Genomic DNA, 70752 nt, shown 5'->3' with positions numbered 1-70752 from the left:
GGTGGGTGTGCGCGGAGACCCCCGCCCCCGGGCCGCCTCCGTGCCGGGGCTCGGCCCCGGGCGGAGCGGCCAATGAGCGGGGAGGCCGGGGCCGGCCCGGCCGCGCTCTATAAGAGGCCGCCGGGAGGGAGTCGCCTTTCCTGTCAGCGGGAAGGACCGTGCGGTGCCACCATGTGCGGTGAGTGACGGGGCGGCGGCGGTGCCGGGGTGGGGGAGCCCGGGGCCCGCCGCAGCCCTTCGCCCCCCGGGCGGGACGGAGCCCGGGGGCCCCCACCGGAGCGAGGTGCCCGCGGACAAAGCGGGCTGTGCCGCGGGCCTCTTCTGCCGGGGTGCGGGACAAGGGCTGCTTTGTGCCTGAACTGAGGGGTGTCGGGCGGGTCCGTCCGGGACTGGTTCCTCTGCATCCATTTTGGGGGGTGGGAAGGGAGAACGACCGGCTCTTGCGGTGATGGCAGGTACAGGTAAAGCCCCTCCGTCCGCCCGCTTTTCCCAAGGAAAGGAGGTTGCCTTGCTGTCCCCCGCAGCCTCGCCTCCCTGTCCGGCGGTTTGTCCCGAGGATCGAAAAACGTCCCGTTCCCACCGCCCGGCTTTGTTAACCTTTGCTCCTCCTGGTCCAGGTGCCTCAGCACATCACTGCTTTGGCTGATGCACAGGTTTCTCGATGCTCTTGGCTCTGTCTTTCCTAATCCAGGATTTGGGTTTAGTTGTGACTCACTTCCCAACTGCTGTGATAGGAAGAGTTTGTGGTTTTCAAACAAAGGCTGTGAAGGATCTTAATCCTTAGCTGATGTGAGTTTATTCACCTTCCTTTATCTAATAAAGATGAGATAGTGAAGATAATACCTACATTGTGTATACAATTGCTTAGATATGCTTTGGATCAGATTAAAATCAAAGCGTGGGTTCAGAAGCTGCTAATGCAATGTGTTTTAGTTATGGAGCAAACTTTGGTGAAACTTTACCTATCCCTTCATTGAAACCTCTCCGGTCTGGGATGATACTTTTGTTGAAAGTAGAAAAAAATGTGCTTGTACTGCTTTAGCTATCATGAACAAAACCTCTTTTGTGAGAAGCAGACTGAAAGTGAGTTGTGTTACTGCTCCCAAAAATGTGCTTTTTGAGCTAGATATCTTTTCCCTGCCTCCACATCCTTTTTAATTTTGACCTCAGAAAGAGCAAGTCCAGTAAGACACTTTCACTTGAATGGAAGCACGAGGTGATATTGTCTGAGCTCCTATGGGACTCTCGGGTTGCTATCAATGAGACAAACTTGGTGTCTTCTAAACAAAACCCCTTCAGGTGAGAGACTTGGCTCAGTGCCTAAGCAAACCAAAGGTATTGGTGGAAAGCACTAAGCAGTGAGACATATACTGGTAATATGAAAAACTTAGCATATCTGGGCTGTAAATTGGTTGGGAGATGAGGGTATTAGCACTGTTAAATGAGTTTGGTAAAACATCTAGCTTGGGATGGACTACATGACTCATTATGAAATGGCAAAGAGAGCAGCAGTTCATGAAGTGCAGTAAGAGTAGTGTTAGTTTTCTTCCCATCAACATTTGGAAACCGTTTACGTGACATTTGTTATCGTGAAGGATGTCCCATATCTTCCTTGCTAGGCTGATCTGCTGTTGGGAGGTGCAGGAGTTCTTGAGGTTGCAACTGTTTCTAAATTACCTTTTTTTTGTTTGTTTTTATTTTTGCATATCTTTTCAGGTTTAAATGTTGAAAATATGTCCTGTCATGTTTTTTTCTGACTTCAGGTAGCACATGAATTTAAACCTATTGTTTTCTGTTTTGAAAATACATAAGTCATTAAATACTGCCATAAACATGCTCTTTAGGAAACAAGGTGAGATGTTGTCACACTCACATGTAAGAAGACAGTATAGAAAAAGTATGCAGGCTTTAAAAAACAGCTAAAATCCTCTTAAACTGATGACCTACCTATTTTAGATCAAAATTGGTTTAATCAGGTTATGAAGTTGAGACTGGGACTTTCTCAAAGCTAAGTTTCTGGCACCAACAATGTGCTTACCCCAATAGAGGCATCCTTTTATGTAAAAAAAAATTAAAAATGTTCAAATTTCAAGTATAGGCTGCCCCCTTCTTGATTTTGGTGAAGTCTTGCAATTGCAAGAGTTCTGGTGGATTTTTCCTACAAAAAAATACTCGGTGAACTTTTCCCCTTCTTGATGCTCTGCTTGCAATCCTGCTGAAAAGGAAAGGGGAAACTCTAAAGCCTTGATATGCACGTAAAGGGAGAGCCTTGCTTTCAGTGTCTGCACCTGATTAAAGCTGGTTTTAGTTGTGTTTTAACGACCTTCTGATTCTGTTTTGAGTATCTTTCTCTAAAGGTAAGCCATACATGATTGACCTAGTTCATGCTTCTATGCAAACTTTGTAATTATGGAAAGTTATAAACTAGATTCAGCATTCAGATCAAGAGAGCAATGCCATAGTTAAACACTTCTTAAATTCTTTCACTGGATTCTGTTTGTATGAATGACTTGGGGGAAAGTATTTAATTGCTTATGTTGTGCTGACAAATAAACGTTACCTTACTTGATACATATCACTTCAGTACTGCAATAGCTTAGAGAGTACTTGAGCCTTCATTGTGGAGGAGAGATGCAAGCTCTGGAAATGACATCCAATAGCTTGGGGAGGCCATTATAAAGTAACTTGTGAGTATCATAAAACTCTCTTATCATGAGTATGATTCAACTAAGATTCAGTCATACTGGTTTGCTTCCAGAAGGAATTAAGCTACAAGAAGTCTTTATCAAAAGTTGTTTCTACATGAGTTGAGCAATGTGCTTTAAATCTAGCCAAAATGATGACCGAGTAGGGAAGAAAATATGCAAGTGGGTAAATCATGAAACAGAACAGTACTAGAGAAATGGTGCTGAGAGTAAGATTTATTTCTTGTAACTGAAAGAGTTTATAATATATTTCTGGAGAAGGCAGGCTGCAGCTATTGCTTTCATTGTAAATGGCCTCTGGTGACTTCTGCGTCTTATAATTCACGTGTGTTGAAGCACAGCTACAGTTCCCTGGAAACAAGGATCTTTTCAACAATTGCAGCACACTGGTAGCATTGTAAGGACAGTCCCAAAGGAAGGTTCTTCCTGGAGCTCTGTGTAGTCAAAGATGCCACATGGAACATACAAGGCTGATGCATCTTAAATGCATTGTGAAATCTGGCCTAGAAAGTAGAGCTGGATCTGAAATGAGGTGTGTAGCAACGTTTTGGAATGATGTTGAGAAACTTGTATTGAAGAAATTGAAGAATGCTGCTCTTGAGGTTCATGGTTAGTGCCAGAGAACGGTAAATATCTGTCTGGAAAAATGATCAGCAAGCTCTCAGTCTGAAGTGACTGTATATAACTGGAGGCATTATTTTTCAAAGCATCTATGAAGAACAGTATTTAGCTGTTCAAATTCCCAAATACTACTTTAAATGCAACTATTGTCTTAATATCTCCATTAATGTTAGACACTCTAGAAATCATTAGGCTGGCCTCCTCATTAATCTGACTTCTGTAGCAGAAAAGCATTTTCCACCCTTTAATCCTTCCAAGATAAATTCAGAGACCGATGTAATAGTCTGTTAGTCTCACTGTCAAATCAACAGTATTAATAGTTTAAAACCAGTGGAGTAACCAAATTCACAACAATGTTTATAAGGGAGATTTATTGGTGTATCATTATAACAGCTTCTTCACGACAGCCATTTACAGTTCAAAAGCTTTAATTGAAGGGGAAGAGGGTGTTAAATTTCAAACAAAGGCTTTCTCTATTTAAAACACTTGCTTGTCTGAACTGCTTATCTGTTGAGCTCTTAAAGTCTGTTTTTTGCTAACTGTAGTCTCCAGTCCTGACTTGTTGCTTGAAGAAACTGTTGAAACTGTGAAATTAGATGTTTCTGTTTTATTGAGGTACACATTTGCAAGAGTTAATAAAAGGGCCTCATATAGCCTTATAAATGCAGAAGTCCCAGGAAGAGCAGCAGGCAGAGAAAATGAATGTTTGTGTTTTCCTTTGCAGATGACCTTTTTATTACACCTTTTCTAAAGATAAAACAACATTCCCCAAACTCCTTCTAATGAAAAAATGCTTGTGAACTTTTGCTTTCCCCCCCCCCCCCCCCCCAAAAAAAAAGTTGTGCAGGGGTGGGGTGAGGAGGAAACCAACTTCAAAACTAAAAAAGCCACTTCTTGTTTGAGGACTGGCCTATTCCAGAGAAGAGGGATCAGACTTGCAGACTCTTTCAGGCTCTGTTTGCCGAGTAGGCGAGGAGTGAGTTCATGTCTTTCCTTGTGATGCCTCTGTAAGACTTGACCTGAGTAACACGGGGCAAGCAAACGGATCTCATGTCTCTATTGAGTTGAGTTTGGCAGGCACCATTGTGTCGAGGCAGTGCAAAGGGTGAATGCTTGTTTTTTGGGTGACCTTGTTTTTGTATCTTCTGTTTCTTCCCTTTCTTGTCCTATCCTTTTGACTTCTGACCTTTCTTTATGTTTTCTTCTCTATTCTCTTCTTTCTGAAGTGACTGTTGTATACAGGATTAAGCTGGAGATTTCATAAATAGATGTTGTGCCTAGTACCTACCCGTGGGTATTTAAGGCCATGACTTCGATTACAAAAGTCTCCTTATGTTAGTACTGGTGAATATATTCCTTCTTTGAATGTCTGGATATGAAGTAGATCACAATGTTCCCATTTTCAGCTGTGGTTTTCATGAAAAGTAGAAGTTATTTAAGCGCTCTCAACTGTTTAACTCTTGGTGGGTAACATGAGGAGAGCAAAACTGGCCAGGGAAATGTATGTGTTGCATGGTAAAAATGAGAGTCCTGAGTCCTTTGTTGTATTAGGAACTCTTTCCATTTAAAAACCTGGTAGGAAGAATTGTACTAAATGGGAGGTTGAGTCCCCTTAGGACCTCTCTGTGATACTAGTTTTAAAGGGTTTTAAATTGAGGCTGAAGGGATGCAAACTCTAAAAAAATCTTTGCTTCTTTTTTCCCGCCTTCCCCTTTTCTCTTTAAACAGGAATTTTTGCTTATCTAAACTACAGAGTGCCTCGGACTCGGAAGGAAATATTTGAAACCCTGATAAAAGGATTACAGAGACTGGAATACAGAGGATATGACTCTGCAGGTATCTAAACTAACTGAAGAAATTAGCAACCAATAGCTACTTATGTGACTTTTGGGGTATTTTCAACTTCTGTATGTTGGATTTTTCTTTTTTTATCCTGAAGATTAAAAGATCAGAAGTAATTACCTTGATTCTTTGAGTTTCTTCTTTACCTTTCCTGAGGACATTAAATTGGGTGTTTAGCTCCCTAATCAGGTGGTGGTTGAGGTTTAGTACACGTAAACAATGCAAACAGTGTGTGAGAAAGATGATCTCCATACAGGGACATGTAGTTTGTGCCTCAGCCTTTTTTGTGCGTGTGAGTCCCAGTGAAAGGATGAGGAAGATTGAATTTGCCTTTAAATTTAAGTTGGCTAATACCATCAGGCAGATTAGATCAGTCTGTCCTCAAGAAAAATTTGAGCTGGTTTACGTATCTTTTCATCTATGCAGTAGATATAGACTTCATCTAGTTTGATTTGAACGTATGCAGGTCTAGTGATAGACTTCAAGTATATCCCTTTGAAGGATAATTTAAAAATAATTGTTTCACTGGTGTGTGCTTGTCTGTATTTTCTAAGCCTTTTTTTCATCCACTGTATTTCATGCTCTAAATAACACTTGTGACTGTTCCCTATACTGTAGGAGTGGCAATTGATGGAAACAATAATGAAGATAAAGAAAGGTTCATCAAACTAGTGAAGAAAAGAGGAAAAGTAAAGGCCCTGGAAGAAGAGTTGTACAGTAAGTGCCTTAAAAATTACCCCCTTACTGTGGTCTCCCAGTCAGATATCATCTACATCTCAGTGGAAAGTCAGACCATGAAACTACAGTTATGATTTTGTACCAGAAATAACTGCATTGTGTAATCCATAAGCAGTTAAATTGTTTGTGGCCCCCAAATCTGCACTTGGAAAGCAAGCTAATCTTTAGGTATAGTGCTGTAAAATTATCAGTCTACTCTCCCCTCTTCTGGTTGCTTCTTTGTTCAAGACCTGGGCTTCCTGGGTGCTTTACTTAGATGATTTCTCTGCTTGGTAGCTGAAATGTTGAAACATGGACTCTGACAGAATTTACGACCATTTAAGCAGCTGGCTGTCATCACAATCTGCTTTATGCAGTGCTTCCATCTGTGAAGAACTGAAGTTGTGTTTTAATACGTTTACATTATAATTTGTAGTAATGTGGTCTGTTAGCCTAGCTGTTAGTATTGGCTCAAAATGCTCAAGTCTTGGCAAACAGTTTTAATCACAGTAGCTTGAACTATCTGAAGTGTAATGTCAAGAAAGCAAATGGTTTTAAAGAAAGACAGAAGATAACTTTCAGATTTTTGCCTGTAGGAATTCTCTTAGTATTTTACTAGTTGTGTGTGTGTGTCTGTGTGAGAGAGACTCAACTTTAAATATTCATTAAATTGAATTTCTTGTGTATAGAGCAAGATGACCTGGATTCAAAAGCAGATTTTGAAACACATTTTGGAATTGCTCATACTCGCTGGGCAACCCATGGAGTACCAAGTGCAATAAACAGTCACCCTCAGAGATCAGATAAAAGGAATGGTATGTAATCTCTGCAGCACTCAGGAACTGTATGAATTTGAAATGGTTCAATCCACGTAGTACATGTGTGTTCTGTTCTTAGTAGTGTTATGGTATCTATTTTGTATACTAGGGCTAAGCTGTTGCCATTCTAATTTAGACACTTTCGCAATAAAATAGCCTCTTCTGAGGTTAAAGTAACACTGTAAAAGATTAATGAGCTCTGTTCTCTGAAAACTGATGCAGGTTAGTCAAAGTACAACATTCTTGTTTTAGAAGGTAAGACTGAAAATGTAAATGCATCAACATTGTCTGGGCTGGAAAAGGAAGATTTCTTACTGTTTTTCACTTGAGATGGCTTGGTAGTATTCTACTGGGTGTAGTTTAAAACTGTCTTTATGATTTGTAACTACCTTTGTATGCCTTCAGAATTCATAAGCTTCTGCTTTTTGTTATCCATGTTGTGATAAACTGTAGGTCTGAAAGCTATAGCAGGGAGTTTCTAGTGTAATTCTAAGCTTTTTTCCCTCATTTTATGTTCTGAGTTAAATATCTTAATTTTTCATTACTGATTAATATTTTTTTTTTCTTTTTAGAATTTGTTGTTATCCATAATGGAATCATCACAAATTATAAGGACCTGAGAAAATTTCTGGTGAGTCTGTGGCAACTTGATTCTAAAACTAGAAAGTAAATGCTCCACCAACTACCATCAGATCTTTCATGACTTTGTTGGAATCTGAATTCAAGTTTCTTGATATCCTCTATAAAATAGTAGTGTGAAGGAGTCTGCTTAATAAAGATACTTGGGAGCTGGTGAAGTGCAATATATTCTTGTAATCCTAAATGCAAAGTACCTATGAGTAGAGTAGAAATTTGCACTTAAATTCTTTGAGAGGGTGTGTGGAGTGGGCTCCCTCCTGTTTCTTGTTGCTTGACAGATGTTAAGCAAGTCTTATTATATGTTTTACTGCAGTATTTCCAAAAGAGTAGCTATGACAGAATAAGTTTAATATTTTGTTTATAGTGTTATATATCCACTAGTCCAGTGTAGTGCTCCAAGCAGTCTGTCATGCCGTGCAGTTTCTGGCGACAGGCAGCTGAGAGGCCCTTCAGTGCTTTTTGCCTGCTGATGAAAACACTTTTTACTCTTCTTTATGATATTTCAGGAGAGCAAAGGCTATGAATTCGAATCTGAAACGGATACAGAAACCATCCCCAAATTGATCAAATACATGTATGACAACAGAGAGAGTGAGGACACCAGTTTTTCAGCCTTGGTAGAAAGAGTTATTCAACAGTTGGTAAGTGGGAAGTTCATGTTTTCCTATACTGCAGTATAAGCTATTTGTGGGATTCCTTAGCATTCTGCATTTATGCATTTAAATCCTCTGCAGGAGTCCTTATAAGGTGCTGCAAGTAATGCTTTTTAGCCTTTAAACAATACTTAGTAGACCAAGAAATTAGATTAAGATTTTGGAAACTTCAAAGGCTTTTAAATGGTAAATCTTTAAATTGCATTAACAGTGGGTTTTGTTTATTTTTTTTGTTTGTTTGTTTTGTTTAAGCAAGAGATTATCACAAGTTTTTAAATGAAGAAGCTTAATTGAAAAAATTAATAGGAGCCTCTGGGGGTTGAAATCTCTTATAAAGGGAAGTGTGTTCGTAAAGGCTATTCTGATCATGTTAAAACACTGCTGTGATTCAAGTTTGTCTAATAATATGCCTTGGCTCCCATATTTGGAAATAGATCTAACAAGCTGTACTGACTGATGGCGTAGCTGGTTTCCAAACTGAAATGGGAATCTACTGTTACTTTGTATGTGAATGCTTAAAAACGCTGATAGATGCATTGCAAACTTGAAGAAAGCTTGCTCTGTTTCCTTCCCCAGTCATCCAACAGATGTTTTCCCTCCCCTCCCTGCCGTTTCTTACACTCTTTTCACCTCCCCTTTCTCCTCTCTAAAGCAGCTCTGTAGGATTCCCCTAGAGCAGGGCTGGAATACACACAAAGTAAAGACCTGTATGGGTCAAGAGGGAATAGTGGTGTAGCCACCTAGTTGAGGGGAAGGGTGGCTTCACCTCACCACAGAACAAGAGCAGAGTAGTCTGACCGGAGTCCCCACGGGAGGAGTGAATGTTACCGTCTCTCTTCTGTTTGCAAGGTGGAGGGGCTTTTACTCCTGCTGTTGGAATACTCCTCGAATTTGCAAGCTGTGTTAATACTATAGAGTGGTTGGCTGTGTGTTCCCGGTTTTGTTCTTGCATTGTGGATTTGGGGAGTTTTTTGGTGGAGGTCTTTTTTTTTTTTTTTTTTTTTTTCTTTTTTTTTCTTTTTTGAAATACATTGGTAAGAATTTACTGCTTAAACTAGAAGTAACTCCCAAATTTTAGCTGAAAATGCATGATAAAACACAGCTACATGCACATTCTTACTAAAAGTCTTGCTAAAAGTAAATGTCTAACAGTTTTCATGTTGATTACAAGTAACATCTGGGAGAGTTTCTTAACCCTTGCGTTAGAAGCTATTAGTTTTATTTATAAAGAGAGGCTAAGTACTCACTTCCTGATCCTTCAGCTGTTGCACTGTTATGTGCCTGTTAGCTTGTTCTGCTCCCTGACCAACTCCTTTAAAGGTGCAGTCTGCCTTCCAGGAAGAGATTCCTGATAGTAGTAGAGAGCTTTCCTTCACAATCTCCTCAGAAAGAGGGGCCCCAGTTTAACAAGGTGCAACTAATTGAGATGAATTGTTTAGGATTGTTTTTTTTCCTCTTCTGTTTGCATGGTTTCCAGGAAGGTGCTTTCGCATTGGTTTTTAAGAGCATCCATTATCCAGGTGAAGCTGTTGCTACCAGGTTAGTAAAATTTTATACTTAATTCATGTTTTTTTTATGTTAAAAAAAATGCTAACATCTCTTAAAAAAAAATACGAAACCAAAACAACCCACAACAAAACAACACCCCAAACCCCCTAGAATATTGATGATTAAAGTGCTTAATTAACCAAAACTCAGAAGGTAGATAGCTGCACTAGTGGAATCCTTGTGAAGTGCAGCAAAGTTCTGCTGAGCATCTTTTCAACTGACTATTAAATATAACTTAATTTGTGCTGTACTGACTGCAGGTCATAGAATTTCCAGAGGTTTGTGTTGATTTTCTATAGTCTTTAACTTGACTTTGTTTAATAAATTAGCTGTGACCACTCACTTTTTGAGGATGCAAAGTCAGTAGTGAAAAGTAATTAGATAATGTTCTCTTGCTTCATACAAGTACACTTTCTGTTGGAGATTGTCCAAATGACACACTCAGAAGAACGTAACACTGACAAACTCATCCCATAGTCTGTCCTTTTATCTGTTACAGTGTGTCAGAAGAATCTCAGTGTATCTTATTTTTCGAAAGTTGTACTAAGAGTGTGCTAACATTTCTCCTGGATGAGTAAGGGGAGAGAAAAGTTACAGTTCAATTTTACCTTACATTGAATAAAAACTGAGATAAATATGTTCAGGTTGGCTAAAATGCTATCATACTAATAGCTGTACAAATAATGTTCTATAACTGTCATAGCATTTATGAGTTTTTTTCTGTGTAAGTTTCGCATTTATTTATGACTTGGAAAACAACTTTCAGGAAATGTAAGGATACTAAAGTAGCAAGTGAAGCAGCAGTGGGAATAAAGACTGTTTTATACTACAACCAAAAAGCCCCTTGCTTCTGTGTTCTAAAATGGGACTATATTAAAATTGTGAAAAAGCCAGCTGTTCCATCATTCTAACTGGAGAATGTCTTCTGAAATGAACTATTCTATATGTGGTTCAGGTTTGGGTTTTTAGTAGTGAGGGGATTAAGAGAAGCTAAACTTGTAATCTGAGGTGTTGGGGGTGGTATGAATTACTCTTTTATTCCTGTGAGATTTTTTTTTTTTAATAAGTTCTTTAGTATGGCACATGACCCATATAATTAAAAATGATCTTAATATTCTGCAGTTTCAGGGGTGCAGTAGTGATGGTTGACATTTCTGAATTTAAAAAGCTAGAAGGGTGGAACAGTATTTCAGTAGTAAAAAGCAAGGGAGCTTATTGGTGTCTCACTTTAGATGTAGAGTAAGCTTTGTTTAAAAACGGTATTCAAACTGGTGCCTGTGCTAAGCTGGTTTGTGATTACTGGAAGGAAAACTAGTTCATCTCTGTCCTCCTCTACCTGGGTATAGTTCATAGGAAAAGAATCACCAAGGCATTTGGTGATTCATACCTATTCATATAATAATATTTGGCAAATCTTACAGAAACGAGCCAAGTTTATGTAACTCCTGCCATGTAATGACTTTAGGATCAGGGTTGAGGATGATCTTCCTGTGTAGGAAGCTAGATGGGATATTGTCTTTCAACTTCCCAGATGTCCTTTAACTTCTTTGTATGCACCTTTCTCTTTATGAACTTGTGTGTTTTCTCTCTGTAGGAGAGGGAGTCCTTTGCTTATTGGGGTTAGGAGCAAGTACAAGCTCTCCACTGAACAGATTCCTGTTTTATATAGAACATGTAAGTTGATAAATCCAATTACATTATTTTAAAGAATTAAAATTATTGTTACTTTATGATTAGAAATTAGGTTAATTGGTCTTTGTACTATAAAACTACCAGCTGATGCCCCAAGTATCTTCTTAGCTGAGGATGTTATATTTTTATATTGCTGAATGTGTAGTTCATGTAAAAGTCCCACCCTCCCAAAATACTTGTGTAACTTGAACCTGTGTGGTCTGTAATCTCTAATTTGAACAGACCTGGGTTTGCATTAAAGTGTCTCATTTCTTTAATAGGCAACATTGAGAATGTGAAGAATATATGCAATTCACGAATGAAAAGACTGGACAGCTCTACCTGCCTTCATGCTGTTGGGGATAAGGCAGTAGAATTCTTCTTTGCTTCAGATGCAAGGTAATAAAAGTACTTAAATGTTTCTCAAAATACTTTTTTTGTTCAGAAGTGAGATAGTTCTGGAAACCTTACGCTGTCTTGCTGCTGTACAATTATTTTCGGATAGAATAGCTTCTAATCCAGGCAACTTCATACAGCCCAGGCTAAAGTACTTGGAAAAATGTGAAGGCTTGACATCAGCATTTGAATTGCAAATGAGTGCAACATCTGCCAGTTGCTAACCTCTATGTAAAATACAACCAGTGTAGGAAGTTAAGTTTGGGTACAAATAGACACTATAAACTCAGTATTTGGGCAGACTATCAGTTAGTTTGGGTTTTGGCATTTTAATCCAGCTATCGCAGGAGGAAATAGTGGTGCGGTTCCAAAGTTAGCAGGAACCTGGATATCAGGTTTGCATTTATCTCAGAAACAGGATTGTGACCTTAGGGGTCCATCAGGGACACTGGCAGGCAAGGTCAGATCAGCAGGAACTCGCTGATGCTAGATGCTGTGGTTCCCCAGCCTACTGCTCCAGGTTCCTGTGAGAGTGCAGGAGGAGCAGCAGATGGAGCCATTTCCTTTAAGATGGCTCTATCTGGTGTTCCATCCAAAAGGAAGATATAAGGGGGGCTGGAAGTGCTGTGTGGCATATTCAATTGCTTTGAGGAGTGCTGCTACTAACTCCTACTGAGACATCAGGTTTGTTTTGCTTCTATTTCTTCTGTAGTGCTATCATTGAGCACACCAACAGAGTCATTTTCTTAGAAGACGATGACATTGCAGCAGTAACTGATGGGAAGCTTTCAATTCACCGTCTTGAGCGTTCAGCTAGTGATGATCCTTCCCGGGCCATCCAAACCTTGCAGATGGAGTTGCAGCAAATCATGAAGGGTAGGTTGAAACATCTGTAAATGAGTATCATCAAAGATGGATAGTTACTGACTGTGTAGTAGATAAGGTAGAAGACTGCTAATTTGTTGTGAAAATTACTTGATATTTAGGCATTTTTTACTGGGAGCTGATAATTCCAAGACCTAGGGAAGATGGGTGGAATGGGACCCTATCCATTTTTAGCTTTGGAAAAGTCCTGGATACTTCTCTTCATCTCAGTATTTAGTGAAAATATAACTAATGTTAGCATGTTGTTGCAGTTGTTGGCAAACTTTGACTGTAAACTAAGAACTGAAGTAGAATACGGAAGTTTCCTTAAAGAGGAATTCAGTTACCTTGTTATTCCTAAGGTTTTAAGTTACCACAGTCAAATTAGCTTGCTACCACAGGTTGTCTTAAAAGATGTCTCTGTGTAATTGTAATAGACTTCAAATAACAAACCTAAGCATTACCATGCAATATTTTTCTAAACAGGTAACTTCAGTGCATTCATGCAAAAGGAAATTTTTGAACAACCAGAATCAGTTGTCAATACGATGAGAGGCAGGGTGAATTTTGAGAGCAGCACAGGTAACTCAGAACAAGTGTTCAAGCTGTACTAAGCCTGCAAATTTCAAACATATTAACTAGAGGATAAAATACACCATTGATGTATGCTTTTTTGTTTGTTTACAGTTCTGCTGGGGGGGCTGAAGGATCATTTGAAAGAAATCAGAAGATGCCGAAGACTGATCATTATTGGCTGTGGGACCAGTTACCATGCTGCAGTAGCTGTATGTTCAGCCTTAGATAAAATGCATATACAACTCCTTGGTTGCTGGGTTTTTAGACAACATCTCTTCATCTGCTTTTTCTTCCATATCTCAAACTTTGCCTATCATTGAGAGGGTCTCTTTTTATTTAGTTTTCCTTTGTGCCACATTCTTTATTAATGCTCCAATGCTGTTTCCTACTATGTTAGAAATTAAATTTTTTCACCTTCTTTTTTAAAGCTTTGGTGAGCTGTAATTATCAGTTTTTGTAATAAGAATCCATTTAGATTATCTCTGACTCATCTTAAGATGTCAAGACTTTTATAGGTGGCAATATTAACAAATGTTGTGTGCTGTTTTAATATAGACTCGACAAGTACTGGAAGAATTAACTGAATTACCAGTGATGGTGGAACTTGCTAGTGACTTCCTGGATAGAAACACACCTGTATTCAGAGATGATGTATGCTTTTTTATAAGTCAGTCAGGTGAGTTGCATTTACTATTTGTCTTCAGTTGAGTGAAAACTGTAGAAAAATTTTAAAAAGCTAATGATTTATTACTTTCTGTATGTTGCAAAGGAGGATGATGGCGAATGGGCCAGATTTGTCTTGAATTTAAGTTTCTTTCAGTCTCAATTAAAATATATAGACAATGAGTGTGTGCTGAAATATTGTTTTCAGTTGCATTTTGCATTGTGTGTGGATTGAGTTATTTAGAACACACTTATGTAGAATTTTATGCTTTTCAGGAACCATTACTATTCTCTGTCAACTTGAAGTCAAAATGTAAATGTTTTCCAGGTGAAACTGCAGATACACTTATGGCCTTGAGGTATTGCAAAGAACGTCGTGCTCTAACAGTTGGCATCACAAACACCGTTGGAAGCTCAATATCCAGGGAGACTGACTGTGGTGTGCATATCAATGCAGGACCTGAGATAGGTGTGGCAAGCACAAAGGTAATTGTTGTTCAGTGTTTGACTTTCATACTTCAGCCCTGTGGAATCCACTTAAAATTTTAATTGTAGCACTTCAAACAGAGATCTTACTAACTCTCTGAAGACTTAGCTGCTGTTTTTGTTTGTTTGCAGGCTTACACCAGCCAATTCGTGTCTCTTGTAATGTTTGGCCTAATGATGTCTGAAGACAGAATTTCCTTGCAGAAAAGGAGACAGGAAATCATTAGTGGACTAAAATCATTGCCAGGTATATTGATATTTTGGGTTTGAGAAGGGATAGGGGATGTTGTTTAATGGGCAGTATAAAATACTACTTGGGGATATTTCTTTCTCATTTAAGTTTCACTCTCCTCCCCCTGAAAGATAGACAAAATAAAAAAAATGGACTCTTGCTTTTTGCATTAATTGCTAATTTTACAAGTGCCCTTCCAAGAAACTTGGCAGGAAGATCGTCATTTTCCTGGGTTGGGTTTTCTCATTACAGTAAGGTAGTTTTATATGAAAAATATTACTTGATCTCCTAAATTGATGATTTGAAATTTTTAAAGCCTTTCACTTTAAATCAGGATAGATAAACCAGTTCAAGGTGACTTTAAAAATGGATGTTCACAACTTCCTTTAGAAATACAATTGGGATGTATGAGCACTGCTTAAAGCAATGGTTGCTTTAAATTTGATACTGTAAATAAGGCTGGAGAAAATACGCTTAAACTGCAGTCAAAGATACAAAGTTAGTGGTTGAATTATATTAAGCGTATTTGTTCTAATAGATCATTAGAACATCCTACTACAAGCAAACTATTTTTTCCAATTAAAAAAGTTTTTAATATGTGCTTTTTGTGTGCCCCAATAGAGATGATTAAAGAAGTCTTGTCCTTGGATGAGAAGATACATGATTTGGCTCTTGAACTGTACAAACAAAGATCACTGCTGGTTATGGGTCGTGGGTATAATTATGCCACTTGTCTGGAAGGAGCTCTGGTAGGAACCCCTCAGTATGGTTGGATGTTATTTAAAATGAGCTTTTGTGGCTTCTGCAACATAGTTTATTTCTCATATTTGATTACAACTTAATTCTGCTTCAGCAAAACTGCTATCTATAACTAAAAGCATTTAATCCTGTTGGATTGAACACATGTAAGGTGAACCTGGATACAATATCAGTTTCTTTTTTCTTTCATGTAATAAATGCAGTGTTTAATGAGTCTATTTTTTTAAAAAAAGAAACAATTTAAAATGCTGAACCATTTGAAAATAACATCAGAAACACACAATGTGCTGATGTTCCGATGAGATGCTTATGCAGGAAAGTCATGAATTCTGTTATGAACATTCTGGTGGAATGGATGCGTATCTCACATAAGTTTGAAATGTTAAAGGTAGATTGCATTAGCCAAGGTTGTGCTGGATGTTCAGTTCTTAAAGTTGCGGTTGATTACTCTGTTTCTTTTATCTGCAAATGCATGTGCATGGGCAAGCTCTGCTTCTACCAGCAGCCTGTTAGAAATCCCAGCAGACAAGCCTGCCTGTTTTCTCTATTAACTGGTATTTGAAAATGCCAACTTGATACCCTATATCTGTATTTAAGTGGCAGATGTACAGCCTTGGTGTTGTGCTTCTTGTGACTTTTATTTCTCATCTGATCTACTAGTAACTTGATGGCATTTGTTTTGTTTTTGTTTTTTTTTTTTTTTTTTTTTGTTTGTTTGTTTTTTGTTTTTGTTTTTTTTTTTTTTCCAGAAAATTAAAGAAATCACATATATGCACTCTGAAGGTATCCTGGCTGGTGAGCTAAAACACGGGCCATTAGCCCTCATAGATAAACAAATGCCTGTTATCATGGTGATAATGAAGGATCCTTGTTTCACCAAGTGCCAGAATGCTCTGCAACAGGTCACTGCTCGACAGGTAAGCTGTTTAACTAATACAATGTCATAGGGAAAGAGACTGAACACTGTATTGCTGCTGACTGTGCCTCAGAAAAAGGATGCATTGGTGATTATTTTTTTTTCCTAATTATTAATTTATAAATAAGATGCTATATCTGCATTGTAGTTTGTTACAGGTTAACATCACTAGTGATAACTGGTTGCATGTGGATTGGGTTTTTTGTTTGTTTTGGAACAAATGTAATTATGTTCAAACTCTGCAGGGTGAAAACATTCAAGTCTTGAAGAACAGTGAATGACAAAAGTCATTATGCAAAACTGGCATTGTCTGTTAGCTACCTGAGCGTCTTCAAACATACTACAGACGTGCTGTGAACCAGGATTTGAAAGCAATTCTAAGCCAGCTCTTTGCTTAACACTGCAAAATTTTATTTTTAGGGTCGTCCAATCATTCTGTGTTCTAAAGAAGACACAGAAAGTTCAAAATTTGCCTACAAAACCATTGAGCTGCCTCATACAGTTGACTGCCTTCAAGGAGTCTTAAGCGTTATTCCCCTCCAGCTGCTTTCATTCCACCTGGCTGTTCTCAGAGGATACGATGTAAGTGCTTTTTATATTTTGCACTCCAGTTAGTGCACTTTTGAACTTCCTCCTACCAGTGTAAAGTGAGAGACCCAGTTATACGGCATATCTAACGGAGAACTATGATAATAGCTAGTGCGTCTTGTAGTGACTGTAGTAGTAGAGGTGGCATTTCAATGCCAATTCTTCAGCTTCATTTTTTTTAATTAGTATCCTTCTAAAAAAATTGTAAAGATAATTTGTTTAGTTTGTTTAGTTAAAAGTGTAGATAGGACTTTCAGAGAACTAAATCTTATCATGTGATATTGCACTTTCACCTAAAATAGTTCAGTGCTTTGTACAGCTTAGTTTGTTGACGCTGGCTAGGTGTGTCAGTTTGATAATGATGACTGCTTTGGAAAGGTACCCTGTGCAAAACAAATATATATTTGTTAGAAGGGTTTTGGAAGCAATGATGAATTCAACAGTGAGTCATTATCTGCAGATCTATAGTTGCTTGTGTGTGTTAATGTGTCTAGAATAAAGCAGAACTCATTAGGAAGTCTAAAAAAAGCTTACTAAATGAACTGTCAAATGCAGAATGTCAGTATTACTCTGTCATATTGAAAGTCTGTCTCTTCATTCTAGGTGGACTTTCCAAGAAATTTGGCCAAATCTGTTACTGTAGAATAACAGCCAAGAACAGCTGATATTTTTGTCACCAGATCTCTGAGTTATACTTGTAGAAATGTGTTGTTCTGAATTGATAGGTACATGTTTTTCTAAAGAGAATGACAGTGCTAACTGGAAAGTGTCAAAAGGATTTATCTCGCAGCTTTAAAAGCTTTTGATGTGCCTTGTACCCAAGTGCTTTTGCTCACAGCAAATATTCCTCTAAGTCCCGAAATTGCCAAAGAAGATAAAAATTGTTTACACATGGTATACTGAATGAACTTTTCTACTGTGCAATATATATATACAGCTCTCTTCAGAGTAACTGTGAACATTTTTTTAGCCTACACTACTTAACTAGTTTTAAAGATATAGTATTTATAACTACAATTGTATAGCTTTTTTTTAAGTTATTTTTTTAGAACATTGCTTATCTGTAGTATTGGTAATGCTCAGAATGTAAATACTGAGCATGTTGACACTTGTGTACAGTTGCTTGGGTTTTTTTTCCTACTTCAGCCTCAAACTGGAAATTTGTTGTCTGTATTCCTCCCCAGCTTTCCCTCCTTGCTTTGTATCTGTGTTTCATATTTTAACCAGTCGTTTGCAAAACTCCTTTGTGGCTGTAAATTCCCAGATATGTTTTAAATTTCTGCTCCTTTCAACTAATTATTTGAAAAGCCAGAGCAACATTTTGGTTGGTATGCCACACCAGCTCTTATTTGCATTACATGTACAATGCAACAAAATAAGGGAACTGGATGTCTTTCAAGTGATATTTCTATTTGAAGAGTGTACAATGAAATTACAATGCAATTAAAAGATTATGTAGTTCTTATTGTTTTGTGGTTTTTGTTTTTAATTTGATGACTCCACACCTCAAGTCTGAACATCGGTACAACACTGTAGTACTCTGATACAAGTCTTGTCCCAGTCTTGCCTAAGTCCTGATATCAGAGTTGTTTCCTCTTTCTCTTGGGTTAGTTCTTTCTGTGTCACACAAGTCTCTCAAGTAGACACACCTTCCTTTTCCTTATTTAGCAGCTATGTTTGAAAATAATGCGTCAGGTTTGGGTAGCTTGCTCTATACTCTATATCACCATCTTTCTGAAGCACATGAGTACAGGAGAATTGAATTTGATGACTCTTCGTCAGTGTTTTGCCAGACAGCTACTGGTGTAGCAGTGCAGTCTCTGATTGTACCTCCTACTGTAGTTCATGCCAATTATTGATTAAACCTTTATATTTTACCTTCTGCTGAGGTAGATGAATGGGGGAAGGAAATTAATGAAGGTGAATATAGAAGTTGTATCTTTGTTTTTACATATGGAAAACCCCAACACTCTATACCAGCAAATAAGAGACATCTCCAAGCTAGGCGCAAAGCCCTATTTTATTATCGTATATATTTAAAAAGCACACTTTGCTAGATGTGAACTAACTAGTGGTAGGAAGGATCCTATAAACCTCAAAGAAATAAGGTAGATGATAATACACCTGTGGTTCTTTGCTAATTTGTTATTTTTGAGCAGTCAGAAATCATAATATTTAATTTCTGCATTTTTATTAACTAAATCCTTGACTTGTAAAGTTTTCTTTATGTACTCCTCTGCAGGCTTGCTTCTAAATCAAGGTGTTTGAATGCTTATGTAGGTAAATAGCTTGAAAGTGTCACAGTAAGTTGTTGTAACACGAGCTTCTTACTGGAAACTGCTCTAGTACTTTTTATAACCACATAAAAGAACCCAATTCATAACAACAAGCACAGTGATAATCTGACCTAGATACCAATATGTAACTCAGTATCCAACATGTTTTGGTAAAGGAGGCAAAGGCCCATTTTGCTGTCTGTTTAGAATTAGTATCCTCTTCATAGTAAAAAGTGGAGGTATTAAAGGAAACTGATGTCATCCTGTCTATATGATACATTGAATTATTAAAAAAAAAAAAATACAGGTTTGTTTTTCTAAAATCATCTGTGAGAAGAGAAATCACAGAAGAGCAAGCTCCTGTTAGTCCTAGAAGAGATGGGAAAATATATTGAGTTTATTTTTAGTCAGCAGCTGTTTTAAAAAACAAGCAGTCCTAATGTCAAAGCAGGTGGTTTGGTAACGTATAGAAGGCTAATGGTTTTTAAGTGGGGTCAAAAATAGCTGGGCTACCCAGGGAGGGAATAAATCCCTTCCCTTCTGCACCATCCCCTGGGGAATAGCTGGGTGAAGCCCGTACCCCAGTGCTCAGGGACATCACAGACCCAACACGTCAAGGTTTGCATGACTCTGTGGGACTGGGCACTCTGTTGTGATCCCAAAGCACAGGTGTGAGCTCACCGGGGTGCGTTGTGGTGCTGGGACAGGCTACCAACGGCTAATGTCATTTTGCTGTGGTGCTTTGAGGGCCTCCTAAACTTCACAGAGCACCTCTCCCCGCTTGCGTGAAATGCTGCTACGGCAACTCATGACGAGGCACTGCTGTGAGGTGACATCATAAATATGGTGACTGGTTGACGTGCGCTGATTACATCACACGAGGGGGCGGGGTCTGCGACCGGATTGGCCTGAACTTCCTTGTCTTCACTGCAGTCCTTCACCTCCCTCTCTTATATAGTGGCTAGTAGGTCCCGCCTCCGGGGCTCGATTGGTTGAGCTTCGCCGGCACGGGGCTTCGATTGGGTTGAGCGGCTGTCTGTCAGCGGGCGCAGGCCTGGCGCGGCCTGTGTGGAGCACAGGGAGGCCATTGTGGCTGTGGCAGTCTTGCGCGCCGGAGGAGGAGGTGGCTGCGGCCCGCCAGCGCCGCGCCCCGTCCCGCCGGAGCCCGACCCAGGGAGGAGACGGTGAGGGAGGCCGCCGTGAGGGGACCCAGCCGGCGGCGGGACTCGCGCTGCAGCGGGACGAGCTCCCGGGGCCGGCTCGGTGTACACCGGAGTCCCCCGCTTCTTCCGCGGGCCCCGCCTGCCGAGGCGCGGGCACAGCCGGACTTCCCCGGGTGCCGCTGCCCCGGGCCCGGCCGAGCGGGAGGGAGGCTGCGGGGCAAGGCTGGGGGGCCCTTCCTCCTTCGTGCGGGGCTGCCCTGGCCGAGCCCCCCGCCCTTGCCTCTGCCGCAGTGCCGCCGCCGTCCCCGGCTCGCCCCGCTCCCGGCGGGAGCCGCGCCCGCTGCGCCGCAGCGGGGCAGCCGCCTCTTCTCCGCCTTCTCCCCGCTCGCTTCGTGTCCGGCCCGGGGCGGCATCGCCCCCTGCCCCGCTGGTCGTGGCCGGGGGTGCCAGCGCCGCGGTGTGCGGCCGGGCCGGCGCTCGGCTTCCCCTGGAAGGAGCCCTGTCCTGAGGGGGAGCGCGGCCGAGCCCGGGGGAAGGTCCGTGCTGCGCTCTGGGAGCGAACGTGAGCTCTCTCCTGAGACGGAGCAGTTTCTCAGCAGAAGTTTTAGAAGAGATGCAAGAGAAGTGCTCCCGCTCGGTTGTATGGCTGTTACATAACCGCGAAACAGGGTAATGGGTTACAGCAGATGCACGTTTAACTTTTTCCTTTTTCGCACCAACTTGCCTTAGCAGTGCAAATAGGATACATCCAGCGTTTGTCTGCAGTGTATGTTTAACAGCTGTATGATGCTATATCAGGTAGTTGGTAAATTCTTTGCTCAGTAATAATTTGGGTTGCTTAAAGAAAGAGATCGACTTTTCAAAGAGCTGAACAGATGCAGAGTACCTCTAAACTCTGCTGGCACCGATTGACATTCAGCTACTGCTTTGCTACACTTACCTTCTGTAAAAGACTTCAGGGGTTGTGAGTAAAGGGTTAGGAGGCAGCTCACTGTGGTTTTGTAGTTGGACTCATACCTGTTGATGTATATTGCTGTAAAGATGAAGAATAACCCCAATACTATTGAATAATGGTCCTTAAAAGGGCACATCTGAATTTGAAGTGCATTTGCAAGGGTGAACAAGAGAACGGGGACAGCACAGAATTTATATACCTTTTCTGCACAGAATTTATATATATTTTAGTAAACATATATGTCCATTCATTGTCTATTCATTCAGTCAGTAGTAGAATTTTAGCTTGAGGCTTAAAAATCAAGCTAAGTTTCTTGATGTTCTTATGCTTCATTGTCAGTAATAACATTTCTGTAACCAAAACAACCCTGGAAATGTGTTCCCAACTGCTACAACCTGTTTGTGTCAGAAGCTTTTGACATGAAAATACCCAGAAGACAGATCTGGTTAATAATAAGTTGCCATTGTAATATGTGTCTTTTAGGGAAGTGGCTTTTTAATACAGGATGTATGCTATAGTGTAGTTGCTTTCAACTTCTAAAAAATTCTTAGTGGGATTCTGTATAACAACTCATAAGCCTACTAGTAAGTAGGTTTGCTGTGCTGGTTATTTTTCTAGTTAACTTTCATGAACTGCAGCTTTGTGATTCTTAAATTTCCCCAATTGTACAAGCAAGTTGTATATTATATATTATTATATATATTAAAAAAAAAAAGTGCCACTCAATTTATATGCATTTTCTGCATACTCAAAAATAGAAAAACATCTTGAAACATTGTGACTCAGTAACATACTTCCACTTATTGATAATAACATGTTTGCAGACCATCATCTGACTTTCATGTTGGCTGCTGGTCCTGTTTGGTGAAACTGCAGCTAGGAACCCATAAATGAAAATTTATGGAAATAATGTTCACTTCTAAAAAAATTCCTGTCTAAAACTGTGGAGTATCTTAGCTGGAGTGATGAATCAAATTATTTCAGGTAGGAGAGTAACAGTTCAGGATTAAGAAATTTGCCAGGTATACTTTTCACTTAACCAGTGGGTAATCTGTTTTTATTTGAGGGATCTTGCCCCCAGAATAGATTGTTGTTGCATTCTGTGAACAACTACAATCCCTAGGCACTTAATTTTACATTAGTGTGTATGTCTGAAATAATGTATGTTCTGATGCATCCAAGCAGCTTGCAGCCCGGATAAAAATCAGGGCTCAGCTTATAAAGAGGCCAGGTGCTTAGCACAGTTAATTGCAAAGGATGTCAGAACACATAAAACTTGTGTGTTGTGATGCCTAATTCCCTCTTTGGGTCTTGTCTAAAGAGCTTATCCTGATGTCTGAATGATTTTTAAAAGATTGCTTTGTGCAGACAAGGTTCCTTAAAAGAAGGGTTTCTCTAGTTCAGGATAACTTCCTTTTCCTGTACTTCTTTATCTTTGTTACAGAAAAGTGTTTCATTAACCCATGAAGAGGTACAGCATAGTTTTTGTGTAACTGTCAGGTCTTTAACTTGATACCCAGCTTATGCAAAATCTGTACTTTTTTTGTTTTGCTCTGTAAGCCCTTTTCAGAGATAGGATTTTGGCCTTGCAGCTGTACCTTTCTTCCAGTGTATGAAGATTCACTGAAAATATATTAGCTGTTCAGGGATTGTTAATCAAAAAATTTGGTATCTCAGAGTCCATAGCTTTGGAGTAATAAAAAGGATCAGAAAGAAGAGTGGGGTTTTTCCTGGGGTGTAGTGGGAAAGGTTGGGAGTGCTTCTTAAGGCAGCATTTTGGTTTTACATTAGTGAGAGTTGATCGTGGACCTGCATCTGACTGCCGCTGAAAATACTGTATAGGAGATGTAATTAGCTTCCTCCCTCCCCTACTATTGCTGTGGCAGAGGCAGAAAGTTGGTAGCTCACATTTTCCTTTGCTGATCCTTTCTCCTCTGCTTTCTTTCTTCAGCTTCTAAGAGGAAATACCCAGTAAACTTACTGACTAAATTGCTGCCAGAGGTGACCAAGTTGAATATCTACTTCTTAAAACGCTGTTCAGACTTTGAGAAACTAGAGGTAAAAGAGACTCTAGACATTTCTCGAGAATCCCTTAAGACTAACCATTACCAGTTCAGTTTAAACTCAGTCTTTATTAGGATTTGTAGGTCTTCCACCTGCTTTACTTGCCGTTTTCTTGGAGTTCATCTGCTGGCTTAAGTCATGGAAAGATGCTGCTCCCTCCTGTGTGCACCTAGGAAGAGAGAGGTCCAAATTCTAATTCTTGAAGCAACCAAAAGCTATTTGTGTGGCTGTATACCCTTCTAGGATGAGCTTCTGGGTTGTTCTTAAGGCTTTCCTGTTTTAATTTGGCTCACAAATATTCTGCAGGCCAGTGAAGATAGAGAGAGACTGGGTGCTCTTTTTGCAGCTAATGCAGACGTTGTACAGGCCAGTGATCAGGACAGCTGCTCCTGGGGAAGGTGATCTGCTTTCATTTCCTGTATCAAGGAACACTTAACTGTGCAATTTACTCTGGGCTGTAATGACACTATCTGTCATAGTGAATGTGAAATGAAAAATTTGAGAATTTGTTAGAGACCTCTTCAGTAATTACTGAGGTAATTTTCTTGTAAGGTTTGGAAGAGGGGTGGAGGCCTGAGAAAACTGGAGATCTGTACTCTTCTTACTGTAGCATTTTAGAGCTAAAGAGGTTTAGTCCATTATCTTGCACTCCAATATAATTGCCTGCCTCTAACTCATTCTTGACAGATGGATATAATTTATTCTCTATTATGGCATGAAAGTCTTTTTCCGACTATAGCACAAACCTTTAATTCTTGTAGGATTGTAAGTATGCTAACTGCTAGCCTGGGATGTTACGGTGTGTTGAGAATGGGTTGCGGTATGTATGGATCCGGAAAGGGTTGCCTGGCAGAGGTGAGGAGGCAGAGCCCTGCTTGAAATTTCCTCCTGAACTAGATTGAAAGGGCTGTTGGAGAAACTGGAGCAGCCATGGGAGTTTTGGGGGCAGTTGTTTTGTTTCACACCTGTTTTACAGTCTTTTAATAATAAAACCCTGTTTCCTTCTCCATCTGTGGCCTCCATGGGTTTCTGCTGCTGCTTTTATCTGCATTATTGGTGTTTGAAAGACTTTTTTCTTTCTGTAGTATAGAAATTAATCCAATCCTCGCATGTAGTAGTAATTCTAAGTTCGGAGTAGCCTTCAAGGAGTAGAAGGATGTTGGACTGCCATGTTTTTGTTTGTTTTTACAGTTGTTTACTTAGCTGTTTTTTCTTTTAAGGGTTGAAAAAGAAACATGCATTTACTTAAAGCTGTGATGGCTGTAATTATTTGCTGTCTGTCTGCAGGTATTTTTTCATTAGGAGTGTTAATGCATGAAGTTGAAAGAATGCTTACTTAATGGTGTGCTATTGAAAAATTTATATATATTAAAATATGTATAATATAATTTCCATCTTGTCTGCCTGAAATTAGTGAGAAGTTGAACATTTGTTTTCTTTCTTTTTCTTTAAGATATTGAAAACTTTACCAGGTCCTTGAGAGAAAACTACATGACACTACACCATGAGTGACAGTAAATGTGATAGTCAGTTTTACAGTGTTCAAGTTGCAGATTCAACGTTCACTGTACTAAAACGTTACCAGCAATTGAAGCCCATAGGATCAGGGGCACAGGGCATTGTTTGGTGAGTAATAAATACTTTATTCAAATATAAAAAGATATAAACTAAAATTTGAATGTATTCCTGATAGGGGTGCCAGAATGTAAAATACTGATGATCATTTCTGTCTCTTGCTACAGGGTTGTGGACTAAATAAATTCTAAAAATGTGCAAACATATTTTTTTTATTTTTGTTTCTAGTTCTCACATTCCCCGTGTAGTTATGATATTGCAGTGTAAGGTATGACAATGTGATGGTGAGCGATTCTGGGTTTTACTCGTTTCTTCATCACGGCCCCCTTTTTTCCCCCCCTTTTATTCCCAATCACTCCTGTCCATTTCTAGGAGCCACCAATGCAGTGCCTTGCCATTAACTGGCAGGATGAGGCAAATCAGTGTCATTGTCACTCCATGGATTAACCAGAAAGGGATGCTGTGTGAGGGGTTGGGCTGGCCGGCTCTTCCTTGGTGTGTCACCTCAGCTATGTGTCCAGCCTCCACTGGCCCAGGACGTGAGAGTCGTTAGTCTGATCCTGAACCTTAGTCTCTTGTATGGCACCACACCTCTGGGCCAGATAAAGGTAAACACTTTCAAATGTTTTTTAGACTGCAGCAATCCATTCTACACGACTTAGTGCCAGCCCGTATTTGTTGGGCAAAACTTATTTGGTAACAGGAAAAATGTTTACTGATGTGTTTTTTTAATTCCATACACAGGAAAGCAAACAGAAATGCTCAGGAATTCTCTAATGTTAGACTTAATCACAACACATGGTGGACTGTTCATGCTTTAAATCCAGTCTGCAGTTTCTCTTAACCTATACATTCTGCAATATAAGTGTGATGACTCATGTACCGTGAGCTACTCCTTATACAGCACCTGCCAATGTCTTTTTTTCATAACCATAGTAAGTTATATATGTAGGAAAAGAGTGCATTTTTGTGAGAACATGCTTTTATTTTTAAATTATTTAGATGTCCCTGTTGGCCTACTAATAAGTGAAAAATAAGCAAAATCAGACAACCATATTTCATTTTTCTTTAGTGGGTTGAGTGATGAGTGGATAGGCGTACTAGATCCTTGGTTATTAGTGTTTGAGTAAGACATAGTATAGTGCTAACATTTTCCAGGTATAAATGTTTTTAGTTACACATGTTCTAGATGGCATGCAGGAATTTAGAGTGGTTGTAAGCGCTCCTCCTTTCATTAGAAGTAGTGCATTTCTAAACTATATCACTTAAACTAGGTGTCCGCTTCAAAATGAAATTAAGGTAGTGTTAAGGTCAGTGTTTTGGGAGGAAGAGGGAACTATCTGATCTACCGACTTGTTTTGAGAATACTTGATTTATGGAATGACAGACTGAAACATTGCATAAATTTTCATCTTCCTGTGAAATATCTGAAAACTATGTCCAGGCTGAAAAAGGTGCAAAGATCTTAATTTTTCCTAAACTTTCCTTGTAGTACACAAAGGAAAGATACAGCAAAATACTAGTATGTAAAATGTGGAAAATTCAGTGTGAGTGCTATCCTGTCACGTTTGGCTGGAAAAATTGTTCAGTCGTCAGTGTGACACACAGATGTGATGCTTTTTTTTATCATCCAGTGTTTAACATCAAAATTAGGAAAAGTATTTATGAAGTTTTGTGTGTGGATTTTATTTTTTGGCAAGAAATTTTTAATATCACATGTGTCACTTCAGCTAGGAGAGGTCTGAATTTTGCATTTTTTTTTTTTTTTCCCTCAAAATATGAATGGGAAACTCCATTGGTATTGCTCCTGCTTATTTTTTCTTTGATATTAAAATGTAGGAAAATAGTTTTAAAAATACATAGTTAGGAAAAGCGATAAGTGAAAGCTATCAGAAGATGAAAAATAACTTATGTAGAGGGATTTCTAGTTCACGCTGCAAACAGGCTAGGAGAGAATTTGGATATACCTGTTGTATTTTATACACAAAGTACACTTTTTATACATGACTTTCCACACTTCTTTGTTCCTAAGTGTTAATACATTTGAAGTGTTACCTATTTAGGTCCGAATAATCACTTACATAAAAATATTCTTTTGCAGTAACTTTTGTCTTTGACTTCCTGATATCTTTTTTCCTGTCTTGTTCTTGATTTCCTAAATTTTCTAGTGAATCTGACTTTTTTGTCCCAGCAAATTTCTTTTGTCCTGCAATGCAGCAAAACCATGATCTTGTAAATAGCACGGCTTTGACTGTTGATAACTTTACTTACAATTGCAGTTGAAGAAATAGTTGGGATAAGTTTGTTACTATTTGCAAACTCCTGTTTTGATGGTAGGGAAAGACTGAGTTAGTGAAGTGAAATTGTCAGCAAGAGTCCATAGTAGTAGTGTATTGTTGTTCAAAGTGAAAGTCATTTGCCTACAGAAATTAAGTGTCATTTCCTGCAATAATTTAGGTCATAATGTTTTGTTAATAATTTTATAATGTATGTAGCATCACTGCTTTTAGTATTAGCTTTGCATCTTGAGCAAATGTTTATCACAAGTGCAGTGAAAACTCTACTACAATTCAGTACAATAATCAAATTGGGATTGCTGTCCTACGGTGGGATGGACACTGAGATTCTTCCATGATATCAAATGCTGAAATAATTTGTAGACATTATTTTAGTAGAGAAGTTTATAGCTGGGTACACTCTGGCAAATTCACTTTTTAAATATCTGTGCTTGAAACAGTTGTGATGATGAAAAAGTCTCTTTTAAATTCAAATGAGCAGGAACGAGGAAAGAAATTTAACACCAATTATATCCATGATTTTTTTGGTTTGTTTATGTAAAATTACGTGTTATTTAGAAGTGTGGTTTTGGTAGTAATAGTGGTTGTCTTCTGTCTTTTTTTTTTGGTAAATTAAATAACTTCATGCTCATAATTATTTTACCTTTTTTTTTTTTTCCTACCAGTCTGTTTTTAATTCTTCCCATTGGATTGTGTAGGTAGCAGATGGCTTCATTTTAAATTTTTTTTTTTTAACTCCAATATAAGTCACTCCTACGTAGGCAAGCAAAATACAAGGCTTAGGTGAGGTTCTTCATGTGTGCTCAGACTGAGCCTGACATATATCTGATCTGTCAGATTAAACAGATACTTCCCCTGAAAATGCTCCTTTTTCCACTGCTGACCTGTGATTGACTTGAGCAGTTAAATCCTGAAGACCCTGTTGGTTAATGATTTGCTCCTAATTATCAGGTGTAGTTAGTCATTAACTTACGCAAACCTTTTAAATTTACATATAACATCTTCTAGGTGAAGTGCATACTGAAACATCAGTGCTTTCGTATTTGGGAAGAAAGTAATTTCTCTAGTTGTCTGGCCAGTTGCCTTCCTCCTAATTTGTATTTTGCACAGACACAAAAGCTTTAAATCTGAGAGTGATGATATCATTGAATAATGACCTACCTATTTCACAGAACTAAACTGAAATAAATGCTAGCAAGTCTTTATTGTGAGTGGCACATTGATTCAAATTTGGGATGTATAGTTTGGGACATGCCTCCAAGAAAACACATCTCATGGGTGAGCCCTGCTTTGTGGTATTGCTTTTTCCAGTAGGGAAAGCAGTGAGTTGATGCTGGTAAGCTTCATGTAATTTGAGTACTGTTGTTATCACAGGGAAGCTGTACTTTTTGTAAGAGTACTGTAATGTGATGGTCCTTTTAAGTCTGGTATTGTACATATCTTGATAAGAAAGGAGCTCGCAAAGAGCTTAAATGTGCTTGGAAAATACAGGTGAATGAGAATACTTCTCTACCCTACGAAAGTAACATTAAATGGAAATAAAATAATGTGGGAATCCTTATTTGAAACCAGAACTACTTAAAGATTGTAACTATTGAGTAGTTTGTGGTATGAATTCATATATGTTTTGCTGAATAATTTGTGTGTTAATAATGAAGAATGTTCCCACTTTAGGCTTGTTAAAGCAAGTTTACAACTTGACCTCAATCTGCAGAGGAAAAGAACAAGCACAACCGAAAAACAAGATAAAATTAATGGCCATCTTCACATTTAAACTCTTGTATTGCTCCCTGCAATCTGAGTTTTCCATATTTCTCAATTCCATGACTTTTTTTCCGAAACCAGGTGGTGAATGTAATTTTCTACTAGGCACTACAGTTGTAAACTATCCACATACAAGGGAATATTGATGCCTGCAGAATGGATCATGGAGACATGGTTGTGACTCTCTTAGCAAAGAGAAATTTCTATTGCAAGTACTAAATGATTGTCAGTCAGCAACAGTGTCAAAAAAAAATACTCCAAATATACAGATTAAGCCACTGAAATGCTTCTTGATTTCAAATAAGCTTAAAATATTTTTCGATCTTGCAATTTTGAATGTGATTCTTGAGTCAGCAGATTCTGTTTTAAGACAGAAAGGAGGTCAGGAAGACTTCTGATGAGAGTCAGTGGCTTCTGTTTAACTATTTGTATTTACTAAAGAATGTGTAGATTTTAAAGGATGTTTGTTTTCTAAATGGAAATTAGATGAGGTTAGTATAAACAGCTTAGTGGATATGCTTTGTCTGAAATCTCGATTTCTTTCCTCATTCCTGTCTCCCTTTTGCCCCCTCCTCTCTCTCCCTCAGCCTTCAACTTAAGTTGTTTGTCTTTGAAAACTTCTAGTGCTGCATTTGATACAGTCCTTGGAATAAACGTTGCTGTAAAGAAGCTGAGTCGTCCTTTTCAGAATCAAACCCACGCAAAAAGGGCTTACAGAGAGCTTGTTCTTTTAAAATGCGTCAATCACAAAAATGTAGGTTTGTCTTTATTTTTCTCCCTTATTACTGTATATATTGGTCAAAGCAGCTCAGGATTTGCTCTCTTACTTGCTGTTAGTAACAAAGTAATAGAAAAATAGTGAAAGACTGGAAAGATTTGCTGTAGGTAATGCAGTTCTCCACAATGTGTGGTTAAATTCTTGGGTGAGCTGTTTGGAGTATGAGGTGCCAAGAGGAGAAGATTTTTGCTGCATTATTGGTATAATAGGTTTACCATCAGTGTCAGCTTTATAGAGCTGGCCTTGCTGTATTGCATTTGCCCTTTTAAGTCGTGCAGCAGCAAAGCCTGCTTGGCAGTGGTTTTCTTTGTCAGTTTGGCTCTTGTAACTGCTCTGAGGTTAAATCAGAGCTTAGACAAGATTTTTATTAAATACAGTGTTTAACTGGTAGGGTTTGAAAGGGTACAGCACACTAACAATTTATTGGGAAATAAGTGAATTACTATGGACAATACATATATATTTTAAAATCTTTGAATCTTAGAAAATAACAAACCTTAATGTCAATACTTCAGTGTTCAAGTACAAGAATATAAGGTTTATGTGACTGTTACGTTCTGATACTAACATGAACTAGAAACATTGCTCATCACTGAAGTAGTGCACTCAGGTTTCAAACTTCCTGGGCTCAATTAGCCTTTTGCGACTGATTTTTATGTAAGCATTTGGTGAAGTCCAGAAGTAGCAGAATAAGAGGAAGGTAGTTATTAAGGATGGCAGTACAGTAATTCTAGCAGTTCTGGAAATAGTACATCATAATCTAAGTTTAATGGGATGGCGTGAGGCACCTCTGTGTACGTGTTGTTGGACAGCCTTGGTTAAAATTCCTTGCACAACATGTGATTTAAAACAAGACATTATTATTTATGGGGAAAAGTTGGGATAGATTTTAGGCACTGGGGAGGTAGATAGAAGGTGTCATATAACTTTAGAAAGAAAAAAAGTGGTTTTGTTCTGTCTTAGTTCTTTTGGCATACATGATGCAGTTTTGAACTGTTTCTGAATTGGCAGTTTTTCAGCATATGTGAATTAAGTGAAGCCAAGTAACATTCAAATTGTATATGGTAACAGCGTGCATTTAATTTTTAATTGTAGCTTCTGCAATAGTGGATTTTTATGTGAATTAAAGTGGAATTTTCTTCTAATGTTTATTTTTATTTTATAGATAATTAGTTTATTAAATGTATTTACACCACAGAAGTCACTAGAAGAATTTCAGGATGTGTAAGTACTAGATTTTTTTGGTTTAATTTTCCTGACCTGGAGCTGTATTTCCAGTATCCTACAGACTTTATGCTTTGAAAATAGAGGGTAATTAAATGCAGAATTTAGCCTTTATTTCTAGATTTCTTTAAGAAAGACCAAGAAAGTTGTTTCACTACATGCATAAGATGAAAGTGGAAAATAAAAAAAAGGTTATTTACCTTTTATTCATCTGTCTGCCATACTTTGCTGCTTGCATATGCATCTTGTTTGTGTGCATTGTTCTTGAGCTAAATGGGTCACCTCAGGATAACAACTTGGTCAGGATAACCTGATATCATTTTTTTGCCATGCCAGTCACATCAGCACAACAGTATTTTTGGCCTCAATTAAGAACTGAATTTATTTCTTTTTTTATGCAAGCTACGTCAGCTGATCTAGAAGGGATTCATGGTGATTTAATTGGTGGGGTATTCATAGGTTCCAGTGAATATGCTGTTGTGGTTTGTGAATGGGCTTCTTGGGTAATCAGGAGTGTGTGTGTATGAAGTGGGTAAGCAGATGATATTTTAACTTGAAAATGAACCATTTCTTCTTAGTTCTTACTGTGCTTTATTTTCTTTTTAAAATTAAAATACAGTGAAATGAAGCATGATTTTTTGACACACTGCAGTATCTGCAATTTCTGCATCAGCTTCAGTCAGTCTTAGCTTTCCATGCTGCATAAACTCAGAATTGTTCTTCTGTACTGCTCTTTATAAAAACTGGTAGAGTGGTATTCTCTTGTGATGGACTATTGAATGCTTAATTTTTAATAAACTATTTGAATATATAATAATTTACTTTTGAAACTGTGGTCATGCATGATTGTTTCTGTTAGCAAAGTAGTTGACTTTTATTAAACATCTCATGCTAAGCTTAAACCTGATACGAAAAGTAAGACTTGAATTTCTCATAATTTTTTTTTTTTGTGCTTTAGATATTTGGTTATGGAGCTGATGGATGCAAATTTGTGCCAGGTTATTCATATGGAATTGGATCATGAAAGAATGTCTTATCTTCTTTACCAAATGCTATGTGGCATCAAACATCTCCACTCAGCTGGTATCATCCACAGAGTAGGTAGTATTAGATCATTAACAATACTCTTTATGAACACAGATTTTCTTAATGAAACAGGGGAGAAGGCAAGGGGTTGCTATTGCAAAAGTTTGTTTCTTTCATTCATAAGAATATTATTAAACCTGAAGATTGTTTCTAGGTCAAAGATAAAAACTGTATTGTAAACAGATCTTAAATCAGGATAGCTCTGTGGATTTAGCTAATGCTGAACTGATTAAAACATAAAACATGAGTGTCTGTGGACCTTTCAAATTACTAAAGAATGAATCTTTAAAATGTAATAATTACCTCTTAAATATCTCTATCCTTGGAGGTGGAAACTCTTGATTAGATTGAGAGATTTGATTTTTGAAAAGAAACCAGGCTAGGAAAGTAATAGAGATGGGATAGTTCAGAAGGAATGGAATAGTAGGAATTGCGTCTAGAAAAAACTTAAGAGTCTTTGACCCAGAATTAAATGTACTTATACATCTGTAATTTGGCTACTTCTGATACTTTGTGAATAAAACCCAATTATTCTAGTTTTCCCTAACTGTGTATTCCTTTGGGTGGAATAATGACTCTTCCCATGAAACATATATCCTGAAATATTTTATTTTTCTCCTCACTCGTTGAGTAACTTTGTGTTTTCACTGTATCATAATTCTGTGAAATTTGCTAATTACTGTAACACAAGTGGCTTTTCTGTCAGTAACAAATACGCTTACTAATGCTTTGTGTGTTGGGATATTCCTTTTCCTACTTGATTAATTCATGGCGTTGTCTTCAGGATCTATGCCCAAGTAATGACAGTGTTTGGAACAGTCTCCTTTACCATGCAACTGTTCATACCCGAAGTATGTCCATTTAACATGTTAAAAGAAGCATATATATATCTATGCATTGTGCATATATACAAACAGTTGTATAACTGACTATACTGTCAGTGCACAAATGGGTAACATAAGGCTCTGCAGACAACTTTGATTCTGGTTTTCCTTGAACTTTTTGAGTACTTACGTGTGCAGCATTTAACTTGTCTCTAGCCTGTGTATAAATAAGCAGATGCATCAGAGCAGGAACATGCAGCTGTTAATGAAGTGAATTGGTGGCATATGTTGACTGTGTAGGGGGGATGTGTATTACTCTGTATGTTAATCTTTCCTTAACTGAAGTAATTTCTTGTTAGGATTTGAAACCCAGCAACATAGTAGTAAAATCAGATTGTACGCTCAAAATCCTTGATTTTGGACTGGCAAGAACAGCATGTACTAACTTTATGATGACTCCATATGTAGTAACACGGTATTACAGAGCACCAGAGGTTATCCTTGGAATGGGATATAAAGAGAATGGTAAGTTGCTGGAGTAATGCTTTAAATTTTTTGTCTAAAGAATATCTGTCTTGGAACATAACGCCTTTAAAAGTGGGAGGGAGGGCTGGTTTCTCCCTGTCATGTCTGTTGTTTATGTTAATCATGATATTGGAAATGACAAAAATTACACTCTAATTTTAGAGAATATAATAGTTTTCTTCTCTGTGTGCCTATCTCCATTGAACATCTACTGCTCCCTGTCCCCTGCTGTTATCTTTTCATGTGTTGTCCTGTTGTTGCCATTTTTTTTATTATACAAAATACTGTTGAGACACACTGCATGATATTGAAAAAAAATAGCAACCATCAATATATCAAAAATAAACCCTTTTATGAATGTGATTTTATTTTGAAGCATCTTCTTTCGACAGTTTGTCCCCTTTTGTATCTCTGATTATTAAAATGTTTCAGATCCCTTTCACAAACCATGCCTTATACTCTCTTAAATCTGCATAACTCTCAAAGAGGCTAGGTGTTACGATATTAAAAACAACACAGCTTTACTATATTGAATGTTTAGCCAGCAAAACTGCCTGCAAGGAAATTGTCCTTGACTTGCATTATTGGGCATTTTGCCTGCTGATTTTTAGTAGCTGTGGAGTAATACGCTGCCTGCTTTGGACTTCTATGCTAGTGCATCTTTCTGCTTTATCACAGGGGCTTGGGGATGCCATGCTTTTTGTATACATGTAACTTTGGTTGTGTAAAACAAGGAACTTGCAGGACCTTGCCGGGCCACTGATAATTAAAAAAAACCCTTTCATTAATATGCAAGGCAGCTTGTTATACAAGTGCCAATTTGATCAGAACTTCAGTAGAGGCTGTTCTCGATGGGACAAAAAATAAACTATCTGCAGGACTGTAGGAATGCAGTGTGAGCTTACAAATAAGTAATTGTATTTAAAAAAACCTTTTTAATCTTTTGTCCTTGTTGCACCTAACATATGATAGTGGATATCTGGTCTGTTGGGTGCATTATGGCAGAAATGGTCCTCCATAAAGTCCTGTTCCCAGGAAGAGATTGTATCCTTCACGGTTGTTCCAGAAATGTAAACACTGATCATATTTTGCAAAATGCTAGTAACAGAATTTAGCAAGTCAGTTGGTGTTGATATGATTGAAAATTCATGTTAGCAGTTTGGTTTTCCACATTGTTGTGTTTTAATGTAGATGCTAGATGTTTTTGTTTGTTTTCCTCACTTTTGTTCATGATACTTCATAATTTGATCATTTCATTTTTACTTTCAGTTGATATCTGGTCAGTTGGGTGCATCATGGGAGAATTGGTGAAAGGTTGTGTGATATTCCAAGGCACTGATCGTATCCTTCCCTAGTCATCCTTGAATCCCATTCCACTTCTAACAGAAACACAATTATTTTGATCTGTATAAGTATAAAAGCATAAACAATACTTTCAATAATATGTTTTCATAGATCTACTGTACTATTTGAAATTAGTGTCATTAACCAAATTGTCGAGCTTTCCATTTTATTTTCTTAGTAGCCTATATTTAATGTAATTTGTATGGGTTGAATCCATAGAATTTATATTAAGAACTTCAGCTTTTGTAGCTTAAAAAAGGGATACTGTTAGGTTTAGAAAATAAATAGCAGTTAGTATATTTTCTTACTCGTGTTCTTTGTAGATAAGTGTTATAAGCAAAAGCCTACCGAGTTACTTTCTTCTGTGCATGGATTTTGCTTAGTATTTGTTTGAACAGTAGACTCATTTTTTTTATTGTACAATTTTCTGAGTTTCAATCAGATTCTTTTCTTGCTTATTAACACTTGCTGGGCAACAGTGTCCTAACTGCAAGCACACTGCATGAGAAATTTGTTTTTATTGCTATTATTTAATATAAAAATAGAAACTTTTTCTTTTTGGAGTTTTTTTTTTTTTTTTCATTCTGTGAGAATTTTATTTTGGGCTTAGTTTTTCTATAAAACTGTTATTCCTCCTTTTCTCCCTCCCAATATTTTTGACTCAAATTTATCTTCATAAAATTCTGTTTTCTTGTACGATAGTAATCGTAGGAAATTTTACTGTATTAAAAATGAACAAAACCCTCGTATGTATGTTTTCATGCCTTAGAGATGGGAAATCTCAATAATATGTCACAAGTCTTTATGCTGTATTAAGTGAACAGAAGTGATAATTTAATAAAGTAAATGCTCTTTGAAGATTTTGATGTATATCGAAACATTTCCCTAGAAACAAAATTTAAAACATTTGACTCATTATCAAGTTCCATTCATAAAAATTGGGTGAAAACCAATTGCATCCTTTATAAATATCTTATAAAATAGAAGTTAGTGTTGTAGGGCTAGATCTTAAAAATTAATCAGTAACTAAATAGAATCCAAATTCAACCAGAATTGCCAGTTATGGCTGTAGGTCATAAGAAGCTGTAGCTACTTGTGGTCTCAGATTTTGAAGAAAGTGTAGTATTTTTTCTTGTCAGCAAGGAAAAGTTGAGTCGTCCACTAAAAATATCAAGTACATGTTTACAGATACCTATCTATCTAATAGAAGAGAAATTTCAATTTTAATGCTAAATTTCATGACACTAATCTTCAGCAGTTGATCATGCATTATTTAGTAGTATAAATGATTAATTGTTAAATAAGTCTTTTTGTTTTCCACCTTTCTTCCTTTCTATACTTATTGTTTTACCTTTTGAAGCCTTCAGACCAACCTAACACAATTCTTCATGTATGTTATGTGTCTTTCACCTGCATGTTAGCATGGGCTATTTTGATTTATTCATGAATAAATGAAGGAAATTTTGTCTATACTTGTTGAATACACAAGTTATCATTTGTGGCTCTCTGGAAGTCACTGAAGCTCCACCAGTCTGTGTTTCAAGGAGTTTCCTGTGGTATCTTATTGAAGTGCATAGCTGTGCTTACAGGGTTTATTACTTCTTGTTAGACTTTCAGTTCTGTTTATTGTGAAATTTTGATAACTTCGTGTTGTTGGAATTTTTTCTGAGTGATAACTGCTTCAGTCAAATTGTCACTTTCTTTTACCTTCAGCTGCAGGATTGTTTTGTCAGTCTGGTTTATGGGCAACGCTGGTGTGCATGGCCATCAAGCTTTCCTTTTTGTTTGGTTGCGTTTGGGGCTTTTCGGTTTGTTTTTTACCTTAAATTTTAAAATATCTTAATATTTGGGGAGCAGGGGGAACCAAGTTCAGCATGTTGCCTTTGACTATCTTCAGGAAAACCTACCGTAGTTTGTATTTTCCCATATGGTCAAGGGGAATTGCCGGGATACTTGCAGCAGTGCTCTGGGTGAACTGAGATGCTCCGCGTTGCCAGGGCGATGGATGCACTGAACCTGCTCCTGACTGGTGCTACGGGGGCCTGAGTTACTGGCAGGTGCTGTTGCACTGGGAATGAGAAATGTAGAAAAACCAGGCAGCATAGATACCCAAGATGAAATAATGGAAAGCCTACTAGCACCGGAGTGGTTTTAATGCTCTTTCTGCCCAGGTGGTGAAGGAAATTAAGACTGATGCAAAAAGCATCAGGGGGTATTCATACTTTCTTGGGAAAAATCATGCTTTGTTGTGATTGTAATAAGAACTCTGATTTTTAACTTCTTCCAGAGTTCTAAAAGAGTAGGCAGGTATACTTGGCATGGGCTAAACTTCTGGTTACTTTTGACCCTGAAGTCACTAGAACAGGAAGGGTAATTTTGTCTGCAAGTTGGGAGGTTATTCACATAGCATGCTGTGTGTGCTTTGCACTGAAATTAAGGCTTTCTCCCATTTGGGTTTCTCAGAACAGGCTCTGCTTATTTCAAGTCCCAACCCTATATTGGGGAGGTTTTTTTTTCTTTTTTTTTTCTAACTTTCAGTATCTGTAAAGCACTTTGAAGCAATCCTACTGAAACACTGGGTTTCTTCCAGCTTTTGTTATCAGAGTGGGATGGGTCAGTACATTTTTCTGTCTTCCCCCCCTAGTTCTCTGAGACCATGATAGGCGGGACTCTAGTTTGATTAGCTGACTAACCAGACTGCTGTTACGTAAAGAAAAAGCACCTCCTTGAATCTAGATTGGTGGAGATTTCATGGAAATCAGTTTTCTAGTTAGGAACAAAATTTCCTGATGTATATTAACAAAGAAAATTTTATGTGTTTTGTCTTAGCATGAGAGTTAAAAATATCGACTTAATTTTGGTTTTAATACAGTTTTCCCATTGGAATGTATTTAATGAGCAAATATAATTTTCAATCTTCGTATCAGAATTCTAAAGTCTTAGCATGAAGCAGTGATTATACATGTATTTCTAGTTGCATTCATGGCACACTAACTGAAATAAAAGCACCTCAGTTTTTTAAATGCTTAATTCAAAGTGCAACAAATTTGTTGTTTTATTACAAAATCTGTCTGTGAGAATGAATAGATCAAAGTGTTAGATTATGAATTTAGCTATGAATGTTTGCAAGGTTGATGGTTAGACTCTGCTGGAATTGCATATTTTTTAATCAGGAAAATCTGTAAAGTGTAAATCTGAGTAAACTTAAAGATCAGGAATACTAATGTGGTTTGATAAATGAGCTTTCTTATCCCGGCTAGGCTCATTCAGAGCAGACTCTGGTATTTCTATAACAAGTGTCCCCATGTCCGGGGGAATGCCTTCACTTGAAGAGGGAGAAGGGGCAGTCCAAGATAAACAGGAGGCACAATTTCAATTTGCGGCTCGTAAATGTAATTTCTATTAAAATATTTAAATTCTGAATTTAAGAATACAGTAGTCTTTGAGTATTACTGCAGTTGATACAGCTAAACAAAAGAACCTGCTAAAAACCTACCGAAATCTGGATTCACTGTTCAGAACCCCTTTGAACCTTCTATGAAATGGAAAATGAAAAAACCAAAACAAACAGCAACAACAAAAAAAAGCTCTGACCAGGCAATGCCAACATCCCTCTCCTCCCCTCTCCCATGCTACAACCCAAAGCCTAATTTCCTTAGGAGACAGGCACAAAACCTCTTATTTTCAATGGGATGTGTTTGCTTTTTAGGGTTTTTTTTTCATGTATTTTTCCCTACCTTCAGGAATCTTCAATGTTGATGGTATTATATTGTACTTCAGAAGATTCAACAGCAGCCGTTCTTTTCTGTCCTTATAGTTGTTTTGCTATGGATACAATTGCCAAATAAAGCTTCTTTTGGGTTTCAGAAATGTATTGCTTTCAATACTAGCCAATAGATAATAATTAGCAAAATATATTTAAGCATAATGCATTGTGCAGCACTTCTAGCCTGTCCTTAAGACTAAAATCTGTATCTTATTTTTGTGTCTATCCTAGCTTTTTGCATGGCGGCTCAGAATACTTTTGATGCTAGAATAAAGTTGATATTTGTGTCCTTTGTTCAAGTTTTCATTAACTTTTCAGATTTCTGTAAGTGATGTTTTTGTATAGTGCAGACTTCAAATTCTTCAGCTGATTTTCCTAAAGATATGGTGCAGATATTGATCAATGGAATAAAGTTATTGAACAATTAGGAACACCATCAGCAGACTTCATGAAGAAACTACAGCCTACGGTGAGGAATTACGTAGAAAACAGGCCAAAATATCCTGGTATTAAATTTGAAGAGCTCTTCCCAGACTGGATATTTCCATCAGAATCTGATCGTGACAAGTTAAAAAGTAAGGCAAGGTTTTTATCTCTTTTTTTTTTTTTCTTTAAAAGATGTTAATTTAAAATGTTTGAAGTACACTTCAACATTTTATATTATTTTTAATTATGGCAGTGTCAACATTAGAAGCTGCATACATTGTTTCCCTCATTTATGACATGTCCTGGAATCTTAGTACTAGTCATTAAATACAGAACTATTTCCCTGTCCCCAGTGTTCTGTTTAATTCTCTTAATTCTAATCCACTGAATAATGTCTGCCGCTTAAATGTTCTCTGAAAGTAATACATGTTATGGAGGCTATTTGTAATTATCTTCTTCTGGTTGATTTGTGCATATAACTAATTTTGGCTGTACTTTGACTTTAGATAATTACTGATAAAATGAAAAAAAAACCCACTTTGTTATATTATTTAGATGGTCAAATCATTTTTTTACATAAAGTAACTTGTTATAGCCTATTCTATTATTACAGTGATTGTTCAGACAAAAAAGAGATGCCAGTGATGTGCCACTGCGACGAGTAGCTAGTTACTGTGCAGTAACAGCTTTAAAAGAAAAACAAATTTGATATTACAGAAATCAGATCATTACTGTACCAAGGTGTACTTTTAAAAGCGTATTAAAAATGCTTAATGTGGTTTATGTTCAGTAGTTAGTGGCAAATAAACTATAACCTGTGTAATAGCAGAACTGTTCAAAATTGAGGTTGGTGTCAGCTGCAGGGTTTAGTTTGGATAATAGCAAAGTAACATTGACACTAAAGGTGTGGGACCTATTTTTTTTTTTAAATGTAGCTGTATAGGAAAGTTTGGATTTGTGGGCCTGTTTTCACAGTGAAATCTGTTACAGTGTATGTCCTGTGTTCCCAGTATTAATCTCCTGTGTCAGATGTTAAACTCTACAGCTCTTACATGCATGTTCTTTTCCTTTTTACTTTCTAGCCAGCCAAGCTAGAGATTTATTATCAAAAATGCTTGTAGTTGATCCAGACAAGAGAATTTCTGTAGATGAAGCCTTACGTCATCCTTATATTACTGTCTGGTATGATCCAGCTGAAGCAGAAGCTGTAAGTTTGCATTTAAAATAAATTTTAAGATATCAGTTTAATAACTTTAAAGAATACCTTTAATTGTAGTCAAGAGCATGCTTTAAACTCATTCTTTGGCTAGCAAAAGTCACACATAAATCCTTCAGATCAACATTAGGGTCAGAATCACCTGAAAAATACCTGCTAGAGTGGAGTTGATATAATTTTGAAAGTGGTTGTTGATTTCCTTTTACTTTACTACCACATAGGCAACTCTTTCTGTAATCTAGGGCTTTTTGAGAAGGGGCCTTTCTCTAATGCCCCATAAAGCCTTAAAATGAGTTTAATTTTAGTTGATACTTTTAAGCAGCCTTTCAGTGGGAAGCAGGGCTTAAAGGCAAATTCTGGAGTTGTGAATTGAAATGTGCCTTTGAGGTATAGGGAATAGACTGCCAAAGATGAAGGTAAGAAAATGCTAAAAAAGCTGTAATTTTTATGTTTTTTTTTAGTTGTGACCGGTTGTGTTAACCTGATGTAGTAGATGCACTGTAGACTTTCTTTTCTTTGTAGCCTCCACCTCAAATCTATGATGCGCAATTGGAAGAAAGAGAACATGCAATTGAAGAATGGAAAGGTAAAAAGTGAGCATGACAAATGGCATTTATTGTAATAACTTGTATTATTAATGTGTGGCTCACGGTACATGTGTGCTGGATTGAACTGACTGGAGCTCACTGTTCCGATTATGCAGTACTGCTTTTGGCAATATGAAAAGAACTCAGTAATGGAAAAATGTTCCATTTGGAGTGGATATAGATGTGTGTGTATATGTATATATATATATACATGTAACATTATGAAGTCTCTTCAACAAAAGGACGCAGTTATCTTTTCCTTCCCTTCCTCTGAGTATTTTGTTATTCTTAAGTGTTAAGAATCTCAATAGGTTTTTTTTTCTTGATAGAAGATTTTCTGAAAGAGAAACACGTGCCTCTTAGTGTGCATTATTTAAGCCATATCTCCTGACAATATTTACTAATTCATTTATTCTACAGATCTTAAATAGCAGAAGAGTTTTTTGGTGTATTTTTCTCTCATTGCTTGCTTATTGACCAAATACATTAAACTGTTGACTTAAACAAAAGAATAAATGACATTGTGTTACTGAAATCAATTACATTGTATAGTTTTAGTCAAAAACATAAAGTGGGGAGACAGTTCAAATTTTAAACATCTATCATCACAGAACAAAGGGTGATAGACATCTTTGACTACTTTGAAAGCTACTTGTTTTTTGTAAAATAGATTTCAGGTACTGATTCTGGTTTATCTATATTTTCTTTAGGGCATGTCTGCACAGGTATGCTTCAGATTATTTTGGATTAATGCAAGGTGGAAAATTAAAATGGATTAGTTAAATCTGATTTAATACATTTGTAAATGTTACTCAAAATTAAAGAGGTCTTAATCTATTTCAATACTGTTACTTTTAGCTACCTTAAGACTATGGGTTCGTACACAAGGTACTATGAGTTAACTGAAGTTGTAAATTACTGTACCTGGTGTTCTGCATTAGTAAAAATCATAGTACAAACATATCAAGCAGAATAATGGATGATCCTTTAAAGTTACTGCTCTAACTTTTTGTTGTCGTTGTTCAGGTGTCTATCCTAAGTTGTCCTTGATTAGTCAATGAGGGTTTTCACACAATATTTAAATTGTTTGATTAACCTACTTCAGAATTTTCAGGCTTTCCTCAATGTATCCATGGAGATTGTTGTTTAAGAATAGAGATGTTTGTGTATGGTTTTGTTATCAAACTTAAATTTCCACGGGGGTTATCTTTTTTTTTTTTTTTTTTTAAATTGAAATAATTTTTTTTTTTTACAGTTAGTATTAGTGCATTGTAGGTATACATAAAGCTTTGGGGTGGGATGGTTGTTATTTTTAAATGGACAGCTATTTATAAAAAACGCTGATTTTGGAACATGCTTAGTGTCTTTCTGTAATGCTTAAAGAAAATCTGTAGAATTCTCTAATCATTGCTGTAGGCCTTTTTAAAAAAAAAAAAAAAAAAAGAGGGGAAAAATAAATACCTACAGAATTGTACTTCCAGACTGACCCTTAATCATTTCATTGTACCTTTATACATACGTGATTTGTATACAGATCCTGTGTGATCTTACAGTGTTTTTTCTGTCACTTCTCTCATCCCTTCCACCCTTCTCTCCTAAGAATTAATATACAAAGAAGTAATGGATTGGGAAGAAAGGAGCAAGAATGGTGTGGTAAAAGATCAGCCCTCAGGTTAGTCATTGTTTATGTAGTTCTCCCATAACTGAAACATAGTGCTGACGTGTTGCACTAGCAATTGAAGAAATCCTGCTTAATAATCCAGGTAGGCAAAAGTCTTGTTGTTCAGGACTCTTGATTGTGATCTGCCTTTGGAGATCCATGTGCAGTAGTTTTTCATTGTTATGAAATAAGTTGTAGGAAGACTTAAGAAGTGTTGTGTGGCCAGAACCCTGAGCTGGCTTCTCCCCAAAGGGCTCTGTCATCAAATGCCATAATCGATATCACTTCACATCACCTGTAGCATAGATACCTTTTATGCTGAATGCTTATTCTGTAGCTCTGCATGAATGAGTCCCTCTCATGCAGGGCTAAACATCGTTAGGGTTCCTTTAAAATAGTTAATTGTGCAAAGTATTCATGAATCTTTGATGTTTACTGCTGTTTTCTTGGTTCAGTAATTTGAATATTGCACTGTCTTTTATTAACTATATTGATTAGACTTCTTGATACTCAGAGCTCAATCCACATTATACATTGCCTTTTTTTTTTTCCTTCCTCCCCAGAGAGGGAGAAAAATAAAAAAATCTGTTAATGTTTAACTTGTGTTTTGAGTGTTAGGGAAATTAGTGCTTGGTTTTTTCCTGTTTGTTAATCTCCTTATTTTCTAAGGATTTCTGTGGGGAAAGTGATGCTCAGAGCCTGGAAGTGTGGTTATTTGTACCTGCCATGTTGTCTTGCCTCAGATTTTATTATGTTTGGTTTACTTAGCACAGATGCAGCAGTGAATAGCAACACCAGCCCTTCCCAGTCATCATCTATCAATGACATTTCATCCATGTCAACAGAGCAAACATTGGCCTCAGATACAGACAGCAGCCTCGATGCCTTGACAGGACCCCTTGAAGGATGTCGATGATCAGCCAGGATTGCAGACTTGACTTTGGAAAAGAACTCTTGCTTCCATTGGGCCTGAATTGCTTGTAAGTTAATGGAACCAAGTCAAAAAACTCCATGTTCTGCATGTTCTGCTAAAGTAATGCCTGTTTTTTTTTTTACTCAGTTATTATGAAAATGCCTGCTTAATGTTGTAGAATGAAAGCAAATCAATGTCTAAAGAACAAAAAAATTTAGACACTATTATAGGCTTTTCTTTGTTTCAGCCTATTTCAGGTGAGCAGTTATAATAGACTTTTTTGCCAACTCCCCTTAAGTGGGTTCATGAATCTTCAGTCCCAACTGGCAGGCTTTCTGTGACACAATGGTTGTTTACATTTTAGTACAGTATTGCTCATTAGTAGGTTTTTTTGAATGTATAGTCTCTATGAAGTTTGTTTTAACATGTGACTGGCAGTTTGCTTTAACGACTGGAGTGTTGTATGTAAGTGTGAACTCACACTGAACGCTCTCAGTAACATGTTTAAAGGGCAGTTATTCTTCCACATAGCACTTTTTTTTTCTATTGAGCCCTTTCTATCTTCACTTTCCAACAATTCCATCTATCTTCTTGTAGAAGAGATAAAAGTGAAGTTCAAAGAATATAGCCATTAATTTGTATTTCACCTGTGAGTACGTGTGTCTAACTTTTTCAGTTTAAGTGTGGATGGAAGGTACAGTGGCTTAAGTCACTCATCCTTCCTTAAGATTTAATTATCTGTGAAACAGTGCCTGTTTAGAAGAGGAGAGAGTGCTAAAATGTTTTGTATTTCCTAGTTTGTGATACTGGTCCTTTAACAAAAACAAACAGAAAAGGAAATTATACCTGTGATGCTCTTCATTCGCTGCAAACTCTGGTAACAGGACAGATGAATTGGAGAGACTTGTAGCCTCAAAAAGAGCTATATAAATGTTTTCCATTTTTTTATGGGTCCATTCTATCTAGCAAGTAATTAGAGAAATAAAAATACAGTAGTTTTGAGTCAGCTGTAAATTAAGTATTTGGTTAACAGAGCTTAGCTCTATTTCCGCCTTAGGAAAACCTTCCTATTTGTACTGGGGGAGGAAAACATATTTAATACATATTTTCTAAATATACAGAGAGGAGGAGGAGATGAGTTACTGTTTCAATACAGGCTTATCAGTATGGTTTTCAGAATCAGATAATACAAATATTGTCTGTTACATTGCACAATGTAATGTGTTGAATTAGAAAATGTGTTTGCAGTAGAGTAGGGCTTCAACTGCTTTATACTACACCCTTGTGAATTTGTGCACGTTCACTTTGGAGTGCACAGGTGTGAAATTTTGCTAAAGGATCTTGTGTGTGCATGTGTGTGAGATTAAACTATATAAGAGTAATAGTGATGTACAAGATGAGGTAAAACACCACTTTCTTAAAGGCACTATATTTAGCTGTTGATCCAGATACTCTTGACTTGAATATATAAATAGAACTTCTAAAATATACTGTCCCAGCCAGCCACTGCATTACTGACATACTTCTCCTGTAAAAGAAAATTGTCCATTGTTTCTGACCTTATGATTTGAAAAGCAGCAATTTCTCTTTATACAAACATAGCTTATATATTAAAATTGTACCTCTTTTTAATAGTTTAATTTGCTGCATCAAAAATATTAAGGTTTTACTGTCCCAGAAGATTAAAAATTATTTAAAAATTAACAAATTACTTACTATGATGTTAACTTCAGAATCGCCATCTGGAATCTTGGATTTTTAAAATTCTGTTTAATTGAATTGCAGCATATTGGGGCTTGGGTTTTTTATTGTTTGGTTTTAAACCTACGGATACCTTAATTTATCTTTGGATACTGACAATGTAAGTGAAATATTTTTAGTGTATTTTTGTCACTGGAAAAAACATTTTAAAATATCTATTTACCATACAGCAGAATGGTACATTTTGCATTTTTTTAAATCCTTGTAATTTGTGTAAGTTAAAATTACTAGAGACACCTATTGAAAATGAACATTAGTGATTCACTATGGAAATAGTGTACTGGATTTAATTTTTCAACATTTTTTTTTTTTTTTTACCTTTTTCAACTGCAGCACTGTGACATGTTCATTTTAACAGTTACTGCTTTAAAAGACTTAATACAACAAATATTTTAAAAAAAATTTTTTAATGTGTTTTGGGTATTTGCAGAGTTGAGATTTTTCTGATTGGACTTGGGCTGCTCAGAACACCGGGGGGTTGGAGCAAATGACCTTCAGGTCTCTTCCAACCTAAATATTTCTGTGATTCAAATTACTGTTTAATATTGTTTAACACACCTGCCCTATCTCCTTTATTTGAATTGGTATCTGACCTGGTACACACCATTCACTTGAATATGTACTCTTGGAACAGAAAAAAAAACCCTGAGATTAACTGAATTTATTTGTAAATCTTGCTGTAGGAAAAGCTGTCTCATGCATTGTTTTTTTTTAATGTCGTCTTGCTGTGGCATACATTGAAGCTTTGAAATTTTACAGAAATGTTGCTGCTTTCAGAGCATGCATGAAATGTCTGTAACTATTGTGGATTTGGATTCCAGTATAATTCAAAACCAAATTGCTAATAAACTGAATGAACATTGATCTCAAGGTGGCATATATGCCAATTATAATCAGAAAAATGCATACAGAATAGATGCATGCTAAAGTTCCCATACTATTTCAGTGTGCACATATAGACTATAAATGCACTGCATGCAGATTCTATACATATAGTTGTGTTCCTGACTGCAGATTAAGTTCAGTGCCATGTTTGTGAAAGGGTTGTCAATGCCATGAGAACCTCATCATTGATGGAAAACAAAATGCACATGTAAATTGTCAGGGGTTTAAAAGTTTAGAGTTTGGTGTGCAATATAATCACTTTTATTCCTAATACTAAATCATGTATGTAAAGTGATGCAATTGACCATTTTTTGCACTTTGGCATTTATAAATATTTATATGTATTTAAAGATTAAGAATATGTGAGTGTGTGTGTGTATACATATACATATATAAAGAAACCTGCTCAGTTTTGTAAACATGAATGTTAGTTTTCTTTGAGAGACTTTGTATAGTGTTAACACTACTGCAGTATACATAAACAATTTATGAAATATGACTAGAAATAAGTGGTGGTCAACATAGATACAATCTGTAATCTTAACTGCTCACCTGAAAAAAAGAAGGATCTATGGCTATCAATCAGTTTATTTACCAGAAACATTATGTTAAATATATGAACACTGAGTAGCTGAATGGCATTGCAGAAATGGAGTATGTTTTAAACAGCTCATTTCATCTGTGCTCATATAATTGTTCCTCAAAAAAAAAAAAAAAGAGAAGCTTGGCATTTTGAAATCTGGATAAGCAGCCTGCAAGTGTGCTTTGAGGAAATACCGTGATATGAGAAGTCTAGTTTTTTACCGAAAGATAAAAAATGAATGTCAAAATTAAGGCTTTGTCTGCATAGATCATACAAAATAAACTAGACTAATGACTGGAAACTAGTGTCTGCAAACAGCCTTTGAAGTTATGGAATGTTTCCAGTAAGGGTTTGCATTTCCTTGTCAAAATAATGAAAAATAAACTCAACCAGAAATTAACTGGTTGGTTGCTAAGTTTCAAAACCTGTTAGGAACCAGAGGGCACTTGAGGTTTTCTTTGTCTCTTTTAAGTCCTAACAGAGCATACACGTTTTTATTCAAAATTAATTAAAAAAAAAAAAAAAGTGATTCCATATGTTAATTTTTCTTTCCTAAAGGAAGGACCTTAAATGCTAAATCTATTTCCTTTTAGATCTGATTGTATTTGGTTTAGGCTTAAAATTATAATTTTATGAATGAAGTAGGATTAAGACATTCAAAACACAGCTGACATACCAGGTCTTCAAGAACTGAGTGGATGACCCTTCTTTTGGCAGAAGTGCAGTCCTCTAGTTTGGTGTGTGCTGGAAGCTCAGTTGTTCAAGTGCAGACAAATCTTTACTGAACATAATGCCGTTTTGGAGTACGGGTTCAGTCTTGCAGCAATACAGTTTGTGTGGAGTGTTTTATTTGAATTGTGTCACTTGAAATGGAAGTACTTTTAAGTGTGGTGGGGGGTAAATGCTGAACAGCCTTTGTCTGTATATTCTACATATGTCATATGGATTCTATCAGGGCTTGATGCTAAACTTAGTGATACCATATACTGGGAACCAAATTCTTTCCTGGGATGTGTACTGTGTAATTCCTGCTCAAAACTGGTTTTGTTCCAGGAACACCTGCACCCAGATGCAGAATTTGGACTTGAGTTCCTATAGACGAATCTAGTATTTTCTTTGCTTTTTCCAGAGTGTCTTTGATTTTTTTTTTTTTTTTAACATGTTGAAATATGACAGAAAAAAGTGTATTCTGGCTCATTATTTTACATCTATTATAGATTGTCTATTACATGAGTGATAATGATGTTCTGAAAGCTTATTACACAACTTACCAAATCAGTTTTATTTTTTTGCCCGCTCTGCATGCTAAAAATGTCTGGAGCTAAACTAATGTTTTAAGTTAAACCATCTTTTCTCATGTCAGTGTTGGAGGAAAGTGGAGAGATAACCATTGTTTCTGTTTGTGTTCTATGAAATGACTATTTTTGTAGCTAAAATTTTAGTTGTTGGATTTGAATCCCACAGTGTTGCTTTGTGGAAATAAATTCACCTGGGTCCGCTATTTCAAACAGTATATGTATAACAAGTCCAGTATAAAATTAAACTAATAAAATGCACACTTCTTCAATTTGTTATTGAAAATATGGCAAATTATTTTGGTCCAATAATTCAAACCAAAATAGAGAAAATACATTTAAGTTTTTATTTCTTGATGCTGCTGCTTATTTTTTGAAAAGGTGCTTGCAGTTTTGCACAAGAGACATCAATTTTATTAATTGCTGTGTTTGAAGCACTTTAGGATTCTTCTAAATACAGCCAGTATATGGTGTAAAAAGGAATGACATAAAAAATGTTTAATATGTTTGAATTTTGGTTGCAATCTTTCCTATTCTGATAGATGTGATCAGTATGTTCCTTTAAATATAAACCTATTTTCAGAAATTTGAAATTAGAATTTTTTTTTTTATGGGATGAAATTTAACACACAGAGATCATTTGAGAAACATCTTGTACTCATGCCTGTAGGATCACTTGAATAGCAATGTGACTACCTAGCTATCTATTATATAAAGATACAACAAAGACACAACAGGGTGTGTACCTACAGCAAGGTCAGCTAGCTTTGAGCACTAGGATTCTTTTTCTTAAATTAAAAACTTTTTATTAACTTCTGGCTACACATCCTAAGGTAGTTGTATGTGCTGTGGTAAGGCCAGAACATCTGCTTATTGGGACTCAGCTGCAATAGATGCTCTGTAAATACCACAGGAAGACACTGTCCCTGCTCTAAAATACTGGTCCAAAACCCTGATGCTTTCTAGGGTGTCCTTAGGCAAGTACCTGTGTATTTGTTTCCCAGGCCGGGTCTGTAGTTCAGCACTCCATAGTTTCTTAGGACAGCAAAAGCAGAGGCGAAAGCAGTCAGGTAAGAACAATATTTTATGTTCTCTACCTGAAACAGTAATCGCATTTGTTACTGATAACAAAGCTAATTTAATACCCATGAACATATGCTATTGTATTGTCTTCTAATGGGGAAAAACTTTTTTGAAAAAAACAAGTGTCACTAGCTTTTCTATGAATTCAGATGCTTAAATTGGTGCTAATTTTTTAAAAGAAAATGTAACAGATGGTTAGCAGTGTATTTGTCTGTTTTTGATACCTATATTTTCTTAAGTGGTGGCAGGCCAATCTTTATAAAATGACTAATGTGCATTTTCAGCTTCATCAGATTCCCAGATTTTCCTAAAGTAAAATGTTTAAACTTCTGTGGTGGATACTGTTGCTTTGGAGCTATTGCTTTCAGGCGTTTTATACACTAATAAAATGAACACAATTAGAAAAGATAGCAATATATAACTATCCCTTTCTTTAAGTTACAGGACATGTTGGGTTCCCCAGGTGGTTTTAGCAGTTTAGTGTAATCAAGATACCTAATTAAGAGCAAATCAGATACCTGTGTGCAGTTAACTCAATACAGTGAAGCTTTACCTGGTCACTTAGATAATTTATAAAGATTATACAAATTTTCATCTATTTTAAGGAGTGAATAACAAATAGAAATAATTAACTGTTTTCTTACAAATTAAAATGGTAATTCCAGAGAATATAATCTGTAGTATACTCCAGAACATGGGCTGTTAAAGAGTATAATAGTCTTCTTGAGTAATTTATTATGAAATTCAGTTTTACCTAATGACACAGAATAAACCCCCTTCAAAAATTAGTTTTTTGAGAATTTCTTTTGAAATGCCTTCAAGTTTTAACTACCTTCAGAATGCTTAGTATGTCTTGTTTTGGCCCTCTTTCCCACCTTCTGTTTACCAAATGTCACAAAAAGTAGCATCAAGCCCTATCACTTGTTACAGTGTTCTGATTTTATGGCCTTAATATTAGTTATAGTATGGTATATAATTTCAGAAGGAAGATGTGCTTGGAAGTCTAATTATATAGATACACGTGGCCTCTTCTGCCTATGAAATTAGGCTTTGATTGTCATATCTCATTCTTGATGCTTGTGCAATAGGAACATGTTCCTTTAAGTGCAGTGGCTGTTTTGTCTGATGCTGGACTTTGTTTTCAGGATGACTAGAAAGTTTTTTGGTTTTGTTTTTTTTTTTTATGGATGGCAGTCATGCTTCCTTGCTTTTTGGATTGATTTTTTTTTTTAACTAGAATTTCATAAGGAAAACTGTCAATAGCTAATTCTGAAGTTCTAGTTGAAGCCTTGTTCTGAAGCTTTTTGTGTTTTTTTTTTTTTTCCTCCAGAAACCTTACCATAAAATAATATGAAAGCCACTGTAAAATTACAAATAAATATGTATAATTAAAAGATTTGAGCAGTTTGTCTTATTTACTGTATCAGTGTTTTCTTTTTCTTGATTATTCCTGTGTTGAAGTGGAATGTTTTATGTAACCAAAGTGACGTATGCTCATAGTTGTCGTAACACATACTTTCAGTTTCTACTTCAGCTTCCAGTTAACCAAAATGTAAGTATTGGTATGAAAAATGAATGAAGAACCAACGTAAGAGATTGGTTGGAGCTGCTTTCTCCTGGTCTGCTGGAACATTTGAGCACATTAACAGCACTTGGTTTTACTGCCAAGTGTATTTTGAAATGATTTTTTTTTTAATTGCAGAAGCTTGTCTTTGGTAATACTCGACAGATCTGTATTCCCATCCACGTGCAGAAACAGTATCGTAATCAGTTTGTGAGACTTCCGTGCAAGTTTTGGATAAGTTATTGGCTGTATATGTGTGTGTATATATGTACATATACAAAAGAACTTTGGAAATTTTTCTCTTCACCTTGTGCTCAAACAGTGTTATGTTTCATTTTGTTCTCACTGAACAAGACAGAGGTACAGCTAACAGGAAGAATGTTCCGTTGTATGTACTTTGAGGAAGATTTAAGCATTCTTGCAAAGAGAGCGAGGAGGTTTCCAGGCACTTTGCAGAGCTGTCTGGTCTAACTCCAGGGAAGGTGAAGTAAAATTTAACTGCCCCTTTGATCTAACTGCTTTTCCATGGAGGTTTTCTGATACTGAAGGAAGGGTTAACATAGCTGCCTTTCTAAATACACGGCTAGAGCTCTCAGCCAGGCTTTGGCATTGTAAAAGCTTCACCTGTGACAGTCTGAAATATTTTTTACAGCAGCATTGCTGTTTCTTGCATGGAGAACTTGGAAGTTTTTTCTTCTCTGCAGGACATTGCAACAGAGTATCTGGATAAAACAGGGGTGCCCAGTAGATCCCAAAACTGTCCTGGTTTTGATGATGGGATATTTTTCAGGTTGCTTTTCAGCTACAGGGGAAGATCTAATTCATGAGACGGAGAACAAAAAAATAATGGAGGAGAATGACGTGTGCAGGGAAGAGCTTCACAGAGTATTACCCAAGTACATTCTTTGCCTGACACCATACCTTTTCCTTATTTCCTGCAAGTTCTTGAAGTTGACAGGACAATTCTAGAAAGGTAACTGGTGAAGGAACTGATTAAACAAGACTCAAATAATTTTTGAGGAAAGTGGGCCTTCAGAAGTTCTTTTATTCATAGTAATGAGGTCTCAGAAGATTTAAAAAAAAAAAAAAAAAAAAGGGGGAAAAATGAAACAAGGACAATGTAAGTGTGTGGAATTCAAATGAAAAAAACTGCTCAGTTCGTGATTACTTGGTGTGAAGGTAAGATGGCAAAGAAACAAGTTATGGTTCAATGATGCACTGGGGGAGTCCGGGCAGTGTGTGGAGGCGGCTGCCCAGCGAGCTGGTGTGAATAAAGGGCTGCAGCAGCGCTGCTTCGCCCCGGGAACCCTGCGGGGCAATGGGCTGGTGGTTTGATTCACTCACACTGGATCTTAAAACAAGCTGCTCGCTCCTCTCTGGGGAAGAAGTAAAGCACCTGTGCAGTTTCTGCTTACACATCGTGAGCTGTTTTATGAGACACCGAGTTATCAAGTAGATGGTCACATCTAATCTTGCTGAAGGGCAAATAATGAACCACGTGTGTTTGTCATATAAAGTATAATTTTAAATTCAGTACAGGTTTAAGTATATAGATGCCATTGTTCATGTTAAAGTTCTTTGGCAGTAGGTTAAAAGAGCAGTGGTTATTTTCCTGATACTTAATTGAATATGTGTCATTAATGATGGTATTAAAGTAGTTAACACATTTCTTGTGTGGAGAGACGTGGCTCTGAAGAGATGTTGAGGGAGGGAGCCTACCAGTGACAGTCTTAAGACTAATGTGTTCTTATGGGAGTCCTGTAGGGAGGCTAATTACAATCCAGAGGAGCAAATGGCTTTGTAACAGACCATGAATGAATATCCCTTCGGTGAGAGGACAGGAGCTGCACCACAGCTCTGCGTCCCAGGCACAGCACCACGTGGGTGCTGGTGGGAACTGTAGGGAGCTGCCAGTGTGTTGTCTCATGGTTTCTCTGAATTTGTCTCTGCCAACACCTGACTTTGGGATGCAGGCATGAGCTCAGCACGCTCTACAGCCCATGTAATACCTGTGGGATTTCTGGGGTGGCTGGTAAAACATATTCCAGCAAGTGTGACATCCCTTGATTAATGCCACTCAGGCATTTAGTGCACCAGAACAAGACTCAAGGCTAGACAAGAAGCACAGGGTTGCTTCCCCAGCACGCGGCGCAGGCTGGCGTGGGAGCTGGTAGTGCTAAGTGTCTGACATTTTTCTAGTGGTAAGAGAAGGCATCCCTGGCATTAACAGGGCGGTGCAGAGCTCCTAGAGTTCAGGGATCCCAAAGAGTTTGTACCAACTGCTCCCTTTATAACTGACAGCCTGGTTTGCTCTTGGGTTTCCTATTGCACCACTGAAATGGGAGCATGTGCTGGACTCAGGATCTAGCCTTTCTCTCTCTTACAGTTTAACTCTGTTTCAAGCTGAGCACACTCCTGTTTATTTCCATCTGTTAATTTCCCTGAAGGTTTCAAAAAACTCTTCCATTTCTTTTTGGAGCATTTCATTTCTTCTCTCTGCATCTTCCTTTGCTCTCTCTGCATTTTGCATTTTCATCTCCACAAGACTGTAACACTGACGCTGCTGTCCCAGTTTTGACTGCATACCCTTAATTTCCGACTGCAGCTCTCTGTGCCGCTGCTCCAGGCTGTTGGAAACACAGACATTGTAAATACAGGATTTTTCCCCCCCCCCCTTCCTTAATAAATCTATAGGCTTTATTAAAGCTAACAATTTTTAACATATGTTCCCATAAATACAAGTATTGGCAACCCTAATAGTTTTCCAATTTATGGTGTTAAAATAAAAGCTGCAATTTTTAGTTATCCTAGTCTACAATAAATATAAATAACCATATGGCCAAAGGAGTTGGCTTTGGGGTTGGGTATTTTTTTATAGTAGAATACTACAGTAGTCTAACAACAAATGGCAATGCAACTCATTTTAGGAAACACTGAGGATTCTGCTTGTATTGCAGTTCCCTTGAACTGTAAGGGAAAACGAGCTTAATACGGTGAAGAGATTTAAAACAGGAAAAAAAAGCGAAGAACCTAGGAATAGCTCCTTTTCCTAAGAAGAAATTAATATTTTTTTGAAGAAACTAAAGATTAAATATTTTTTTTTTCTTTATGCAATGTTCAAGGCGAAGTGTAATTCAGCATTACCCACTTGCCATCTGTTTCAGTGATGCATGTTGAGGTATTTTATAACTTAATCAAATAGTCAATTTGCACAACATACCTGTAACTTAAATACAATACTGTTCGTTATTTAAAATGTTCCTTCCTTCTAACTACACAATAGAAAAGCAGTACTATTTGGAAAGTAGACCCTGGAACTGTTTCTGGGTTTTTTTTTTTCCCTTGATAACAAGCTATGGCTAAATCTGTATTCAATTTCTCATCTTAGAAATTGGGGAAATACTTATGAACTTATGAACACTTCCCTCTGAGTTGTTAAAATTCATGACTTGCAATTTGTAAAGAATAATGACTTATGGCTAATGCTGCTGAGAAGCCTGCCCATTTTTCTCTAGAGAAATGCTCAGTATCGGATTAAGGCAAAAAGGGAAAATACACAATAGAGCAGAGGCTTTTCAAGAGCTCTGCACAGCCCTGCAAAAAATTTTATAGATACTCTGGAGTTTCTCAACATCTCACATGAAAATGAATTCAAATAACTCTGAATAATTGTTAACCTAAGCCTGTAATGCTGGATCCTGGGTGACATTCTGGCTGCAGCAGCAGCCACAGACCCCGCCACAGGTAACAGTCCTGCAGTAGTTGCATGCAGTAGGCAGAGCTGCCTTTCCCGAAGCCTCATAGTTTTAAAAATCCTTTACCTTGCAATTTTAGATTCATACTCAGCCTTCTGTCTGGACATCAACATCTTCAGATTTGCCAGGTGGTGCTGCAGGGAGGCTGGGCTTGGTGGCAAGTCACCGGAGGGAGCAAGGCTGTTTCTGTTGTCTGCTGGGACGTGTCTTGTGTTTCCCAGATCCCGGGAAACATGACTTACAGCGGTGTTGGTTTCTTGGGCGTCTTCTGGGTGGGCAAGTCTTGTCAAATTTCTTGAAGGAGGATTTTCCTCAAACATCGTTTAGCAGCGGGAGCCTGCTGGGTGTGCCCAGCCAGCACCACCCGTGCCCTCCGGGTGTTGTCAAAGTCTCAATGCCTGTTCAGTTTTAGAGGTGACCTTGTTTTCGTGTCTGTCTTGCTCTGCCTTGCCACAGGCTGTGAGAGTTTTCTTCCTCCCCACAGCTGTTTGAAGCTTTTCAAACACTTGGAATTAGTCCATTTTGCTGGAGCCTGGATCTTATTTCAGGCTCCGACTCTGCTTTTTGTACACAATGTGTCGAGGTCTTGAGCTGCTGTGCCTTTCTGCTGGCCACTCGCCTATATTGTCATGGCTGGCTTACGCTCATCTCCAGGATCTATTACAGCTTTCCTACCCTCGGTCTGTTCGGTGTGGTTTGTCTGACATCTGTAGGTGGCCCATTTCATAGCTGTCCACCCTTCACTAGTTTCATTCCTGGGCTGGGGAGGTGAATTCAGCAGCACTAGCCTGGTCCTGGGGCTGCACTGGGAGAGCAGGGTGCCCGCTTTGCCAGTGGCAAGGACAGGGCTCCTTGTGTTCCCCTTTGCACGCATTAGGAGAGAGGTGTGTTAAATCTCTTCTGGCTGCGCTGTATCTAGTCAGTCAGGCGTGAGAAAAATGGCATGAATGTAAACTGGCTCGTTGTGCCGCCTCATCTCTGGTGTATCCGCTGCGTCTGCTTCAGAGGGAGCAAATAGCAGTGCGAGCGAGGGAGGCTGGTTCCTCCGGTCGTGATGTTTCAAGGACAAAAAGCCAGAGGTTAAGGAAAAATAGGCCGCTTGTCAGTTTTATTTCGGTTCCTCTTGGAAAAACTATTTGATGTGAGTAAATATGGAGTGTTTATTTTAGCTGCCTGTTCTCACAAGAGAATTGAGCACAGTACAGAAATAACTTGATTATAAAGAAGGAAGAGCAAAATACGCATGCAGTTTAAATGTGTATCTCAAAAATAATAGATATGGTTTAAAATAACCTGGAAAGTTGTTTCCTTTTCCTGAACCCCCACCTGTTCAGTCTCTTGGTACAAGAAGTGAAAATGAGTTGGCTTAGGTGCTATGGGATTTCTGTAAGTGTTTTACTGGTCTCCTATGTGAAAACCACTCCTGGTTTTCAGTCTGTGCACCTGACAAGGCTGTGGTGTGTCCATTGCTGAAGTTGGGGCTGGGAGGTTATTGAGACACTTTACCACTTGAACCTGCCCTCCCTTCAGTAGGAAGAGTCCTTAGACATGAATAGGCAGGTAGGTGAATATTGCAGGAATCTGAAGAAGGCCTAGGGTGAGGATTATATATAGTTAAAAAAAAAAAAAGGGCTTAGCCTTCTGAGGGTGAGATGCTGTGCTGGAGGAAGGTGGGGAGAAATTGCCTAATTGGATATCACAGAAGTAAAATAATAACCAAATTAAACACCACCATCAACACCCTGCTCTCTCCCCTCCCAACACTGCAGTTGCTACTAACCTACACTTTTCCTCCAGAAAAAGATATTCCTGGCATATTAATGCCAGTGCTTCACATGAGTTCTGTGTCTATTAATAGTCTAACAGATGGCTGTAATTTCTGATGAATCGGATTCGGTTTCATTGATTAATTTGTCTTCCCCCCGCCACTAAGGAGAGAGGCACCAGCTGTGCCGACCAGCAGCTGCTCTTGCACAACCGGGAGCGTCTCCAGCCCCAATTCCCGTAGGCACCTCCACTCGCCTGTCGCGGAAGCGATCCCGGCGTGGCTGGTAGGGAGCAGGTCTGTCACCTCAGTTAAGTCAGGGCGGAGAAGTGGGACAGCTGAGGGGGCTCTGAGAGCGGATGGGCTGGGAGGAGTCTGACCTTCGTGGTCCCCTCTGCGGTGACAGTGCTGTAACAGCTCGCTGTGGGTGATGTTAAGGAGGTCAGTGGGATACAGGCAATTTGGAGAGCTGTGCTTAAAGCATGTCACCCTCTGGTCACGGTCACCAAGCCGGTGTATTACCAGAACTGGTTCAAATGGCACATGTGGGAGATAGTTCGGAGGCAGCAGGTTTTCAGCATGTGGGACTGGGAACAGGGAAGGAGCAGCCCTTAGCCTTGCACCTCGAAAGCCAGAGCCATGTGTTGGCACCAAGACAGCAGCCAGTTCCTCCTCTTGACACTTGATCACTCAAGGAAAGTGTAAAACCATGACTCGGATGTGGAGCCAACCATGCAATAAGTTGACTGGGAAAATCACATGAAGGTGTAGCGTGTAGCACTCCTGCTTCGCCTTTCTTGTGCAGCTTAGCACTGACTTGGGCACTTGCATCAGCTCATGCTCCTCTGGGAGAACTCTGTTTTCTAATTTTGCTAATTACTCACCTCGATGTTATCTTGGAGCTGATGTGCAAAGAAAAGACGATGATAGATGAAAGAAGTTCCCTTCCCAGCTGCCCCTCAGACACTTCTAGTGCTGGGGTGGCTTCGGAGCAGCGTGAAGCACATCAGCACTGATGCTGTAACCAGCGGGGATGAGGAGGATGCGGCTTCTCCACTTCCTCCTGGAGGTCAGTGCTGGCAGTGGGGCTTCACAGCAGGAACCACTGTCAGCTCCTCCATGACAAGTTGGTTACTGGGTGAGCTGGGCTGGTAGTGTTAGAGAGGAAAGAGAAAGATGAGTGAAAAAAATATTGCATTGAAAGTCACTGCACAGGGGCCAGCTTCGAAGCCGGGATGAAGGTGAGGGAGCGATGCAGAGGGTCCTGCCACAGAAAACGGTTTCTTCAAGAAGGAGACAGTCTTCTGTGTGTCCTGAGGCTGGGTCCCAGGGTACAGAAGGGTTTGGGCATCTCAGATGGCTCCCTGGGATGTATGCCAGTACTGACAACTGCCTTCTCGGACATCGCATCCCTGTGATTCTTGGACAGTCCCATAACACCTCTTTTATAGGGTGGCTGCCAAGCTCCAGGTTAGGAACTCGGAGTGCATCAGAGCAGCATCGATGGGGAATGACAGCTGGAATCTCATCTACTCTGTGCTTCTTCCTCTTCTAATTATAGCCTTGACCAGGCACAGCATCATATAATGTCGATTCCCCACACCACCCCCACCCCCCTGAATTTACATTTATTCATATGCCATGTTCTCTTTTCACCTTCCCCGTGCCTTCTCAGGGAAGATTGCTTGTATTAGTTTCTTGACAATTTAAAGGTCAGCGATGAAAAGAGCTGTGTATTCTTTTTGCCCTCAGGCAGAGGAAGAGCTCCATTCCAGACTCTCAGCTTGCAGGGAGCTGGGATGTTTTGAAATATTGTTTCTTATTTTGGGCTGACTTGGGATGGAGCTTGTGATTCTCTGCAATGACCTCTCCCTGGAGCGCAGAGATGCTGCCATGTGTGGTTAAAATTTAACATGCTTGAAATAGTTCCTCCAGGCGAGCTGTGGGATTCAGCCTCCCTCAGCCCTGGTCCTGTGCCAGCTGCCTGTTCCCCTGCAATGCCTCCGAGCTCTAGAAGAGGGACCAGAGCCCCCTTGCTTCGCCCTTTGTAGGGTATCATTGGCACTGCAGACAGATGAGATGCGACTGGTCCAAAAAGGATGTCAGTTTGCCCTGGGGATGTGTGTGTTTGAGGTTACTACCTAGATAAAAGCTCATAACTTCCTTTCCACAAAAACTGGTGATAAATGGACTCTAGTTTTGTAAGCCAGGTTTATCAGCACTTTTTCCTCTTCAACATGGTGGTAGAGATGAGCTCAGCTGCCAGCAAGGGCCTTTGTATAGGAACAAGCATCATAAGGCAAAGATTAAAAATCTAATTAACTTTCAAAGTCAAGCTATGGAAGCTTGCTTTTTAGTAGTTTTTTTCTGTTTCTCTTTGCAAAAAGGTTGCTTTCAAACAATACAGAACTGCACACACCTTTGGGTCACCTTATGCCAGCCTCAGATATTTCAGTGTGTTAAAATAGTGCGTGCAGGCAGCCAAGTGCTTCTCAAAATGCACTCCCAGGTGTACGCCAGAAGAGCTGGGCGAGGCACCACCTAAAACCGGCACCGTGCTCCCAAGTCGTGATGGGCCCCTCGTGCAGGTGTCCCTGATCCGGGGAATGCTGCTGGAGGCAGCCAGCGCTCTGCCTGTGCTGCCAGGATGGATGGGTCTGAGGTTTAACAATTTCAGACATTCTTTGAGAAGGTATTTTAATTCTCTTTGGTAACAAAGGCACACTCTCACCCTGAAGTGTCTGTGCTAAGCTTGATATACTTTATAGTTACTTCGGAGCTAGGTTAGACCAATACATTTGTATGAGTTCTTTGCTTGCGCACGTTTACTCAGACTGAACTTCCACACCACCTCTGTGTTGTAAGGAAAGAAACAGTTCTCATGGACTGACCTTTACAGAATGTTTGGTTTTGAGCTGTGTTTGGAAACTAGAACCCATTTAAAATGCATTAACTGATTTTTACATTAAACTACCTGTAGTCAACATGTTTTGCATCTAAAATTGACTTTAATGTTATCTTGGTCTACCATTACTGAATTAAGTTTTGTTCTTGGTTTTTTTCCAGCCTGGATTTCCATGATGTTAGAGTGGTGAATCCTATAGTCTCATCTCTTGTTTTCTTCTTGCAGTTGAATTAAAAATAAAATAATTTTCCTGTGCTTTTTTTTTTTTTTCCAAACTCTGTTGGGAGTTTTTAACGGTGAATGGAATATTTACTGTGCTAAATAGGGTAAATAAATGGAAAGAAAGGAAATGTTCTCTGCACCTGCAGAAAGAGGCCCAGGACAAATCACTCTTGACTGGGACAGACTCTGGTTCCAGGCACTTACTGACTTTAGGAGTCTGAGGTATTTTAAACTTTTGGCAGCAGTCCTGTATAGTTTGAAAACAATCTTTTTGCAAAGAGAAATAGAAACAAACTAATAAAAAGCAAGCTTTCATAACTTGATTTTGAAAGCTAATTAGTTTTTTAATATTCCTTTGCCTTTTTATGATGCTTATTCTTATACAAATATGTTGCCACATCCCAGTAGAGGAGGAAGCAGCTCAATGCCACAAGAACCTGAGCTTTTCAAGCTTTGGAGCTTGTCAGGAATTTTTCATGTTGCCTTGTCTGCATAACCTAATGGTTTTGTGCATAAACACAGAGGTCTGCAGCATCACAGAAAATGAGGGCACTTGCCTTTGGGCAGCTGAAAGCTGGTTGAAAAATAGATCTGGAGCCTCCTTACTGTGACCCGAGCAAAGAGGTGGGAGAATTTTTCAGGTTTTTTTGCTCATCGCAGGGCTGCAGCTGACTGCGGTATCGCTCTCTTCCCCTCCGGAGCTGGGTTATGTCCCTGCAAACAGCCGCTGCCCAGCTGTAACGCTCCGGGGCTGGAGCTGGCTGGGGGCTTTGGAGTCGTTCCCGATGGGAGATGCTGTCAAATGTAAGGGGCTGTTGTTGCCAGAGTGCAGGAATGAGTAGGAAGAGAAAAATGACCTTTTTTCTCGTCAGAGGAGATGAGTAGTATTCAGCCGGTTACCCACTAGATGTCACGGTTGGGTCTGGATTTGTGCTGCTGTGGCCAGCACTGCCTGAGCTCAAACGCCTGGTGAGGAAAATGGCACCGTTTTTTCAAGCTTGCTGGCAGTTTGTGACCAACATCTTATAAAACCAAGACATAAATTAATTTTCTTCACTTAAACAAAGGCATAAAGGCTGGTGAGGGGGAATATTTAAAAAACAGGGGCTCCTGGCAGAAGAGGGCACTGTGTACTTTTCTATAACCAAGAGAATGCGCGTTCAGGATGAGTTTATTTCAGGTGGGTGGCTGTGCAGCCCCGGAGCAGCCACCCCATTCCCCCTGCAGTGTGATACAGGCCTTGGGCCAGGGGGAAAAGCTCCTGAGGAAAGAGCTGGTGAGCCCAGAGCTGCACCCTGATCTTCTTCCCATACCATGCTGGGTTTTAATAAAAACCTGCGTTGTACATTATGCTGGGTTAAAGAGGGTAGAGGGGCTGTTGGAAAGGGCTGGGGCAAAGGCAGAGCGAGTGTGGGGAGGGGGGAACCAGGGCCGCAGCGTGGGCAGCGTCTGCATCGCTCTTCAACAAAAGTATCCTCACTAAAAATATGCAAATAACTTTAATCTAAGCTGATTTTCTCCCTCCCCAGCTGTGTTTTGTGTCTTAAACATAGTTTACTTGTTTGCTTTAAGTGTAGGGTTTCTATGTGGGAAGAAATGGTGTTTCATTTGAAATGCATGTTCAAATTAACTCTCTCATCCTTCATTTTCTTCTGTATGATAACTCCTGTCATTTTATAATGGGGAAAAACTGCTTGGAAGGATCCTTCCCAAACTGTCTTTCTCATGAACTTTGTTTTTAATTGGAGGCAATTTGATGCGATTCCCTACTTCATTTTTATTTTATCTCTGCGGATCTGCAAGGAAGGGTTTCAGGTATTCAGTTTGTTCAGCACTAAAGGCGAGCCGGCTTTCTTGTGATTTCAGAATGGCCCTCGACTACTCACAGGCAGCAGCCTGTTTAGTTCAGCATTTGTATTTCTGGTTAACATTAATGGGAGCTGCTGATTCTTAGGATGTCATTCAGTTTTAAGGATTTTTTTCCTTTTGGAATCTTCCTAAGGCATGCTTCCATGTGGGACTTCTGTCTTTGTATAAGGACAAGTCTTTGACTTTAAAATAGCAAAAAAAAAAAAAAAAGTCCAAGATCTCCCGCAATCCCTCTGGAAATGATCATTTTAACAAATGCCTGCTGCTCTGCTTAAAGCAAGCTGTCATGTTTAGCTGCATTTTGGATGGTGTCTATAAACATAGCAGCTGTCTGCATGCAAACGGGACTTTCCAGCAGTGCATAATATGAAAAGAATCTTATTACTAGTTTAAAAAAAAAAAAAAAAGCAAGAAATGCTCAAAGAACTCAGATGATGCCAGCTTCCTATCAGCTCCAACAATAGTCTAGACATCTCGGAGAGTCACCAGATTAATGTGATGTACGTTCAGCATTTACAGCTCTAAAGAGAGCTGGGAAAAGTGAGCTTTCCTCCAGGGACCGGTACAACCCTGAAGGGCTCCTTCTTTCCTCTGTCCCATTTCTTACGTATTTCTTTCCCCCCTCTAATATCTGGGCTTGGGGTCTCACAGGTCACCTCTTCAATGAATCACAACTTAAAGCATGCAGTAACGACCTTCATTTAATGTCATCAACTTCGCTGACACCTTTGCTCAGACACCCCATAGCTTTTGGCAAGCTCCCCTGGGGCAGGGACAAGGTCCCTTCACTTTGCCCGAGCATCCAGCCCCGTTGCAGGGCGGCAGCGCCGGTGGCTGTGGGACAGGCTGAGGCTGATGGAGCTTGCGTGGGCTCTACTGGGAGGTTGGACAGCTTTACCATCCCCTCCCCTGGCCTCCTCAGGGGGTGGAGATGGGACGGAGCAAGGTCTGACCCCACTCTGAGCATTTCCCCCAGCCACAAGCTGCTTTCCCATCTGCTTGTTCTGCTGGGGACCGTTTCTGAGCCGAGTGTAGCCATCCCCTCTTGAGCCAGCCTGCTCTTCAGGGCAAGAACAAACTGACTTCCAGCTGCAGGACTCAATTTGTAAAACATTACAAAATTCTGCAAAATTCCCTTTCCATTTAGCAAGCTACATTACTCGCTTGAGTGTAAAACTAGGGATCGAAGTGGGTTTCGTGCCATCCCTTGTGGCCAGCTGAGCCATGGGTGATGCCGCAGGGGAGACTTGGCTCTGCCTAGCTGCACCAAGGAGGTGCCCAGAAAAGAAATACCAAAACACGAGAGGAAAGGCTGCTCTCATGATATCTTCTGGCCCATCCAGAAGGAGAAAATGTCAGGAATTTCCCAAGAAAATCTGTAGTCTTTCACTCTCCAGCTAAACTGTCCAGAGCTGGCTGGGACAGAGGAGCACCAGTGCCCCTGGGTGTCCTGCCTCCCCACCAGCACTGAGATCGGTCATTTCTTACAGGGCTCTTTTTTTTTTTTTTTTTTTAGCCACATTCTAACAAAATTTATTTGGTGCTTCTGGGTTTTTTCTTCATCTGGTTTGTGTTGACACAATTGTGTTGGGGAGCGTGTTGGGCTGGTACATGGCTGCATTGTTTGTGTGTTACAGGGGGAAAAAGCATCAAGAAAGTGGAAAGCCTTGTGGAAAAGTAGCATTTCTTTGCTAGCCTTTTTTGAGAATACAGAACAAAATTCACCAGTCCCAAGCAAAGATACTGAAGAAAGAGGGAAGAAAGGAGACACGCCACCTAACAGGTTATTTTATCTAGGCAAAGCTGGTAGCAGTAAATTCAGTGGAATGAATAAATACATGTTCTCATTCAAGCTGATTAGAACAACGCATATTAAAAATGAAGCAAGTGATAGGTTTAGGGGGTTTAAAATTAGGGGTATAATAAGCCTCAACAACGTACTGATTTGAAGGTACGGGATTGACAGTTGTTCCTGTCTAATTGCTGCCCCATGAAAATTATTTTGCTTTTCCCTGCACCCACTGCTGGGGGCTGTGGGCTTCAGCACAGAGAGTTTGTATTGCCCTGCAGCTCTAGGTCCTGCCAATGGGGCCGCGTGGGACAGTCCCCTCTGCTCCCCTCATCCCCCCCATCCATGGAGGCTTTTCATGGCTGGAGGGGAGCATGGTTCAGCCTACACTCGGGCTGAGTTTTGGGGAGAATAAAGTGAAATGGTGTGTGAGCCCTTTCCCACTCGGGTGCTCCCAGGGAGGAGGGGGCTCAGGCAAGACCAAGGCCGTGGTGTTGCCCCAGCTGAGCAAGGGGGAATTTGGAGGGAAAGCAGCCGGTGTTAGGCCCTCTGATTAAAGCACTTTTTCCTAAATGTCACTTGAAGAGAGTGGTCATAATGTTGAGTCATTACTAGCCATTTGCATGTACAATAACAACAGGGAACAGGATAAAAAATCAATACAGGAATCAATAGAGAGCTCCCTGCTCTAGGTCTTTTGCCTGGAGCTTATCATTAGTAGACATTCAAGGAGTGGAGGGCTATTAATTAGAGGAAACATTTGCAATCCAGGGGAAATGACTGGCAGCTGGAAAATCCTTGGATGTTTTTTTAACTGACTGTTTGGAGGTGGGTTTGTTTTCCCTTTCTCTTCTGGACTCTTGGTGTCCTGAGTGAAGTGTCTCCTTCCCACCTGTGTTTTGAAGGAAGAGAGAGGTTTCTCACCCAGGATGTTGGGAAAGGATGAATTTCCAAAATGTGAGCAAAAGCCAGGGGCAGCCCTGCTCAAGTTTAACTCCTCTCCTAAGTCTTTGAGTAGTAAATCTGATCTCTCTTCTTTCATGCCAGTCCCCCCCAGCAGTGCTCACAGCCTGAAACAGCAAATAAATAAGAAACATATTTTGTTGTTTTTACAAACAGCAGCTGCTGGGTTTCCAGGAGAGCGGGCCCTCAGCAGGCAGAGCATCCTCTGAATGCTGCTGGAAGCCTCAGCCCTGGCCTGAGCAGGACCAGGCCCAGGCCAATGGGTTGAGCATCACTCTTCACTTATCCAGGGTGAATGACTTGCATCACATCTCCAGGAAAAAGCCTTGCTGCCCCCCCGGCTGCCCCCGGGGCCGTGGGATCCCCCAATGGCCAGCCCATGGCACCATCGAAGGGGAGTGTTGGTGCTGTGGGTTTGGCTGCTCCTCCCTGAAATTCAGTTTTGGAGCTTCCAGCCCACCCACCTGCCAAACCATCAGGTATATATCAGGAAGAGGAGGGGGGCATAAAAAGTACACAAATAATTGCAAAAAAATAATGCTTTTTGCTTATTTTTGTGATAGTTCCATGGGCCAAAAGGAAGACAAAATGCAGTGACACGTTTTTGGGGATAGCTGCATGCTGCGGCTCTGCCGGCGCTGCAGCCGGGCCAGGGCGGGCAGGGGCCCTGCTGCCGCGGTGCTCCCTGCGGCACCGGCTCAGGGAGCACACGCTGGCTCTCAGGCGTGGGGTCAGGGCCTGAAGCAACATTTTTTTTAGCATTTTGTGGGAGTTATAATAAATTTAAAAAATGGGAGAGTGTGCATGATCTTGCCTGGACTAGCTAGGCTGTGAACCTGGCTCTTGGCAGTGCAGTTGCTTTATTGTTTGCGGTTGTGTATTTAGTTTAATTAATAAACATACACTGAAACCACATTTGAGATATTGTTTCTCCTCTGTATCATGGTTTAGCTGATCCCAGGCAGCCGCTATTAGGTGGCTTTGTATTTTGGGTTTTTTTTTCTTACTCACTATTACTACCGTGAAATCATTTACAGGCCCCAGGGAGGATGATGAAAAAAAAAAAAAATCTCTTTAAAAACAGCAATTATTCTTAGTAAAATATTCTAAATAATTCATTGCTTATTGGCTGCACTGTGCTATTAAATGCCTTTTAGCTACTACTTGTATAAACTCTTAAAGCTCTGGTTCAAAGCCAAGCTCAGGTTAATGACACAGCAATTTCTGTGGGAAGCTCAGCACTGCCGAGAAAGCAGCTCCTGCAAACAGCCCCACAGATCCAGGCACGGTCCTGGGGGGACGAGGGGGCTGTGGGATGCCCATGCTGGGAGCTGGTGATGCTCCGAGCACCCACCCAGCACCCCTCAGCGGCTGGCGGGCAGGGGCGCTGAGTCTCCCCCCTACCTGGGGCAGGTAGATGGGGCTCAGCCCCAGCGTGGGGTTTAGCCTTGCAGCTTCGAGTGGTCACTTTGCCCCTGCTCATCTTGGCACTGCTTTTCTATTTGTAGGGTTAGATCTTAAATGCGTCATGGTTCGTTGGGCTGAGGGGTTTTCAGTGTGTGCTGTTGCTTCCCCAGGTGATGGAGAGGTGTGGGGGGGCATGTGCCAGCATCGCTGCGCTTGGTTTTAACCATTCTCTCAGGATTTCTGCACTTAGAAAGTCTTCTCATTTTTGCCCACATTCTGGAGAAGCTGGGTAGAAAATACACTGTACTGGTGTAGCGCTCTCCCAACAGTGTAACCCTCAGGATTTAAGAATGGTGACAACTGCGTTTAATGCATGGAAGAAAGAGCAATAAATGGGAATACAGCAGTGGCTCTATTAACTTGCTTCTCCAGCAGCCTGTTGTCTATGCATGCACACTGGAGATAAATGAGTGTGCTCAGCAGGCTGGGCTCAGCACAGTGCCAAGCGTTCCCCATCTTTGTGGTGTGAAGGTATTTTTTCTTTCTTTATCATATGCCTGCTCACCTCCATTGTTTATTTGTTTCTATTCGGTTTAATCCCAACCATTTCTTTTTGCCTCATGTGCTTCAGCCACTAAATCTGATCCAGATGAGTCCCTGCTTGACGCTTTTGGTGCTGGCAAAAGGCTGGGTGGGGGAGCTGAACTGGGCACAGCATTAGACCCAAGGCATTTGCCTCCAGCTCATCTCTGAGCATCACTTTCTCTTGCAGCTATAATGAAATGACTGAAAGATCCTGAAGCACAAAACTTTAAATTTAATTTTTTTCTATAAAGCTTTTTTTAGTTGCTTCTGACTGTTAGCTGGTATTAACATCTCTTTGCAGAGAAGATCCTGAACAGCTGGGTAAAAAGTAAGAGCTATGGCATGGCTCAACAGTCATCATGTACATCAGATCTCAAGGCCATTTTCATCATCGATTCAAGCAGAGCTAGTTCAGTCTGTAGGACAGAGTGTGTTTCCAGGGAAAATGGCTGGCAGAAGCAATTAAAGGTTTTTCAGTTTCATTCACATTTAAAAGATGAACATTGTGGAGTTTTGGCAGTCACCGGGCTATTTATTTTGTTATTTCAAGTGTAAAATAGGTCAAATCATGACTTAAACCAGAGAACTGTTTGTAGAGGTGAATCAGCTTAGTTTCCAAGAAACAGTATTTTGCTACTAGACCTGAATAATATCCATTTCAGCTGCTGGCCCTTGTCCAGAAGCAGCTCACCCCATGGTGCTGGGGTCTCTTCCTTCAGGCTCAGTTAAAGACACAGGGTTTGCAGGATCCAGCTCAAGGTGCCGTTCGGAAACCAGCAGACATGACGTAAGGTTTGTTTCTCCCACCGGTCTCCAAGTATTTCACAAACAGTAACCTTTGGTATATCTCTTGGATGTAGGTAAATAGTAATATACTAATTTTACAGATGGCTAAACAGTGTAGAGTGTTTAAATGACTTGGCCAAGGTCAGAGCAGACAGCAGTGGGGCTGGGAGGAGAGCCCCGTCCTGCTAAATCCCATCGTTTCCTCTAATAGCTCTGAGCAGCCCCTGCCTTCAGCAGAGCTCAGTGGTGTGGTGTTGAATTTAAATGGATCTCAATTTCATATACAGCAAATGCCAGGATATAAACTGGGGTTTTCGGAGCAAATCTTTTATCTGGGCAGTTTTTAAGGACTGTTTCATTTAAAATTGCACTCAGCAGAAATCGGGCTCTTAGAAATCGGAAAATAAGCTGCCTCCTGAATGACAGCTATGAGGGAACAGGCGAGTTAGAGGATTAATTTGTTTGATTAAATCTTTAAAGAGTTTACTCTGAGAGTGCAGACAGGCCTGCAGATTATAGCATGGGTGCAGTGGTGGGCAAAGGAGTTATTTAGATAGAGCCTACACGCTATCTTTCATTTTTCTCAGTCCATAATGAATAAATAAAATAAAAGCAAAACCACAACTGAAGCTGCGGAATTAATTACCATGCTATTTTTGCTCTTCCAGGATAATAATAGTGCAAGTGACTGATAGCAACCAAAGTGCCTCCAGCAGCCACCAGCACCCTGACATCAGAGCTCCACAGAGAAATCTGGTGGTGTAAATCACCATGCTGGGAATGATCAGCTCTACGGTTTGTGCTCTCAGGAGAAACTACACTTTATCTGGAAGGAACTCCAGCATTTGGGCAACATAAATTGTGTCCGGATCAAGCTCTTATCAGGCTATTTAAAGATGTGCAGCTCATATTTCTATAACACTGCTGAAATAAGGACCCAAGGCAGCCACATATCAAACTTGTTGGCCAAAAGTTAAAGTCAGACCCTAAATTGAAAAAATACAAGTGTTGGCTGTGGCCATGGTATTTACATGTAGTTTCTAAAGCTGCTGTGGATCATAGGATCATAGAATGGTTTGGTCTGGAAGGGGCCTTTAAAGTCATCTAGTCCAACCCCCCTGCCATGGGCAGGGACATCTTTCATCACAGATCAGGTTGCTCAAAGCCTCATCCAATCTGACCATGAACACTTCCAGGGATGGGGCATCCACAACTTCTCTAGGCAACCTGTTTCAGTTGGACATATATTTCAGTGTTTCCATGGCAATAACATTGCTGGGGGTGGGGTGGGTGGGGAAGAGGCATAGCAGAGCCAAAACCTGGTTCTGCATTGCCAGCTGAAGAGGAAGCCACTTATACAAATCTGAACCCATGTTCAAAAGGCACCAAGAGTCTTGCTGTGTACAAACCATTGAACATTGTCAGGTTTTATGCTGAAAACATCCCAGCCATTGACGCAAACACTGCTGGGCCTGTAAAATTTTCCCCACTGTATGTGGCTGCTGGAGGAGATTCTCCACAATAGCCGTTATTTTTAATGTTTGGGCAAACCTGCAACAGAGTTGAGGATCTGTAGCCAACCTGAGACAAGCACAACTGGCTTGGCTGAAGGTTGTAGTGTGAAGGTGACACGTCTCTAAATTGGGGCACTGACTGCACTTGTGGCCACAACATCATGTCCCAATTCATCGTGCTGGGTAATATCTTCGATATCTGTGGCTCACCAGTGGAGCAAAGCATCTCAGTGCCTTGAGCTTGATCTTCTCCATCATCAGTGGAGATCAGTCCATTTGCTCACTGGTGGCAGGAATATGTGGTGTGGCTGTCCTTCCCCCCCACCAGGAGATGACAAATTGCCACCCACCACTTCTGGGGGGATGCCAGGAGCCTCATCCCCCAAAAAAGGGCTCCTTTAGTGTCAGGACTTCAAAACATGACAGCAACAGCAAACCCTAAACAGGAAAGAACCAAATTAGCTCCAGAAAAATTGGCCACATTTGTCAATGGGGGATTTAGATTTGGTGGCCCCTGGCCACCCCTCTGGCTCTGGGGGATGAGATGAGCATGGAACTGTCCTGTTTTTTCAGTGAGATTTGTGCACCACGTGTGGCTCAGGGCTGGATGGGAGATGGTGAAGAGGCTCTGGTCAGTGTCACAGCCCAGGTGGCTTTTGATAAAATAATTTTTATCTTCCCAAACATTGAAGCAGTAGCTGAAAGCACAAATTCATGATAGAAACAGGTTGGAGACACTGAAGTTTTTGGTCACTTTAACAAGCTCTGTTTTCATGAAGGCTAAGAGACTGAAACATCCCCATTAGTCTCCACGTTCCTGCTGAGCCTCCAGTGAAACCCACCCCACTCCTAGGCAGTTGCCCACACAGCTTCTGAGAAGTGGCTTCCATGTCGCTGGCCATTTGTTGCTGCTATCTGATAACATAAGCACATTTATTTAAATCAATAGTAATTAAGGTTGAGGTGGTTTTTTCTTCATTTTTTTCTATGATATGCAATGCAGCAGGAGCATGGCAACACAGGTTTTTACTTTAATGACTCTGAATGCAGCAGTTCCCTGCCGGCCCGCAAGCTGCAATGCACCGGCTGTCACAGAGGAGCAGCTGAAGGAGCTGTGTATTGGCTGAGTTTCCTCCCCAGGAACATGAGGCTGGCTTTTCATACAGCCAGTGTTGATGATGAGGTAAAGTGTTTCTTGCCAGGGCCATCTCCCCTGGACCAACCTTTCCTGGGACATGTTAGGGAAAGCCATGCTGCTGGGACAGATCGTCCCTGCACTCCTGGCCCAGGTGGTACCCTCAGCTGCATTAATCACTTCAGGGCCAATAATCCCCCACAGCCTTCACCCCATTTGCTGTTAACAGTCCAGAAGGAGGGATGAGCTCGTTACAGAGTTTGGCCCTCCACCTAACAGCCCTGGGGTGGGCAGGTATAAATGAGGGGCAAAATGCAGTGCACCTGGTGTGGCTGAGGTTGGAGGTGGGCTGAATCCATGCTGTATGATTTTACTAAAGATTTTTGTCTTGATTGCAAGTTCTGAAGGGCAGAAGTGGCTGTAGAGCTGCAGAGTTGTACACTTAAGCCGACCAAAGGAAATACCAGGTGAGGAGTATTTCTTAAAAATTGAGTTCTTTAATATAAGAAACTGCAGGAGAGCTCAGTGTGTTTAAATACCTCACCAAGCACTTGGAAATCTGGTGCCAGGCTTATAAATGGTGTGTGGGTGAGTGTCTGTCTTGTGTGACTGGTGGCCCAGATAGTAGGGAGAGGCAGGTTGTCCCCCTGGTTTGGTGGCCACATGGGGAAGCATTGGGAGTGTGGTTGTGTGGATCTGGTTGCGTGTGACCTCAGGATATGTCCCTTTGCACAGCTGTAAGGAGGGTATCCTCAGCTGCTCCTTGTCCCTGCTGCAGTGTCCCCATGCAGCAGCAGCTATGGGCATCTCATTGTCTTGTGCCTTCAAGGAGAGCTGCTGGTGAAGCCAACTGTGGATGGTTTGCCCTGCAGAAAGGTGGCAAGTGACTCCTCTGATGGGACTGGTGCCACCATGAGCAGCTCCAGCAAGCTGGGAACACTCCCTAAAACTGAGTGTCTGTAAAGCACCGTGAAGCTGAGGGGTTAGATTTTTTGGAAGTGTTTGGCGTGGGAAAAGATGGAAACAGCCAAATGACACTGTTGCTGTCCGAGAGAGTGTCAGAGGCTTTCAAAAGCTTTAGAAGGACTTTCTAGGTGGTAACTCAGAGCCTCCCTCTCTGTCCTGAGGTTCATCAGTCCCTGCAGCTTTGTTCCTTTGTGTCTGGTTTATGAGTTGGGGTTTGGTTCGTGCCCTCTGGGATCCCCCAACCTCAGAAGTGTGTGTGCCAACCCCCTGGGCTGGACTCAGTTAATTTGAGGGTGCTGGCTTGGCGGAGGTGATGGTTTCCAGTGATGCTGAAGCATCACTGTGCTGTGAAGAGGGTGGTTAATGAATGTGAACATCACTCTTGCTTTTTATTTGCAATTAATGTTGGCTTTGCTCCTTGAACACTTGTTTTCTTCAGTGCACGCAGACCTGTTCTGAATCATTAACCTGACAGCCAGTGAATAGTAGCCTTTATTTTGTTGTCTCCAAAACAGTAAGAGTCCTTTTGTGGAAAATGAATGGAAGATCAGTTTATAAAAACCCTACAGGCATACTGTGGTGAGGCACCGGAAAGCCCAGGTCTCTCTCTTGATTGCATCACTCTGATGATGTCCACACAGGTACCAGGAAAAAAAGAAGACCCCAAAATTATTAAAGCAGTAGTTCAAGGACAACTGAAAAATATGCATCCATAACACTTTGGAAGAGTGGTGATGTGAACCTCAGAGGAGCAGGGCTGTGAGGGAAAGGGAAACACAGCTG

General features: G+C 39.5%; 3 protein-coding genes across 6 annotated transcripts; 2 read left to right on the top strand and 1 right to left on the bottom strand.

Annotated features, from left to right (window-relative positions):
* Positions 1–102: 102 nt before the first annotated feature.
* On the top strand, positions 103–18162 carry GFPT2 (glutamine-fructose-6-phosphate transaminase 2). Its single transcript, XM_033006312.2, has 19 exons — positions 103–178; positions 5055–5162; positions 5787–5885; positions 6575–6700; positions 7276–7334; positions 7849–7983; positions 9473–9534; positions 11138–11217; positions 11496–11613; positions 12323–12486; positions 12961–13056; positions 13162–13259; positions 13606–13726; positions 14042–14199; positions 14332–14446; positions 15053–15180; positions 15940–16107; positions 16527–16688; positions 17298–18162. Exons 1-19 carry the CDS (start codon positions 172–174, stop codon positions 17340–17342), a joined length of 2049 nt encoding a protein of 682 aa, XP_032862203.1. The 5' UTR covers positions 103–171; the 3' UTR covers positions 17343–18162.
* A 1879-nt stretch (positions 18163–20041) lies between these two features.
* MAPK9 (mitogen-activated protein kinase 9) lies at positions 20042–50085 on the top strand. Of its 4 annotated transcripts, none has more exons than XM_042790131.1 (12): positions 20042–20154; positions 24606–24778; positions 29413–29542; positions 30732–30790; positions 31749–31887; positions 33060–33225; positions 34495–34566; positions 38728–38910; positions 39844–39968; positions 40500–40563; positions 42165–42236; positions 42998–50085. In XM_042790131.1, the coding sequence occupies exons 2-12, from the start codon at positions 24657–24659 to the stop codon at positions 43138–43140; spliced, it is 1275 nt and encodes a 424-aa protein (XP_042646065.1). In that variant the 5' UTR covers positions 20042–20154; positions 24606–24656; the 3' UTR covers positions 43141–50085. The 4 variants fall into 4 exon arrangements, with proteins under 4 accessions (XP_042646065.1, XP_042646067.1, XP_042646066.1 ...); XM_042790133.1 differs by having other exon boundaries at positions 42993–50085; XM_042790132.1 differs by lacking the exon at positions 34495–34566 and adding an exon at positions 34198–34269.
* Positions 50086–52625: 2540 nt separating this feature from the next.
* Positions 52626–54617, bottom strand: LOC122153250 (rho GTPase-activating protein 24-like). Its single transcript, XM_042790394.1, has 2 exons — positions 54130–54617; positions 52626–52935 (listed from the first exon to the last, which is right to left on the bottom strand). Exons 1-2 carry the CDS (start codon positions 54381–54383, stop codon positions 52728–52730), a joined length of 462 nt encoding a protein of 153 aa, XP_042646328.1. The 5' UTR covers positions 54384–54617; the 3' UTR covers positions 52626–52727.
* Positions 54618–70752: the final 16135 nt, after the last annotated feature.

The sequence above is a fragment of the Tyto alba genome, unplaced genomic scaffold (genome assembly GCF_018691265.1).
Source record: "Tyto alba isolate M040663 unplaced genomic scaffold, T.alba_DEE_v4.0 Super-Scaffold_17, whole genome shotgun sequence".
NCBI classification, from domain to species: Eukaryota; Metazoa; Chordata; class Aves; order Strigiformes; family Tytonidae; genus Tyto; species Tyto alba.
This window is presented reverse-complemented; position numbering and strand designations above follow the sequence as displayed.

Excerpts from the sequence above, each read along its gene's own strand:
- MAPK9 (XM_042790131.1), top strand. The coding sequence starts at position 24,657 with ATGAGTGACAGTAAATGTGATAGTCAGTTTTACAGTGTTCAAGTTGCA. Across the intron at positions 33,226-34,494 it reads AATGGGATATAAAGAGAATG|TTGATATCTGGTCAGTTGGG; the intron begins GTAAGTTGCTGG and ends TTTTACTTTCAG. Across the intron at positions 34,567-38,727 it reads GATATTCCAAGGCACTGATC|ATATTGATCAATGGAATAAA; the intron begins GTATCCTTCCCT and ends GATATGGTGCAG.
- LOC122153250 (XM_042790394.1), bottom strand. The coding sequence starts at position 54,383 with ATGTTTGAGGAAAATCCTCCTTCAAGAAATTTGACAAGACTTGCCCAC. Across the intron at positions 52,936-54,129 it reads TATGAATCTAAAATTGCAAG|CCTGGAGCAGCGGCACAGAG; the intron begins GTAAAGGATTTT and ends TGTTTCCAACAG.
- GFPT2 (XM_033006312.2), top strand. Across the intron at positions 5,886-6,574 it reads CCTGGAAGAAGAGTTGTACA|AGCAAGATGACCTGGATTCA; the intron begins GTAAGTGCCTTA and ends TCTTGTGTATAG. Across the intron at positions 15,181-15,939 it reads CTTGTCTGGAAGGAGCTCTG|AAAATTAAAGAAATCACATA; the intron begins GTAGGAACCCCT and ends TTTTTTTTCCAG.